This window comes from Eretmochelys imbricata, chromosome 14, assembly GCF_965152235.1.
Source record: "Eretmochelys imbricata isolate rEreImb1 chromosome 14, rEreImb1.hap1, whole genome shotgun sequence".
Classification (NCBI taxonomy): domain Eukaryota; kingdom Metazoa; phylum Chordata; order Testudines; family Cheloniidae; genus Eretmochelys; species Eretmochelys imbricata.
Window position 1 is genome coordinate 39,238,718 of NC_135585.1, and position 70,889 is coordinate 39,309,606.

The following is a 70,889-nucleotide window of genomic DNA, read 5'->3' on the forward strand; positions in this document are numbered from 1 at the left end:
CAAACTCAATGCCCCCAGCCCCGGAGCACAAGGCGGCCTGAGCACCAACTCCAGCCCCATCCCCCTCACCTCAAGTCCCAGCTGCAGGAGCAATGGTCTCAAGTTGCAGTGGGGGAGGTCTAGGTTGGATATCAGGAAACACTATTTTACTAGCTGGGTGGTAAAGCACTGGAATAGGTTACCTAGGGAGGTGGTGGAATCTCCATCCTTAGAGGTTATTAAGGCCCGGTTTGACAAAGCCCTGGCTGGGATGATTTAGTTGGTGCTGGTCCTGCTTTGAGCAGGGGGTTGGACAAGATGACCTCCTGAGGTCTCTTCCAACCCTAATATTCTATGAGTCTATGATGTACCCTAGGTGTTAAAGCTCTGAGGTTCCTTAGTATTGCAGAGCAGATGCAGAAAAGCAGGGCTACTTCCCAAGCTGAACTTTGAGGGCCATGGGATCTTGTAGGAGGGTGGAGAGCTTAGAGTAATTGGGCAGGGGGGTAAAGCTCATCAACGAGGGCAGGAAGAGGAAATAGTTTTGAGAAGTTTTCAGATGTGAAAAAAACCCAAGAGAAAGAGCGAGACTGAGGCTAAAGACAGCCAATTCTTGGAACAAGGTAGCAGTGACTGACCTGAGGTTTCTGCTTACTTAGCTTCCGTGTGAAGTTTGTTACCAGTGCTGTGAAAATTTTTTTAGTACTTCTTTTAAACAAAGTGCACCAAGAAAATGCCTGACTTTGCATGACTGACTTCTCCAAATGGTAAAATGATCCGCAAGGCTAAATATTGTGCTTCTGCTTGGCTATGGAACAGCAATTTAAAGAAATATAATATTAATAATTAATCATAATTAATCATGAATAATTGATTATGGTGAGGAGGATGCAATTGAAGCTGAGCACCAAAAATCAAGAGATACTTTGCATAATCTTGGCCATGGATACTCATGCTCAGTGATGCTGAATGCCTGTATTTTCCAGTGACTTGATTTAAACTTCTGGGTGCTCATCAGAAGTGAAATCCAAGCTGAGAGTGTCTCAAACTGGACATCAAACCTGTAGTCACCCAAAATCAGAGGTCATCCTTCAAAGGTTTTAACCTAAATAATTAAAACTTCCTGGGAAGTACGGCACATGGTGTTCTTTAAGCAGAATAGCTGGGGTTTTGTTTGTTTGTTCACAGAAGGCAGAATCTGGGTTCTCATTTACACTCCCTTGTTGTTGCCCTATGTGACGTATATATTTCATAAGAGGGCTGTTTGTTTGTTTTATTTTTTAAAATTCTCTCCATCAGGTCAAACCAAGTGAAGCAGAAGCAGAAACAGAGAGAGCAAATGTAACTTCACAGACAGAATTTATTCTGCTGGGGCTTCTGAACCAAACGGAGACACACACCTTCCTCCTTATCATGATTTTACTTGCCTTCCTTACCACCATGTCCAAAAACACACTCCTCTTGTTTCTAATCCAAGTGGACTCCTGCCTTCACATCCCCATATCCTTTTTCCTCAGCCAACTGGCCTTCATGGCTATTTGTCAAACCCTGGTCATTGTCCCCAAAATGTCAGTGGACTCTCTGACTCCAGGGAACACCATTTCACTGGCCCAACACATGTAAAGCATCAAGTTTCTAATAATCCAGGTGTCTGTAGCTTTGTGTAAAATAAATAAATTGGTAACATTGTACAATGAAACAGCCAGGCCAAAACTAAGATTTCCTTGGTTTAAGTCTGTATGAAAACTGAATTGCAGGAAAGAAATAGGATATCGGCATTTGCAAATGGGTGCCTAAGCACTGCACACAGGTTAATTAACTAACAACTTCTCTCTGTTAATTCACAAAATAAAAGGATTATTCATTGAACCAAGATGATGAGAAAGATGTTGAAAAAGGAATAGTGAAATGACAGTATCCTCTCATATATCCCTGAGCCTAGACCCTAGTCTACTATCAATCTATAACAGTGGATACTATCTATTATAAATATAGAGAACAGTCACTATAAAATCTATGTAACAATGATCCATGCAACAATGTTGGAAATCCACAACTTGTTCCCTCCCCAAACATTAAAACACGAAAGAAGGTTGGTGGGTCAATGCCACATGTAACCTTAAATAAATCACTTTTATTCTGGGTAGCTGTGACAGAATATACCTCTGTGTTCACACCCTACACACTATTGTAATAATATTGTACAAAGCATATCTTGTAAGGTATTATTTGAAAATTCATAATTTGCTGGACATTATTGTCCTAATAAAATGTGTGTAGCAGCATTGTATGTGAAGTTATAAGATTTCCCTGTATGATGTTATTGGCAAATGTTCCAAACTGAGGTTGGCAAACAGGTCTCAAAGGATGTAAGCAGTAAATGGAGTCATCAAGCAGGAAGGGAAACAAAAGAAGCTCAAACAGGTCAGAAAAAAGCAGCAAGGAACATCCTTCCCCATAGATATTCTGTCTCCTGGTATCCAGCTGGAAAAGTTTTTTTCAAGAAGGGGACTGAAACTATAAAAAGGGTGGACAAACACCCCAAAGCATCTCTCTCTTTCCCTGCTCATCACAGTCACTGCACTGAAGTGACAAAGGAAGCAGCTGTTGGACTCTGAGGGCAGGGTCCTGACCTAAACTGTTGGGACAGTAAGATTGCTGGAAGCATGTGGTTTATAAAACTTTTCTTGAATCTAATGAAGTTTATTAAGTTAGGCACTAGTTGTGTTTTTTCTTTATTTTTCTTGTAACGATTTCTGACTTTCATGCCTCATTACTTGTACTAGCTTAAAATCTCTTTGTAGTTAATAACCAAGTTTTATTGTTTTATCTTATCCAGTGCCTTCAAGTTGAAGTGGCTGGGGAACTCCATTTGGGGTAACAAGTTGTGTGTATGATTCCCTTACAGGAATAACAAACTTAACATATCTATACTGTCCAAGAGAGGGCTGGACCTACATTTCTGGGAGAAGATCCTGGACTGGGGGTATATTGGGGTCACCCTGCAACATAACCAAGGCTGCTAAGAGCCAAGGTATGGCTGGCTGACTGCAGCACACACAGATGTAGCTGGGAGTGACTGGCAAGCTGGAGCTTGTTTATGAGATGTCCAGACTGGAAGCTACTGCAGCAATGTAATGTAAAGGACACACCAGGTTAGAGGGCGGGGTGACACAGCTACTTATTAGTTTGGATTGTACCCTGGATATGTCATAGTAACATAACAGAATTACTTAAATAAGACAGCAAGGAAGATAATAGAAAAGAAATGGTAAAACGATATAGCTCTTCCATGTATTTCCTGTATATCCCAGTATGTCCATCGAGGCACCAATGCTCAGTGCAGTGGTTTTGCACTTCCAGAGCTTGTTCTTTCTCCTCCCTCTCTCACTCCATCTCCTTTTCCTCATATAGCCCACAAAGTAGGAGTCAGTTTGATGAATTCATGCCCTATGTAGTTTTCCTCTCACTGGGTTCAGGATATGTATGCTCGTATCTACTATTGTTTTACTGGTAAATTGCATAGTCAGTTGCTCAGCTGCACTTTGGTTCATTGTGAAATATGTCCAAGAGACCAAAGAACCAATGGCAGTTAAGTTCCCTCTAAGCTGCGCAGCCGTGGGGAATTCCTCTCCTCCAGCCCTGGACCCGACCCAGCCCAGCCATGAACATGCCGCTGCTGGGGGAGATGCGCCCCTTGTTGGATCATATTAAAGAAGTTCTGTATTAAAATCACAAATGAGTTTGATTCCCCATAGTTTAAATTCCAGGATATTACTAATTAAGAGGACTCTTGGTTTTTGGTCTCTTGTTTTTACTGTTTCTCTCCCTCTCTGTGTGAAACTTGCAAGCTGCTAATTGTGTTAGTACATTCTAAGACAGAGTCTGTTCTCAAAGCAATTCTTTGTAACACTACCCCTCGCACAGAGAGAGACTCAAAGTAATACTCTGTAACAACAGAAACAGCACCCAGAGAGACTCCCCGCCCTTTTGTTGTATTCATCTCGCTTTGTTAATAATTGTGATTAAAACAGAGATAGAGGATGTATGTGGATGGATGCTTGGTGTGGATAATAACTGAATGATCAGGGGGGTGCCAGCCTAAGAATCCAGTGTCCGTCGGCTGAAGAAGGTGTCAAGTGGAAATAACCAGAGGACCCCCGGAGGGCAGACTGGAATCCACCCAACAGCCTCAAGAATGGGAGAACCAAAGAACAAGATAACATCTGGCAGCACGGAGCCATCAGGAATGTGCCATCTGCTGATTGATTCAGCAAAAGCATGATGAAGCAATTCCCATAGACTGATATAGGAAGAAATTCCTATAAAAATGGACTCTAGAAAGTGAGAACTTTGGGGTCTGATTCTGCAAACCAACTTCCAGGAGCATCAGATGAGCATCTGACAAGGCCCTGCTCCCTCCTCATGTCCAGGCCGCCTGGCCAGTGGCTTGGCATGAGCAACTCTAAGACTGGTAACTGTGATAACAATCTTGCAGAACCTGTGTGTGTGTGTGTGTATGACTGAATGTGTGAATAAATATGAAATTGAATGGAATGTTATAGCTGTAACTAACTGCTTACTATGATTCTTTCTGTATTCACAATAAATGTGGTATTTTGCCTTTTCCCCTTTAATAAGATCCTGCTGTTTTTTATTTTATTGGTATAACACCCTCCCCTGGCCCCAGCGCGTCCCAAACAAGCCCAGCCCAACCCAGTCCAGCCCTTGCTGCAGTTGTGGGAGAGGCACCTCTCACACGGCCCCAACCCAGCCCCGGCACGGACCTGCCGCAGCCAGGAGACATGCACCTATCCCACGGCCCCAACGCAACCCTGGCCCAGACCTGCCATGACCATAGGCGACGCACTTCTCCCATGGCCCCAGCCCTGGAGTTGCCAGGGCAGGGAGAGGCACCCCTCCCCTCTAGACCAGGTGCTTCTTGCAGGGAGAGAGCTCTGCAGGAGTCCTCTCTCCCTGCCGTAGCCCTGTGGCAGCCTGCACCCCAAACCCCTCATCCCCAGCCCCACCCCAGAGCCCGCACCCCCAGCTGGAGCCCTTACCCCCTGCATCCCAACCTCCTGCCCCAGCCCTGAGCCCCTCATCCCTGGCCCCACCCCAGAGCCTGCAATCCCAGCCAGAGCCCTTACTGCCCCACACACACCCCAACCCTCTGCTTAGCCCTGAACCCCTTCCCACACTCCAAGCCCCACAGCCCCACCCCCACCACACATCACCTCCATATTGGTGCAAATAACAAAATTCATTCTGCACATAGGTGGGAAAAATTAGAGGGAACACTGAATGGCAGTCAGGTTTATTGCTTGTATTTAATAATAATATAAAACAGGGGAAAGTTTTAATACAATACCAGTCTATGGGAAACCATCTTATGCAGTGTTGATACACTGACCTTACAAAGAAGGTGTGCTCCCAAAATTACACCCATAAAACTATCTTTTTCTACCATCCCTGTGTACAAGTAAAAGGTACTGTGTACATAATCTGAAACTAGATTTAACCAATCATATTTCTACTTTGTTTTTCTGGTACATTGGGGAACCCCCTTTTCTTTCTTCTGAACACATGCATTCCAGGTACCAAGGGGGATGAAGGCACCTCCTAGGTTTGAACTACCGTAGAAGAATTATATGTCTTGTCCACTTCCTTTGGGACCTCCAGTACTGGCCTGTGAGAGTAACTCCCTTCCTGCCACGGTGATAAATTACTCATATGTCCTGATCCTGACAGCTTGCATAGTTACTTAAGCCAAAGCTTACTTCGGCTACTGCACTGGTCCCCAAACCTTTTACCTCCTGCCCCCTCTTATCCCTGTCTGCACCACCCACCCTCCCTCCCCCGTACCCCGGACTGGGACTGGGATCAGGGTCGCGGCTCCCGGGGGGAGAAGGCGGGGGGACACAGATGGAGTAAGGGAGCCAAGGTTGGGACCACAGCTGGGGCGGGGAGCAGCAGCCGGGGCTGGAGCCAGGGCCAGGAGTGGAGCTGGTGAGTGGCGCTTCCTCCCCAGCTCTGTGTAGCAGTAGAATTTAATGTTTGTATTTTATATAATTTAGAATGAAGGATAAAGAATAATAATGTAACATGTATTAAATGTATTGGTGTATGGTTTGATCATATCCTGCCAGCCACCCTTTTTTGAATAGCAGAAAGGAATGGCGTAATGGGCCATTGGTAGAGATACATCAGCCAGAATTTGTGTCTGGGCTGATTTCAAGACAGTGACAGACCTTTGAGAGTCACCAATTTGTTGTAGGTTTAGCATTTTAAAATAAGTAAAAGAATGCAATGATTGTTTTCTTTTGCATTGCAACTTGATGTTCCTGTTCAAAATGTTCTATATAAATTAATTTTGTTTTGCGTGTGAATGAGGAATGTGCTCCTCCCTATTGGTGATCAACCAAGCTGGCCTCTAGGTTGATCCGGACTCTGGACTGGTAACTATAACATTGACTGGCGGGACAGTGTGTGTGTGTGTGTGTGTTTGTGTGTGTGTATGGTGCGATTGAATGCATATGCTAATTGTTGTATCTTCAATAAATGCGGGTTATTGCCTTTTCCCCTGAAAAAAAGATCCCGTGTGTTTCTTATGAGCATAACATCTGTGTGGGCTGGCCCGGGCCCTGGCCATACACCCCTGCACTTTCCTCCACACCTCCCTAGGGGGGCAGGCCCCATGGTTTGGGCACCTCTGGGCTAATGGAAGGTGTTATAGCATACTTAGCATAAGTGAACAGAATTTTAGTAAATGTACGTTAGATAACGGCCATAATATGTGTGCTTAATGGTATTTGTGCTTAATGCATACTAAAGTACATATGGGGTGGATTATATATATATATGCTAGCCAGGATACATTGGTCAATAATTTGTATTACCATAGTGCCTAAGGGCCCTAGGGAAAACCAGGACCCTATTGTGCTAGGCACTGTACAAACACAGAACAAAAAGTTGGTCCCTGCCCTAAGGGATTATATCATAGATTATATCATGTCCTGTGTCACTAATGCTCATATTTTCCTTCATTTTTTAGATCATTTACTTTTCAGTGACATTTACAAAGGTCATAGTTCTTGCTGGCGCTGGAAACAAAACTACACTGATATCACTGGGGTTGTGCCTTCTTATGCCAGATTTCAGTTTAACCATAGGCGTGTATGGCTCACTTTCAGCAAACAGGTGCCAATACCTTCTGCCAAGATCTATTAACATAATCATGCCACACCTTACATCTACCTGTAGCAGCTAGCTTCTTTCCCCCTGAATGTCTTTATATAATCCCATTGATGCCTGTCGTGTTACACCCATAATATCTTCTATTACAGCATACAATATCAAACATTATTAAGGCGGCATCTCTATACAATAAATTAACTTTACTGACTTTCATTGTGGCAGCACATGTGAGTAAGTCAGATTAAAAGAGAAGAACTACTAACCACCATCTCTTAGTGTCTCTAAAGCACCTTTTGCCCTAATATCTAGGTTCTGTACATTGCCATTGGGAACAGTCCCTAAGGCAGTCAGTTTTACCCTCTCTTTCCTACAGGAGTGGGTTACACCTAGAACTGGTTTGGACAAATGAGATTTACAATATTTTTTGTAAAATGTTCTCCAAAATTGAGATTCTGGAGGTTTCTTTTTTGGTGGTGGTTGGAGGGGAGGGCAACAGGTAGAGGGAGGTCAAAGGGGGGCATGCATGAAGGAATCAACCATCTCTACAACTGGTTGGGTTTAAAAAAAAAGTTAAATATTGGTTTAAAAAGAAACAAAACATCTGCATATTTTCCCTGATTTCTTTCTGCAGTTCAAAAATTGTAATAATTAATTAATCAATCAATTAATTAATAATATATGAAAACTGGCTAACTTCAGTTGTTCCTTACCCTGTCCTTCTGGCTTTTTGCTCTCAAGGTTATTCAAGTTCATACATTCATGGAGTTTAATGCCTAAGGGGACCCACATGAGCATCTAGTCCAGTGGTTCTCAACCCGTGAGCTGCTTGTGGCCCAATCAGCACTCAGCTGCTACCCGTGTGACATCCTCAGGGCCATACAGGTCATGGATGGGGGGTATAATAGGCCAGAGGAGGCTAAGTCTCCCCTAACCCAGGCCGTGGCCCCGTCCATGCTCTGCTCTGAGTCCCCACCCTCGCTCCCCCTGTCCCCAGAAGCCGGCGGGGACTCAGCTTGGGAAGGCCAGTGGCTGGGGGTGGCTTGGGCCAGCCCAGGGGTTGGGCAGGTGCTCAGGCCATCTGGCGTCCCGGGGGTCAGGTGGGCGGTGTCCCAGGGGTCAGGTGAGGCCAGCATCCCAGGACTCAGGGCGGCCAGCAAGGCGGGGGCTGGCCAGCTGGTGGTCCAGGGCTCGAGGCGGCTCAGGTGAACAGGCCAGTGCTCAGGTTGGTTCGGCTGGGCTCCTTCAGCCAGTGGGGTGGGGTGGGGGGGGGATACGGGTCTCTGACAGGCAAAAGGGGTGGGGCAGGGGAGGGGCCTCAGGCAGGGTCAGGGTCTAGCGTCCCTGACGGGAGGAGGTTCATGTGTTGCCTATGATACAAGTAGTATATATAGTGACATAGAGATCTGCCTGTGTGGCCCATAATGGTAAACAGGTTGAGAACCACTGATCTAGTCTAACCTCCAGTATATCACAGGACACGAAGTTCCACCCAGTTACTCTTGTTGTTGAGGGGTGTGTTCATTACTTCAGAGCTAAAGTTTCCTAGAACAATTGCCATTTGTATTAAAATCCTGGTTAGGGCCTCTAGGAACTACTGGAAGACAGGTTATAACTGCTTGGGTTCCAACCTTAGTTTATAGCTTCACACAAAGTCCATTAGGAGGGGCTGTGTCACCTTGCCCTCTACCCTCTACCCTGGGTGCCTCACAATGTTTTGCTGTTGTAGCTGCCAACTTGGGGGTTAGTCTACACTGGCAACGCCACGAGGGGTGTAGCGACAAGTGGTGGGAGCACGGCTCCCAGCGCTGGTGCACTGTTTACACTGGTGCTTTACAGCGCTGAAACTTGGGGGTGTTTTTTTACACCCCTGAGCGAGACAGGTGCAGCGCTGTAAAGTGCCAGTGTAGACAAGCCCTGGGTTGCTCACAATCAGCCTGCCAGGATGCCGGTCACTCCCTGGATGTCGGTGTATAGCCACAGCCCTGGTCCAGCAACTCTGATCCCAGCAGCCTGTCCACAACACACCAGCCACACTCTTGCTTCCAGCGGCCTTTGTTACCACTTGCAGAGTGACCCCAACACACTTCCCATCCCAGATTTTCCCCAAAGAAGTGTATTCTGCACTGTCCAGCCCTCTCCTGGACAGTCAAGGTAGATTAGGTCTGTTGCCTCTCAAAGGGGATCGACATACCATTGTTTGCTACCTGAAATGGAGTTACCCAAACAATTCACAACACAGGATTAGTTTTGATTAAAGAATAAAATAAGTTTATTTAAGTACAAAGAGAGAGATGTTAAGTGAGTACAAGTTGTGACTTTTCACTCCATATTCTTTATGAAAATATACTTATGGTATGAATATGACATAACAGAGATATACTTTATGCAAGATGGCTCATGTGAGATATCATTGGAAAGGTTATGACTTACTGAATGTGATTATCAATTGGTATGCCTGTATCATTTTTGTATCTGAAGTTAGGAATATTAACTATGTATCTGTATTTCAAATGTGTTACTTTGGGTATCACTACCAACCAGCCCTTCAGGTACAACAATGAAAAAGCCAGAGGGGGCTGATGGGTCATTAGCAGAGACAATGGACTGTGAAAGAGCTTAGTCTTCCTGTAGACCCTGGAGACAGCCTACGAGCAATGGCTACCACAGCCATGTGGAGATGTGGGCCCGAGTCACCTGGTACTAGATACCCCTCTTCCTCTGACTCCCACTCCTGTGCTTGGCCCACGAGTTCACATTGCCAGAAGCAGGGAATGGGCAACAGGGGATGGATCACTCAGTGATCACCTGTTCTGTTCATTCCCTCTGGAGCACCTGACATTAGCCACTGTCGGAAGACAGGATACTGGGCTAGATGGACCGTTGGTCTGACCCAGTCTGGCCGTTCTCATGTTCTTACGTTATGGTCTTATTGCCTCTCAAGCACCTGCTATAGAGCTTTCCTGAACACAGATGATATTGACAAAGGAGGTGCTGACGTCATCATGAATAGGTCGGAATATGAACAAGAGGCTGCTAGGCAGCTCTCCAACACCACTGTCTACAAGCCATTACCCTCTGATCCCACTGAGGGTTACCAAAAGTAACTACACCATCTGCTCAAGAAACTCCCTGAAAAAGCACAGGAACAAATCCACACAGACACACCCCTAGAACCCCGACCAGAGGTCTTCTATCTGCTACCCAAGATCCATAAACCTGGAAATCCTGGGTGCCCCATCATCTCAGGCATTGGCACCCTGACAGCAGGATTGTCTGGCTATGCGGACTCTCTCCTCAGGCCCTATGCTACCAGCACTCCCAGCTATCTTTGAGACACCACTGACTTCCTAAGGAAACTACAATCCATCGGTGATCTTCCTGAAAACACCATCCTGGCCACTATGGATGTCGAAGCCCTCTACACCAGCATTCCACACAAAGATGAACTACAAACCATCAGGAACAGTAACCCTGATAATGTCACAGCAAACCTGGTGGCTGAACTTTGTGACTTTGTCCTCACCCACAATTATTTCACATTTGGGGACAATGTATACCTTCAATTCAGTGGCACTGCTATGGGTACCAGCATGGCCCCACACTATGACAACATTTTTATGGCTGACTCAGAGCAACGCTTCCTCAGCTCTCGTCCCCTAACGCCCCTACTCTACTTGCACTACATTGATGACATCTTCATCATCTGGACACATGGAAAAGAAGCCCTTGAGGAATTCCACCATGATTTCAACAATTTCCATCCCACCATCAACTTCAGCCTGAACTAGTCCACACAAGAGATCCACTTCCTGGACACTACAGTGCTAATAAGCGACGGTCACATAAACACCACCCTATACCAGAAACCTACTGACTGCTATACTTACCTACATGCCTCCAGCTTTCATCCAGACCACATCACACAATCCATTGTCTACAGCCAAGCTCTAAGATACAACCACATTTGCTCCAATCCCTCAAACAGAGACAAACACCTACAAGATCTCAATCAAGCATTCTTAAAACTACAATACCCACCTGCTGAAGTGAAGAAACAGATTGACAGAGCCAGAAGAGTACCCAGAAGTCATCTACTACAGGACAGGCCCAACAAAGAAAGTAAGAGAATGCCACTAGCTGTCACCTTCAGCCCCCAACTAAACCCTCTCCAGCCCATCATCAAAGATCTACAACCTATCCTGAAAGACGACCCATCACTCTCACAGATCTTGGGAGACAGGCCAGTCCTTGCTTACAGACAGTCCCCCACCTGAAGCAAATACTCACCAGCAACCACACACCACACAACAAAAACACTAACCCATGAACCTATCCTTGCAACAAAGCCCGTTGCCAACTGTGTCCACATATCTATTCAGGGGACACCATCATAGGGCCTAATCTCAACAGCCACACTATCAGAGGCTCGTTCACCTGCACATCTACCAATGTGATATATGCCATCATGTGCCAGCAATGCCCCTCTGCCATGTACATTGGCCAAACCGGACAGTCTCTATGCAAAAGAATACATGGACACAAATCAGACGTCAAGAATTATAACTTTCAAAAACCAGTCAGAGAACACTTCAACCTCCCTAGACACTCAGTTTCAGACCTAAAAGTTGCAATTCTTCTACAAAAAAACTTCAAAAACAGACTTCAACGAGAAACTGCAGAACTGGAATTAATTTGCAAACTGGACACCATTAAATTAGGCTTGAATAAAGACTGGGAGTGGATGAGTCATTACACAAACTAAAAACTATTTCCCCATGCTAATTTTCCCCTACTGTTACTCACACCTTCTTGTCAATTGTTTGAAATGGGCCATCCCGATTATCACTACAAAAGTTTTTTTTTCTCCTACTGATAATAGCCCATCTTAATTGATTACTCTCATTAGAGTTGGTATGGCAACCCCCATTTTTTCATGTTCTCTGTATATATATATATATATCTCTTCCTACTGTATTTTCCACTGCATGCATCTGATGAAGTGGGTTTAGCCCACGAAAGCTTATGCCCAAATAAATTTGTTAGTCTCTAAGGTGCCACAAGTACTCCTCATTGTTTTTGCTGATACAGACTAACACGGCTACTGCTCTGAAAATACTGTGTGATGCTGAGTTTGGATGAGACGGGCCCCAGTGCAGAGGGCCAATACACAGCCTAGGCAACCACTTAAGTCCCACATAAACTCTAGTTTGAGATCCTGAGTGGTGCAAAATTAACAAATTGATGTTGTTAATTGTTATTAATTAATTGTTATTAATTTGATTTGTATTTATTATTAGGTTTTAGGCCATTAAGCCCCACTGTGTGCAGATCAGTCTATACTTTCACTCTGTTTTATTGGTGCTTTGAAACAAATATTGGTAATGCATTTGCACATTGCACTGCTTTTAATATGTCTAATGAACTCATATGCTTAGGTGAGAGAAGGTGATAGAGAAAGAAGGAGACGTCTTTGCTGTTAAGGATGAAAATACCCTGTCCGGCTTCTTCCTGGCACATCTTGCTCTGAAGAAAATGGAGAAGAAATCCAGGAATGTTTACCCAGTTCTCAACAATGCAAAGGGGTGGAAAGAAAGAAAGAAAGAAAGAAAGAAAGAAAGAAAGAAAGAAAGAAAGAAAGAAAGAAAGAAAGAAATTAGGGAAAGAGAGAGAGAGAGAAAGGAAATGAATGCTGCCAGTGAATGATTAGACAAATGTAATAGAATCTTGCATTATAATTAAACAGAGTAATTTTCAGAAAGGTTATGAGCAACCATAAACCTATCATTAAAACAAAAAACCTGACCTAACCTTAAACGTAGTGGCAATTAATGAAGCTAGTTTGCATCACAACTAATATCCCTGTTAAAATACAGATTGTACAGATAGTTAGAAAGCAAGAGAGAGATTCTCTGCAAGCAGATTTCAGAGTGCAAACGGCTGTAGATTAAAATAAATAAATAAATCCCAACTGATGCAATAGTCTTCAGGGATTTCAACTCTTACAAAACAGTGATGCAAAAAGGCCACAAGATGGCACTTGAGGGTCATGAACAAGCAAGGGGAGGTTGTGTTATGAATTACTGTGAGCTGTTCCCATGCTGTGCATATGTTTTGAAATGTAAACATTTTGTACCTCTATAACTAGCCAAGTGATAAGAATACACCTAAATTCTTAGACTATAGGCCTTTACAGACAGGCCTGAATATCTATATCCTAACATACGGAAGCTCACTTCTACCCTTAAATCCCTACCAAATAAAAAAAGACATACCCCAAGACCCTACCCCAAGCAGAATTTTGACCCCCAAAAGAGAAACGTGACAAAGACTCAGTGAAACCCATCAGGGGAGTTGGCTATTGCTATTGATTTTATGGGGATGATTCTCAGATACTATGGTGATGAACAGCAGACTAAAACTGGGGAGAGAGAGAGAGAGAGAGAGAGAGAGAGAGTAGGAGTACAAGTCTTGATCCTCTTCTCTCATACTAAGAGTGGTCTGTGGAAGGGGTCTACACCCCACAGGTTTATAGATTATGTTTTCTATAGCCAGTGCTTTTTAATGATAAAGAGGAAGGTCAGACCTATTGTTTCTAAAGGTGACAAGATAAGTGGCCATTCTAAATCTTATGGGAAAGAATTTCAGTGATAGAGGTCTCCATGAGAGGGTCACACCTGCGCGCCAGCAGTTCCATTGGATCCCAGGCCATCTCTTGCTCATTCAGGCTAAATTTGTTTTGGCACCTTTGCCTATACATGCCAGAACAGATGTCCACCTCTGGATCAGTGCAGCTAATGACACCCACGTGAAGGGCAGAAGGCCAGATTTGTCAGAGCACTGGAACTTGAATCTCCTCCTGAAGTCACTATGACCTAAAGGTGCCCAGCACCTATGGAAATCAGTTCCAGAGCGTTCTGGCCAAGGAGTTTTGAAAGGAGCATCTACAGAAGATTACACTGAGGCCTGACCTACACTTAAGAGTTTTGCTGCTAAGTTATTTAGAAGTGTGGGGGGAATCACACCCTAACCAACATAACTGTGCTGGGAAATGCCCGACTGTAGACTCAGAGTGATAAAAGACAGGAGACAATATCTGTATCTATCTGTCCAATGATCATGGCTGTAGTGATTCCAGAGTTAAGAGAGATGACAAAAGTCCCAATCCAGATCAGGACTCTCTTATGCTAGGCACTTTACAAGCACAAAGAAAGAGCCAATCCATGCTCCGAACACATCACAGACTCACTCTCTGTTAACTTCCCTAGGTTTTTAGTTTAATTTCTCTAGAATCTTATTTGATATCTAGTTTTGAACAAAAAATCTATTGGCTTCATTCCTGTATTTCCCCATCCCCAAAAGACTTAATCATCCTTACTTAAGAAGGAAAATTCAGGTCATGTAGTCCCCTTCCCCAGCCCCAATCATTGAGGTTGATTTTCCTCTCACACTGACTTCTAGATGGTAAGTTCTTTGGGGGCAAGAACTGTCTATTTGTTCTGTGGGAGACAAGGCGGGGGAGGTGATATATTTTATTGGCCCAACCTCTGTAGGTGAGAAAGACATGCTTTTGCGCTTACACAATCTGAAGAAGAGCTCTGTATAAGTTCCAAAGCTCTCTCACTACAACAAGTTGGTCCAGTCAAAGATATTACTTCACCCACCTTGTCTCTAATATTCTGGGACCAACACTGCACAGCAACTCTATTTGTTCTGTGTTCACCATACCTAGCACTGGTCATGAGTTGGGCTACTAGAGCTATGATGATGACGAGTACTATTACTACTAACAATAATACTAAATGGAGAGCTAATAATTTAGCACAGTGTAAATGAGATCATAATATGGCCCAAAGGCCTTTTGTTTGTTTGTTTTACAATATGTTTCATAGCCACCTTTTCTGTTGCAACATTGTAATCTAAATATACATGTAAACAATTTTCCAGTATATCAGTGTGGCAAGATAACTTTGGCTCATCTGTTGTAACTTGATTGAGCCCATTGTATAGGTTCAAACAGCTCTTGAGATTGCATAAAATAGAAGAATGTTTTGTAGGCACTTAAAAAAGAAATGTTATTAGTTTAAGATACACAAGGAAAATTATCCCTGCAGACAGGAGGTGAGATGCATGTTCCTGCCTGGTTTTGAACCAGCAACCTTTTGCGCGTTAGGCAAAGGTGATAACCACTACACTACAGAAACCTAGCTTACACTATAGAAACCCATACACTTTGTTTTTTTATCCCTCTGTGGTCTAACGTTTGTTAATGAAATTGGTGCAGTTTACTATTTATTGGTTTCAGAGTAGCAGCCCTGTTAGTCTGTATCCGCAAAAAGAACAGGAGGACTTGTGGCACCTTAGAGACTAACCAATTTATTTGAGCATGAGCTTTCGGGAGCTACAGCTCACTTCATCCGATGCAATATTTATGTGTCTGTACTGCCCCCTTCTGGATGAAGTTGGACCTGGTATATGTGTGAAGCTTGCATCTGTAAGCATGTGAAATAGTGTGGCCCTCTCTTTTTTCGAGTTTTGATTGTATTCTTTCTCCAGGTGTAGTTTTGTGTGAGCATGATTCTGAGGGTGCGAGGCTTCAGGTGCATTTCCAGGGAGACAGATGATTCCATGTGAGATGAGGTGGTGGCACTCCGGAGATTTAGCTGCCTGCGGCACCTCTCTGGCAGCTGCTCTTTCCCTGTTCTAACCCTCTTTCTCCTGCCTGTGCATTTTATGGTGGGGGGAAGCCCCCCAATTCCAGAGTTTCTGAAACAAAAAGGAATCCACAGGTCACACCACAGGCAGCTGGCTTCTATAAGAACAGCCAGACTGGGTCAGACCAATGGTCTAGAACACATGACTTATGAGGAGAGGCTGAGGGAGCTGGGATTGTTTAGCCTGCAGAAGAGAAGAATGAGGGGGGATTTGATAGCTGCTTTTAACTCCCTGAAAGGGGGGTTCCAAAGAGGATGGCTCTAGACTGTTCTCAATGGTAGCAGATGACAGAACGAGGAGTAATGGTCTCAAGTTGCAGTGGGGGAGGTTTAGATTGGATATTAGGAAAAACTTTTTCACTAGGAGGGTGGTGAAACACTGGAATGCGTTACCTAGGGAGGTGGTAGAATCTCCTTCCTTAGAGGTTTTTAAGGTCAGGCTTGACAAAGCCCTGGCTGGGATGATTTAACTGGGAATTGGTCCTGCTTCGAGCAGGGGGTTGGACTAGATGACCTTCAGCGGTCCCTTCCAACCCTGATATTCTAGGATTCTATGATTCTGTGATTCCATCTAGCCCAGTATCCTGTCCTCTAACAGTGGCCACCACCAGGTGCTTCAGAAGGAATGAACAGAACAGACAATCATGTGGCCTCAGTCTATTTCACAATCCGCTGCTCCCCTTTCTGTCAGAACTAACTAGCGGTGGCAAAGGGCCAGCAACTGAGAGAAACAGGATCTTGCAAGGCACCAGGAAACTCAACCAGGAGAACAAACAGCTGCTTCTTTCTCGGACAGGGCTTGAAACCCCAGTCTCTTTTAGCTGTGTGTAGGCTGGGAAGATTTAGCTTTTTAAAAAACCCCAAATCAAGGCTAATGTAACTTTCACTGAACAGAAACACTGCTCCTGGGTTGCCACCATCAGCCCACTAGGTTTTTTGGTAATAGGGATTGTTGAAAGCTGAGCTGATCAGTTAGAGTATAACAAAAGAGAAAATGTTCTAAAGACCAGGATTTTTTTTTAAAAGAGGGCTCGTCCGGGATTTGAACCCGGGACCTCTCGCACCCAAAGCGAGAATCATACCCCTAGACCAACGAGCCAGCTGAACAATAAATTTCACTGGACGCTTCTTGCGTCTTTCTACTGTTGTAGTTTTCTTGATTTTAAATTGTCAGAGTGATAAGGTGGTTGAAGTAGTCTCTTTTATTGGATCAGCTTCTGTTGGTGAAGGACTTGAACAAGAGCTCGGTGGAGCTCAAGAGCTTGTCCATTCACCAACAGAAGTTGGTCCAATAAAAGGTATTATCTCACACACCTTGTCTCTCTCTTACTTGTGACTTTAGTTGCCTCTTTTCCTTGTTAAGGGTAAGAGAAAGCTCTCCTTTCTCCTGCCATTTATTTCTTTTTGCCTAATTGGCTCCATTCTACGTGGACAAGAGCTACCAGTACACTATTCTAGCCTGTCATTTTTTGAAGTCAAATGATAGTAAATTTGCTTCTTCCACAAGTCTACTAGTTACAATATTGTCTATCTATCTAATCCACTCCTCCTTCACCCCAACAAAACAAAACAAACAAAAAGAAAATTCTTTATGTGGAGTTAAATTTGAAATTGCAAGGACATCATTCTCCTTTTACTGATAGACAGACAGATAGATAGAAAAGAAACTTGCAGTATACATATATAAAAACTACAGGACCTTCACTTCTCAGGCTTCAGGGCATAAACTCCCCAGAATGTGTCACCTCCTCAATTGTCCATAGAGTTTTTCCTCTAATTTGTTTGGGGATTTAAAAGGTTGCAAACACAGAAGTCTCAGTCTTCCAGATTCCACAGAGAGAAGCCAGCAAAACGCCACGTGGACTCTCAATAATGAAGAGGTCTTCTTGTTCCCTGAGGCTGCCCCCTAGAACCGGGGGCCTAAGTCACCCTGCTGGGAACTTTCAGGGCACCTGGGACCCAATTCATACCTCAAGCAGACATTACTCAAACACTTGGCCGTTGGTGTCAACAATCAGAGGATTTCCAACAGAGCATAAAATATACTAGGATGCCTGACACTTAAAAAAACCCAAACAAACAAACAAAAAACACAACAGGTCACATTAAACCTTTAAGTCACACTGAGCTGGGTCTAGTCCAATAAAGTGAACTGTAGAAAGAATCTCTCAGCTATGGATAGCATAACATGGTAACGATCAGGGCAACTTGCCAGCAGACAGTTACTTGAGCCCATTGCTTACATCTGTGCTTATCTGTAAGCACAGGAATGGAGGGTGACATAAGACGAGGGATCTACGTAATAACAACAATAATAGAAGACGTGGAGGGGGTAGAGAAGAAAGTGTGTGTATGGGGTGGGAGTGGGGGGAGGACAGTAGATAGTGTAGGGGGCATGTGAAACGCCGAGTGTGAATGGATTGGCTGCAGATAATGATGAAAAGGAGTGGAATTTCCCCCACTTTTTCGTTTAGTTACCACTTAGCAAAATCATTCGGGTGTTAAAATAGTTTGCCATTGATATCTGAGATAGTTGCTACTGGAGGGGGGAAAGAGAGAGACCCAGGATGAGAGTGGATATCATTCAGTTCTGGAGGAAAGCCGGTAATAATAATGATAATAATAATAAATTACTATTATTTTATTTTTCTGCTCTTTCTTTCCCTCTCCTCCTCCTTCTTCTTTAAATGCAGCCAGGTAATAATTATGTCAAAAGACAGATCACTGCCCTTCTAGTTTTATAGTAAATTCCCACATCTGAAGGAATGTCACTATGGGTTAGCAAGGAAATATTTTATTACTTCAGTTTTTCTTTGTGTGCCAATTTTTGTGCCAAACTACCTTACACACGAGCAGGGCTATAGGCAGCGGGGGTTGACTTTGAATTAAGAGTAGTAAATGGCTGCTGTAATTAGAACTATACTCTTTTTTATTGTGAGATGCTTGCAGCACGCTGTCAGATTGCTTTTGGCTCTCAAATTGCAGTTTTTTCAGCGGTGCAGAGAGCACTATGCCAAGGAAAGGGGTATACCCAGGAACCCATTTTCAGCAAGGTAGCGTGGCCGAGCGGTCTAAGGCGCTGGATTAAGGCTCCAGTCTCTTCGGGGGCGTGGGTTCGAATCCCACCGCTGCCAGATTCTTTTTGTGCTTTGCCTTTCCTTCAGGATCCATTTTTTTAAATAGCTAAATGGAGACTTTCAATTTCGCGGTGCTAATTAGCAGATATGCTTTTGCACTTGCCTGATAGCCCCGTCCCAGAAAACACTGATCTTGACTGAGGAGAGGGGCAGTTTTCAGGAAGGTCCTGTTTGTAGACGGTTTTCACGGTGCTAAAAATAACCGAAGTGGAATATCCCTCTGTGCATGACAGCTGTGGATTTATTCTCCAGCCCAGAGAGCACAGCAACTATTCAGGGCATTAGCAGGGTAGCTGCATGGATCCCTGCAAAGCTGCTCTGTCTGTCACTTCTTCCTGACAAAAGGGACTTGCAAATTAGGAGAATGTAGATCTCAAACCAGCCAATGCTCCCTCCCTTTAACATGACAGGCAAAGCAATTCACTGCAAGAGAAATGTACGAGAGATGCCTGAGTTTTCCTTTTCCACCCCCAAAAATATCCAAATACAAATTGTCAGGATTTGTCCTGTATGCCATGTAGTTAGTGTGTCAGTCACAGGATATTAGAAAGAGGAGAAACAGCGGATGTGCCACAAGTGTTAAGACTTAATCTTCTCCAAAACGGGTCCTTATTTAACATACTTTGGAAGCACTACCCTGTGACACAGTGTTCACCACATCAAAATTGCGAAGTTGTTTCTGCCCGGTTTCGAACCGGGGACCTTTCGCGTGTTAGGCGAACGTGATAACCACTACACTACAGAAACCCCACTTGAAAATGTTTGCTCCCTGATTATCTAGAGATTTCTAATCCGTGGGTCCTGTGTCTTTGCTGATGTCTTCATGTAAGTGTACTGGGTTTTGTTAATCAGTGGCTTTGTGTTTGTAGATGGTTGTGACTGTTACGTTGGTCTGTATGTGTGTTCGTGTATAGTGAAACTGTGTACTCACAAATGTCCCCTAACTAACTGCTGTGATATTTGTAAATGGGTGTGAGCCCATGATTGTGTGATTTGTTTGTGAATGTGCACGTACAGACATGAAGCTTTGAGTAGGCTTAGGTATGACAATGCTTCTGTTTGTGTATGTGTGATCATTTTAAACGTGTGCATACATGTGTATGTTCATGTTCTTTATGTGCCTAGGTATGATTTTGCTTTTTGAAAAATGCCTCTGGGCTTGGTGGTTGTTTCTTAATCTCAGGTTTCAGAGTAACAGCCGTGTTAGTCTGTATTCGCAAAAAGAAAAGGAGTCCTTGTGGCACCTTAGAGACTAACCAATTTATTTGAGCATGAGCTTTCGTGAGCTACAGCTCACTTCATCAGATGCACCTATTGCTGTGTGTGTAACAGCACAACTGTGAATTTTGTTTCTCCATCCGCATGTGTGCAGATGGGAATGACTTAACTCGCCTCTCCCCCCCCCCCCCCCCCCGCTATGCTTGTCCGGATGTCTGTAACTACAGCAGAAATAATCAGTCTTGTTTCCACCCTCCCCCAAAAAACAACAATCTCCCGCAGCAAAGCACCCACTTAATTAGGCTCTGCAGGTCTCCATTCAAGCCACCCGAACTCCTCCCTCCTTCCCCTACCAAGCAGCCCGTTAAGGCACCCCTGCATCCCTTTCCCAAAAATAACCCTGCTACTGACTGTGCCCCGCTTTAACACGCCCCCCCCCATGCCGCGCTCTTTGCCAGGAGCCCTGAAAACAATTCCCACCGCCCGCGAATTCCCCTCTCACACAGCTCCCCCAGGAAACCCCAGTTGGTCCCCATCCTGGCAGCTTGCCCCCCAGCCCTCAACATCCCCCCTCAGTCCCCTGGTTCTATGCCCTGCTGTTATGCCACTTCTAGCTTTTCAACCCCTACTTTGGGGAGCTATGAGCCCCTTGGGTGACTTGCAGGGAGCCCTGCACGGCGGGGTACATGCCACCCTGGGTCACCCTATAGGGAATGTTTTATCTACAGCCTCCTGACATCGTGTCTTGATTCCTCCTCTCCCCCACCGAATCTATTGATCTCTTCGTCCCCACTTCCCCACCAGCCTGGTTCGCCCTGGTTAACTCCCGCCCCAGTCTGTTTTGTTTTTCTTCCCGCTATTCCGTTGTATAATCCCTGCGTGTGCTGCCTGGCTCAGCAAGAACTCATCAGCCCACGTGGCAAGTCCCCAAAGCCAGAGCGAAGCAACCACTGCAAAAGCACAAGGACGTCACTGCCCTGTTCCTGTGTATTTGTACAGCAGGTCATATTTTGTACTGTTCACAGGCAAACAAACTGTGCACGTTTTTTAGAGTGCCAATACACATTTTTAAAATATAAAAGAGGGCTCGTCCGGGATTTGAACCCGGGACCTCTCGCACCCAAAGCGAGAATCATACCCCTAGACCAACGAGCCATATTGGTAACAAGCACCTGAGGAAGCACTTGAGAGCTGTCTTTAGGTAACGCGGTGCATGAGCCCTTTGCTTTTTTGGAATCAGTTCCACTTTGCTTCCATTCTCTTGCCCCAGCTCACTTTCCTCTCCCTCTGCCAACGCTCCAGTGTCCAGTACTGCTCAGTGATTCAGCTTTCAACAAGAGAGGCTTGACTTTAATTCATTTTTTTCCCTTTAATCCCTTCCCCCCTCCAGTCAGTCATTCTTTCTTTCCAACAACATAAGTGAAAAAAGTATCACCCAGCTGATCTGACAGTTTCTAAATTTCTGGTAACAGCTGTAGAGAGCGGCAGATTTTTATCCTACTGATTCCCTCCCCCCACCCCATGCTTTTTGTAATGTAAACTGAGGCAGCAAGTGTTTCCAGATAAAAACCTTCTCCCAAAGAAAAAGAGACTGTCAGGTGCTAAATTTTAAAATCCATGATTGCAGGTGCTTAGATGCGCCAACATTATATATCTCCAGCCTTCCTAAGAATTTACCATTTGCAGCGTTGCCCCAAGGATATTAGAGTGACAAGGTGGGTGAGGTAACATCTCTTGTTGGACCAACTTCTGTTGGTGAAAGTGAGCTGAAGAATAGCTCGGCTTCGAAGTTTGTCTTGTCACTTCGCTTGTGTCTCAAATAATTATCTGGTGGCCCAAGACACCGGTTGACATTTGAAAAAAAGTCAAGGAATGTGACTGATCTGGAAAGCGAGATAAAAGCTTTTGTTGAAATAAGTAACATTTTTTAAAAAATGAAATGAAGGGACATGGGGTGAAAAAGGGCAGCGGTAGGCCCCAGCGAGATTTGAACTCGCGACCCCTGGTTTACAAGACCAGTGCTCTAACCCCTGAGCTATGGAGCCTGCAGCTATAAAGGCTTCTTCTGTCCTCCCCAGAATGGTGAAGATCTTTTGACCTGTGCTTTGCTCAGGGTCTGGATTAATGTTCTGACCCCAATTAAAAGTATCTTTATTCACCAGGAGTCGATGTCAATGTAAGGATTTGCATAAAAAGTCTCCTTTGGCTCGTCCTCCAAGCTCTGCAGCCCGCTTTAAGAAACAAACAGGAAAAGGGACTCGCCACATACACACCGCTGGCCAGCAGGCTCTGTGCCTGAAAAACGTGTGGTAACGCTACCACCTGCTGTACTGACTGTGTATTGCACCCTGAAGGTTGGCTAAATTAAATACAGCTTGCCAGAAGTGGAAATCAATAGTTTGCAGCGTTGTTGTGTGTTCGCTGCACTTTATTTGCATACAACAAATGCAGTAGATCACACGTCATCCCATTAGTTGCTTGGCACTTTTCTTTTTTTTCCAATGCACGAACCAAACTTTGATTCAAGAATATATTAAATGGATTAGAGGTATTAAATTGGTGATGGATGATGTCACTGTGATAGCCAGGAATAAAATCCGTGGTCCTGTTTCACACTCCCCTCTTCTAACCCATATACAATACTGCCTCCACCTAGATGTTTGCTGCATATGCATGGTTTAATCAATGGCATCCAGCATGGAATGCACTTGCATTTCTACATTGTGTAATAATGACAAGCAAAATACTTTGAGTACTGTAATATACTCTAAGATCTCTGTCTGAGTTCCACCAAATCAGAAGAACCAGAAGTTGAGTATTATTATACTGAATTTACGTTACAGTAGGTTTTAAAAAAAAAACAGGATCAGGACCCATGTGGGCTGGGTGCACTGTACCACACTGAGAGCCTTCACTTGATGCAAAGAAGAATCAAGTCCACAAAATTCATGCAGTTATTTTGTCTCACTCCCCTTTCTTGTAGACGAGCACCGTCATAGACTTCTTCCAGGAGCTGGGAGTACAGAGGAACTGTTTGCATTTGTTGAAAATGGCAGTTAGGACCAGGGAGCCGGGGTCTCATTTTTTCAGGAAGTTGTAGTGAATACCATCTTTTCCTGGGGCTGTGGTTTTGGTCTTTGTAAGTCTGGTCTCTACTTCCTGTGCTGTAAAGTCTTGTTCCAGGTCCTCTGCATAGTCAAGGTGGGGTAAAGGATGAAGGCACCCTGGTCACTGCATGTCGTTCTAAGCTACATGGTCAGACACACCCCTGAAGTAGGAAAATAGTCTCTCGGACGGGATTGCGCAGTAGGGTGAGGGCCCGTCAAGGATCTCTCTCATAGACTTAGGGCGGTTTGACTGTTAGAGCTTCTGGATCCTGGATGCTGCTGCTGGGCCGTAGTGGTGACTGATGTTCCTTCTCCTGGCTTCTCTCCTGTGGTGGTTGTTGTTGTTGTTATGTCTCCATGCCGGAGCTCTGTGAGCAGTCGGTGTGTTCTCCTGAGTTCCTTTCCTCCCAGATACAAATTTTGCAGACAGGTCTTAGTGAGTCTGTCTACAAGGAGGTCAAAGTCATTGAAGGAGGCTGTCCTTGCCAACTCCTCCATCCAAGTGGCTTGCCGAGGTGTGGCAGCCCTCACCGAAGGTTGCTGCTCCTCTGGCTGCTCAATCTCCACAAGCTCAGGCTAGAAAACTGCTGTGGGATTAGCCTGTTGCCTATTTTCCTCCCGGTTTTGAGTACTCTGCTCAGCTGGATCTTGAGGCATGATCTCCGAAACAAGGGCAGTGTCTTCCTTTGCAGTTTTTAGGGCAGCACTTGTCCTTTTAGGAAAGACAGTTTTAGGGGCAGCGGTAATGGCCCTTTTAGGGATGCGGTCTTGCTTGTGAGTTTCCAGAGCAATGCTGGTCCTTCTGTGGATGAGTTCTGTTGGGGTGGGGAGGGGGTCTTTGATGCAGTGTGAGACCTTCTGGGGGCAAGGTCCTCGTGGGTGGTGTTGGAGGCCATGCTGGTCTGCCTAGGGGTGAGGTCCCTTTGCGTGGTCCTAGCTGCGTAGATAGCTCCTCCACTATCTGGGTCTCACTGGGTAGCCTGTGTGGTGAAGCTAGCTCTTCTGATGACAGGATCCCATTAAGTTACCTGCGCGGGGGCACTGACCCTTCTGATGATGGTGTCATGATGAACATTCTGTGAGGAAGCACTAAGCTGTCTGGAGATGGAGTTGCCTCATGTAGGCTGCGAGGGAGCGCTGATCCTCCTCTTGGTGGGGACCAGCTTAGGGATTTTTAAGGCAGCACTTACTCCTTCAATGGTAGTATGCTTTTGGGTGGTCCAATGGACAGGAGTAGTCCTTCCCTCAGTAGATTGTTGGACCACCTTTTCGTGCTCTGGCTCTGGGGGAGTTGGCTGTGATGCAGTAGCCGGAGTATTTGGGCAGTCGGAAGCTGGAGTTGGAGCATGTGGTGTTTCTGCATTCAGAGCAGAGATGGGATGGTGGCAACATAGTCTGGTAGAGTTGAGATTCTTCAGGGGTGAGATGTCCCTTGCAGGAGACTTGATGCAACTTACATTTCTTCTGCGTCTCAAAAGGCAGGTCACAGAGGGCACACCGGAAGGCAATCCGCTTGCCATGGATTTTCTTGAGGTGTCTGCTGAGACTGTCAATGTACTGGAATCCTCGAACTGGATAGCAGAAGGGCCAGAGGACAATGTCCATAGGGAGGGGATATTGGAGGTAGAGGCAATCATTCTCCCTTTCTTCTTGCTCTGCTAGATGGGCTTCAGTCATATCAGTGGACTCACTAGATGGTTCTCGTTGCGCTGGGAGAGTAGTATGGAGAGGTTTGGCTGGGCAGGCATCTAGTGAGGTGTTGAGGTCCCGCTGGGTGGTTTCTGAGGAGAGGCTGGTTTCTGAGGAGAGACTGGTCCTGCCGGCTGAGGACACAGCAGGACAACAACCAGCATCAGGATCCTGGGCAGTAGAGGAGGTGGAAGAAGTTCTCCTTGTGGCATCTTTCTCCTGAAGAGCTGGGGAGACGATGTTTGTCCTGGCTGTGATGTCCAGGAAGGCCGTCCTCGAGGTGCAAGATCCCCCTACTGCAGCATTTCCACAGGTTTTCTTCAAGGAAGCAATATTCTGGAAGCACTGCGGGTGTTCTTGGTCTGTCCTGGAGCCTCCGAAGCAGCATGAAGATCTTCTTTTGAAGCAGCAGCAGAATCCATCTTCAGAATAGTAGTCTTCTTCAGGATAGCAGGTCAAGTCTTCTACAAAGTGCAGTTTCTGCCTCAGTAATTAAACTGATAAGAACAGATATAAAAAATTTATTAAAGCTAATGTTAAAATTATATAATACACAGGTTGAGATAAGTGTGTCTGTACAATATATGCAAGTGCTATTCCATAGCCCCACTGCTCTTTTCTGCTATCCCATGTCTAGCTCCAACTTGCAATCAGTCATACCGAAGATACTTCTAGTTTCTCTTCATAGCAGTCCGGTGCCTTGCCTTCGTATAGCTGCACACTCTGCATGGCTTGTCCCCATTCCCTTAGTGGACGGCCCCCTTCAGCGGGACACAGTTGAGCTGGGTCTTATTGACAAATCTCCAGCCAGCAAATTGGGTGAAGCTGCCTCGAGGGAGGAAGCAGTTACTGGCGTCCCAGTTGCATATCACCTCGAAGGCCTTGCCCTACTCTGGCTTCCATCTCAGGTTTTCCTCATATTGCCAACAGGTGGCATCCTTCAGGGTCCTCTCCAGCATGGTTTTAGCTCTCAGTCTAGAAACTTCCTTTTATAGAAAATGACACCTACCTGCCCAGAGTCACGCTATTTCTCCTGAAATAGCGTGACTCTGGGCAGGTAGCTGGGGCTTTGTCACAACACCCAGCATCCATAGGCACCAACTTTTGCTCAACCCTGCTCTGCCCCCAGCCCCGCCCCGACTCTACCCCTTCCATGAGGCCTGGCCCCTGCCCCACCCCCATTCCAACCCCTTCCCCAAAGTCCCCGCCCCAACTCCGCCCCCTCACTGCCCCTATTCTGACTCCTTCCCCAAATCCCCGCCCTGTCCCAGCCTCTTCCCTGCCTCCTCCCCTGAGTGCACCACATTCCTGCTCCTCCCCACATCTCCCGGAGCAGCCAAACAGCTCTTTGGCTGCGGCAGGGCGGGAAGTTCTGGGAGGTAGGTGGAGGAGCGGGGACACGGCGCACTCAGGGGAGGAGGCAGCTGAGGAGGAGGTGGGTGGGAGGGGAGCTTGGCTGCCGGTGGGTGCAGAGCACCCACTAATATTTCCCCGTAGTCAGTGCCTAATTTTCCAGCCACGGAGTCGGCGCCTATGCATGTATCAGCAGCCTGGTGATAAGATCACAAGCATTGGCAACCTTGGGAACTCCAACTCATTGCTTTCCACTTGAGCAGAGCTTGAATGCTCGGTGGATTCACCCTTCGCTAACAGACTTTCTGGATGTAGGTAATGAGTGAAAAATCATTGAAAACATTATCATTGCCAGTCTCTTCTCGACTGGCCTTTTGTTTTAAATGACTTTGTCCAATTCTGTCCCATGCATCTCTCTGTAGTCACAGAGCTTGTCTAAGGTTATTGGGCCTTGTTCTTATTTTGTTTTTTAGTCAAGTTCTTAATCTCTCTAGTGCAGAATGATGATGATCTTTTGACCTGTGCTTTGCTCAGATTGTAATCAATGTTCTGAACCCAATGAAACGTATCCTAATTCACCAGGAGTTGATGGAAATATACGGAGAGTGATGTTTGCACCTAAATACACATAAAAAGCATTTGTTGGATCTTCCTCCACCCTCTTCAGCCAGCTTTAAGAAAGAAAGAAGAAAAGGGACTTACACCAGCTGCAGTCGGCCCACCAGCTGGGTCTTTCCTTGAAAAAAATAAGTGGAAATGCTACAAGCTGCTGCACTGAGTGTGTTTTGCACCCTGAAGGTTGGTTAAGTTAAAAATATTTCCCCAGAAGTGGAAATTAATAATTTGTAGTGTTGTGTGTTTGCTGGACTTTATTTGCATACAACAACTACAGCAGGTCATATGTCATCGTATTAATTGCTTGGCACTTGACTTTTTTTTTTTCAAAGCACTAAGCAAACTTTTATTAAGGAATGTATTAAATGCATTAGATGCATTAATTGGTGAGAGATTATGTCATTGTGATAGCCAGGAATGGAATCCAGGATCCTGTTTCCAGGTCCCCTTTTCTAACCCATACACAATACTGCCTCTGCCTAGATGTTTGCTGCATACGCATGGTTTAATCAGTGGCATCCTTCGTGGCATGCACTCACATTTCTACATTGTGCAATGATGAGAAGAAATATACTCTGTCGGATTCATTTAGGATTTTATATCACGCTGATCTCTCAAGATAAACCTGAATAACACTTTTCTGAGAGACCAAAAATTGAAGTTAATACCATTCCCCACCTCCCTAATTTTCATTCATCTCTGCTCTTCTTGGCTCTAGCTAGCACCAGTCTGACAACCATAGAAATACTATGAAAGATAATATTCCCCTGTCTGTCATATATGGTCCCCGTTAACATAGCGTCCACATACCTCTCAGTCGTCAATGTATTTATCCTCAGAGCACCACTGCGAGTTCAGTATTATTGTCTCTTTACAGATTGGGAACAGGCACACAGAGAGATTGAGTGGTCCAAGTTCACAAGAGGAGTTTGTAGCAGAGCAGATAATGGATGCCATGTCTCTTTCATTACATGCTAGTGTTCTTATAACTTCACAATTCTCCCTTATGCTCCTAGGGGTATTTTCAACCTGTCTTGGAGCCTGAAATACTGACGAAAGTCTATTTGCATGAGACTCATTACCCAGCTTTTCAGATTCAGGTTGTTAGTCTCTATAAGGTTACAACATAACAAGGTGTTTTCCAGACAGAAGTTCCCACCACACCGAAGTTTTCTGTATAAGTACCTGAGTCTGGGAGCTTCTAATAAAAATAAATTATGAGAAATTTTCCACCCACTGAAGGAAGCCAGCACAAGACCGAAATATCACTTTCATCCCATTTAAGCCCAGTTTTAAGTGGTGTGTAATCCTTGGGCCTCGGCTTGACTTGATCATATGGAAAATACATGAGGTCAATTCTGAATAATATCAAATGAAAGCAAAATAAACGTTCATAGAGTGCCTTCAGATTTTATTTCTACTACAAGGCCTTTAGACAACCAGTGAGTTTCCAAGCCCCATCATGCAAAGAATTATTTGCCATTGACTTTCAAACAACTTGCACATCAAGAGATACAGAAGAGGTGCATGGGTCACACAAATAGGACTAGCATCTAGCCTTCAAATAAAGAGAACAATCAGAGGCTCTCACTAAGGCCTCCACTACTATAGGGTAACTGTTAAGCAGTTGCTGGACTGGTGCTGCTCCAGTGATGGAAGCTGTAGTTTGGACAATGGTCAGCTGTTTCTAGTAGCGTTAGACCCTGGCTTTTATTAGAAAAGTTGCAATAGTTTAACTATATGGATTTAAAATTGATCTTGTTAGACTGAAACAAAACCCCAATGTAGATGCATTTAAATCAGAGTAGTCCTTATTTATATTGGTTTGGCTTAAATGTGGTAATTTACAAGTCCTTAGACCTGATCATATTGCTTTTGCCGTGCTGACAATCTTTGTCTACACTGGCAGTTTTCTGAAAATCTCCCCTCATTGCACCTGCCCTCTTAAGTCCAAAGCCCACTTAAGTCAACTGGAGTCTGTTTATTGATTTTAAGGAGCTTTCGGCCCAACCTCATGGATCACAAATATGGACCAACTGCCATGTGGTCTGGACCTGTTCTGGTCAGGGCTAGATGACCTGATCATGAAAACACAAGCAACTGCCTAGGCTAGCTAGCTAACAACCTAGCTATTGCATTAATGCCATGCTCATCTTCACGGTTTGTGGCTGCTTTTTCTGTGAGGGGCACCCGGGCAAGTCTTAAGTGAATTGTTTTGCAAGTTTCAGGGACACAGTTTAATGTAGGTGATTGTGGAGCAGACGGAAAAGAGGGGGAACACTCTCTCATTAAAGGCAACATTAAAAGTAAACATGTGCTGCATGTTCTCAGCGTTGTAGAATGACACCTCTTCCCCTTCGTAATCTAGGTAAACCCGGACCTTACTGAGCCTCTCACCGATGCAAAGTGGGGTGCGTTGAGGGGAGGTGACAGCCCAGTAGCGCCCTCCGTTTTGTTGCACTGCCCAGATCCCCTCCTCGGGGGAAAACTGAGTCAGACCTTTCCTCCTCACCGACTCCCTAGCCACCCCAAAAGCCCAGCCGTCTGAGGCCCCCACTTCCACCTCCCAGTAATGCCTCCCCGACTTGAATCCTTCCAAAGCCAGCACCCGGGAGTTAGTGTCGAATCGCTTGGGGTTATCAGGCAGCTCCTGTTTTCGGCATCCCATCCTCACACTCTTGAGATCTGTGGATAAGATGAGCAGCTGGTTGGCTGTATCCGGATCCAGAGTCAGGTCCTCTGTGGATAATAATAAGAACAACAATGTAGAATTACCAGTAGAAGGAGAAACTATGCAAACCCCATGCAAATGATTAGCAATTTTATATCTGCACTAGAAGCTTGATTTCATAGGTGCTGACTCCATAGGTCTCCAGGGCTGGAGCACCCCCAGAAAAAAAACAGTGGGTGCTCTGCACCCACTATCTGCCCCATGGATCAATACCTCCCCCTCCCCGCCGGCATCTCCTGCCTGCCGGCAGCCCCTCCCGTAAGCTCCTCTCCCTCCCAGGGCCTCCCGCCTGCAATGGATCAGCTGTTCTGCAGTGTAGGAGGCGTTGGGAGAGAGGGGGAGGAGTGGGGGAGGGAAAAGGCAGGACAGGGGCGGGAAGAGTCAGGGCAGAGGCTTGGAGGAAGGGTGGAGCAGGGATGGGGCTTGGGGCGGGACAGGTGTTGAGCACACCCCGGCAACTCGGTAACTCGGCACTACACTTGATTTTATGAATGACCATTTTTCCCAATGAGGGTAGAAGGGGGAAATTTCATCATGACGGTGATGTCAGTGAAGAGCTTGTCCTTGTTCCTTCACATTCTGATACCTTCAGTTCACTGGAAATTACTTTGCTGTGGTTTGAAGGACTAGAAGAAAGCAACAAAGTGCCCCCTGTTGCATCTTACACACACCCCTGCACTGTCCTTTTGCGAGGTGCATTTTTATGAACTTTTCAATGTTATGAACACCTCAGTCCCCAATTATTTGTAAAACGAGGGTTCTGCTGTAATAAAAAGCAACTGATACCTAGGTCAAGTTTTTCAAAATTGGTGGTGCCTCCATTTTCCGGGAGGGGCCTAAGAACAAGCGAGACCTGGAGCCTCCGGTCCAAACCAGTTCCTAGTTGAGATGGTTCAGATCTGAATTCACAGCTTCCACTGGCTTCAGTTGGATTTGTGGTGGCTCAGCACTTCTAAAAATGAGGTCACTTACGTATTTAGGTGCTTGATGTGAGTCACATAAGGTGCTTGACATGCCATCTTTTAAAAACCAGAACCTCTTAAAAACTGAGTATCCTTAGAATACCTACCAGTCAGTGTTGAAAATCTTGGCCTAAACATATCTCCATACCTCAGATTGGATGCAGATGGGTCTTAAGGAAGAGGGTAGATAAAATGATGCTTTATTCACAAAGTCAGGCTTAAAACAATAAGATAGCTTAAGGGTATGTTCACAGAGCACAAAACCCGTGGATGGCCCATGCCAGCTGACTTGGCCTTGTAGGGCTCAGGCTGTTTCATTGTTAAGTAGATTTCTGGCCTTGAGCTGGAGCCCAACTTCTGGAATCCTCCAACTTCACAGGGTCTTAGACTCCTGGCTCTAGCCCAAGCACAGATGTCTACACAGTAATGAAACAGCCCCACAGCCCAACCACCGGAGTCATCTGGCACGGGCCACCCATGAGTGTCTGGCTGCTGTGCAGACACACCCTAAGTCACCTCAAATTGTGACTATAGGCAGCAAAGTTGCAAGGTGAAAATGGCATGTTCTCAAGCAATACAGCTGCCTCCCATGAACTGTCAAGTCGTGTTAACATAAGAACATCCATACTGAGTCAGACCAAAGGTCCATCTAGCCCAGTATCCTGTCTTCTGACAGTGGCCAATGCCAGGTTCTCCAGAGGGAATGAACAGAAGAAGGTAATCATCTAGTGATCCATTCCCCTGTCGCCCATTCCCAGCTTCTGGCAAACAGAATCTGGGGTTTTAGAAGGATCAGGGATTTGGGTTCCAAGGTTTAAATTCCCTTACACTTCACTGAAAATCCCAGCTTTTCAGTACCACAAAAAAGGGCCTGAAATTTCCCAATGAACTTAAATAGGCTCCATCTTTGTCCTCATGGATGAAACCTTGGCCCCATTGAAGTGAGTTACAAACCTGCCATTGGCTTCAATAGGGAGGCCGGATTTTGCCCAACAGTTGTATGCCCATTGGCCCAGCCAATGCGGCTTCTGTTTTGTCTCACCGAAACGGTTTAAAATTTAAGAGTGTTCAGCTCTCACTTCCCAGATCCGGCCGCTCCCATTGGGTTCAGCTGGATTTGTGGCTGCTCAGCACTTCTGAAAACAAGGCCGTTAGAGATCTAGCTGCCCAATTATGAATTGAGGAGCCCGACTTTAGGCACCCAGGCTTGAAAACCTCAGCCTAGGCCCTCTGGGGCTTTGCTCAGGCCCTCAGCTGGGCTTGCAAAAGGCCAAGGCTTTGTGGCATCACCACAGAGATGGGTGTGAAAGCTGGTGACGTGGCAGCCATGAAAGTGATGTGGACTAGAACAGAGTGAGGGTGAAAGGCCTGTTTGTTAACAGAGAGCATCCGCATTAGGCAGAGGCGGTAGCCCCAAAATATCTGAGCCATGAAATCACCTGGATTCATTTAAAGGGCAATACTGATTTTATGCACTTTTAAAAAATGTTTGCAGTCTTGATTCTGCCCCTCCTATTGTCACTGGATGAAATTCACACCTTTGCAGAGATCACTACAAGGCCTAGGGATAATTTATCTCAAGCTTAGGCCTCCAAAATAGGCCTTGAGTAGGACTAAGGTCATGGGTGGGCCATATGCTGTTATTTACTCCTTCTCGTAACACAAGAACTAGGCATCACCAAATGAAATTAATAGGCAACAAGTTTAAAACAAACAAAAGGAAGTATTTTGTCACACAACCCACAGTCAACCTGTGGAACTCCTTGCCAGAGGATGTTGTGAAGGCCAAGACTATAACAGGGTTCAAAAAAGAACTAGGTAAGTTCATGGAGGATTGGTCCACCAATGGCTATTAGCCAGGATGGGTAGGGATGGTATCCTTAGTTGCTGTTTGCCAGAAGCTGGGAATGGGCCACAGAGGATGGATCACTTGATGATTATCCATTCTTTTCATTCTCCGAAGCACCTGGCATTGGCCACTGTTGGAAGACAGGATACTGGACAAGACGGACCTTTGGTCTGACCCAGTATGGCCATTCTTATGTTCTCTGTATCTGGGTGGATTTCACCCCTTGCAAGTTTGTCAACCCCAAATGTTCAAAAATCACAAGTCTGACCCCCCCCCCCCCCACAGAAATCTTGAGATTTGTTTAAACAATGATAAAAGTAGGGTTATTTGTTGGCTGGTTTCTGAGCCTTTGGGATGCCCTTGGGTCACATTTTTCCAATTTTTCCACAGCCAACAGAGCTGGGAACGTATTCTTTTAAAACAAAAATGAAAGCTGAGATTCTCTCGAATCACATGATTCCTGGTACTGGGGCTTTAAATAAAACATCAGCTATCATGAGACATGTAATAAGATTGTGAGAGCTGATAACATTGCCGTGAATTATAACTTAGGGTCTGATCTAAAGCCTGTTGAAAAGAAAATTGGACAACAATTTGCTTTGGATCAGTCCCTTCTTCACAGTGTGCTCTCTTGATTTCTCATGAAGCAAAGGCCCACTGTGGTCTTGTTTACACTTAAAAGGGGTTGCTATCAGTAAGGTATAGTAGCACAGCTAATCAAAGTGGAGATGCAGCTGAGTTCTTTTGCTGGTGTAGCTTAAACCAGTTCCCTGAACGGAATAAGCTGTAAAAGCAAGGTATTTTTGCTGCTATAATTGCATCTGCACAAGGGCTCTTACCAGCACAGCTACAGTAGAACCTCAGAGTTACGCACCCCTCAGGAATGGAGGTTGTTCATAACTCTGAAAGATCCGTAACTGTAAACCAACAAAAAGAAAAGGAGGACTTGTGGCACCTTAGAGACTAACCAATTTATTTGAGCATAAGTTTTCGTGAGCTACAGCTCACTTCATCGGATGCATTCAGTGGAAAACACAGTGGGGAGATTTATATACATAGAGAACATGAAACAATGGGTGTTACCATACACACTGTAAGGAGAGTGATCACTTAAGGTGAGCTATTACCAATCATTATAATCAAGGTGGGCCATTTCCAGCAGTTGACAAGAACGTCTAAGGAACAGTGGGGGTTGGGGGGAAGAATAAATATGGGGAAATATTTGCTCCAGGTTGGGGGGCTGTCTGTAAGCAAGGACTGGCCTGTCTCCCAAGATCTGTGAGAGTGGTGGGTCGTCCTTCAGGATAGGCTGTAGATCCTTGATGATGCGTTGGAGAGGTTTTAGTTGGGGGCTGAAGGTGATGGCTAGTGACAGCCCCTCAACCAGAAGCAAATACTCACCAGCAACCACACACCACACAACAGAACCACTAACCCAGGAACCTATCCTTGCAACAAAGCCCGTTGCCAACTGTGTCCACATATCTATTCAGGGGACACCATCCTTGTGCCTAATCACATCAGCCACACTATCAGAGGCTTGTCCACCTGCACTTCTACCAATGTGATATATGCCATCATGTGCCAGCAATGCTCCTCTGCCATGTACATTGATCAAACTGGACAGTCTCTACATAAAAGAATAAATGGACACAAATCAGACATCAAGAATTATAACCTTCAAAAACCAGTCGGAGTACACTTCAATCTCTTTGGTCACTCGATTACAGACCTAAAAGTTGCAATTCTTCAACAAAAAAACTTCAAAAACAGACTCAAACGAGAGACTGCTGAATTGGAATTAATTTGCAAACTGGATACAATTAACTTAGGCTTGAATAGAGACTGGGAGTGGATGGGTCATTACACAAAGTAAAACTATTTCCCCATGTTTATTCCCCTCTGCCCACTGTTCCTCAGACGTTCTTGTCAACTGCTGGAAATACAGCATACAGACTAACACGGCTGCTACTCTGAAACCTGTAAACCAACAGTTCTCAAACTGTGGGTTGGGACCCCAAAGTGGGTTGCGACCCTGTTTTAATGGGGTTGCCAAGGCTGTCGTTAGACTTGCTGGTGCCTGGGGCCCAAGCCAAAGCCCAAGCCCCACCACCTGGGGCCCAAGCTTCAGCCCTCGATGGCAGGGCTTAGGTTACAGGCCTTCTGCCTGGGACTGAAGCCCTTGAGCTTTGGCTTTGCTACCCCCTGACCCAGCCCCTGCCTAGGTCTCAGGGTTCGGTCCATGCTCCTGGGGCTGTGTAGTGATTTTTGTTGTCAGAAGGGGGTCGCGGTGCAATGAAGTTTGAGGACCCCTGCTCTAAACAAAACATTATGGTTCTTTCAAAAGCTTATAACTGAACACTGACTTAATACAGATGTGAAGCTTTACTATGCAGAAGAAAAATGCAGCTTTCCTTTTTTCAAACTTTTTTAGTAGATTATGTTTAACACAGGACTGTCCTGTATTTGCTTTTCTTTCTTTTTCTTCTTCTTTTTTTGGTCTCTGCTGCTGCCTGATGACGTACTTCCAGTTCCAAATGAGGTGTGTAGTTGACTGGTCAGTTCGTAACTCTGGTGTTCGTAATTCTGAGGTTCTACTGGATATCCATTAGAGGTATGATTTTTTTCACATTTCTGACATAGCTATGCCAGTCAAACTTTCTAGACCAGACCTCAGAGTAAGTTTGGCAAAATTGGGACCTTAATTTGTTGTTTGAAATGCCTGAGGAACCAAGCCAGAGGGAATTGGATGACACCAGAGTAAGTTAAAATCTCTGTGCTTTCCATTGCAAGCTGCAGGCTGGTGTGTGTAACAGGCAGAAAGGACCCAGCTTGACTTGCAGAGCCTCAGTGAGAAAATCCATCTTTTGACTCTTGAACTGAGGGCTTGTCTACATTTGAAATGCTACAGCTGCAGATGGGCCACTGTAGAGCTTCAGTGTAGGCACCGCCTATGCTAAGGAGATGAGTTCCCGTCAGCATAGGTAATCCACCTTCCCAAGAGGCAGCTAGGTCAACAAAGAATTCTTCTGTTGACCTAGCGCAGTCTACCTGGAGACTTAGGTTGGCTTAACTTTGTCGCTATGGGGTGTGGATTTTTTACGCTCCTGAGCGACACAGCTGGGTCAACTTCACTTTTTAGTGTAGACCAACCCTAAGCCAACTGCATCTGGAAATCATTGAGAAAGAAGAAAATTAAAATTGTCATTTTTCTTTCATCAAAACCTGTAGGTGCCGACTCCGTGAGTACTCCAGGGGCAGGGAAAAATAGTGCGTTCACCACCCACCAGTCACCCGCCAGTCAGCTGTTTGGTGAGCCCTGGTGATCAGCTGTTCAGCTGTGGGCAAGAGGCACTGGGGAGAGGGAGCGGAGTGCGGGAGGGAAGAGACAGAGCAAGGGTGGGGTCTTGGGAGAAGGGGCGGAGTGGGGGTGGGGCCTCGGGGCAGAGCGGGATTGGAGCACCCACCTGAAAAGAAGAAAGTTGGTGCCTGTGCCAAAACCCTTTGCAAATTACAACCAAAATGTAAAGTCTATGTTCCTTTTACCTTTTTCACCTTTTCCCAGTTCATCCTGCAGAGTCTCTGAAAGAAGAAGAAAGTCAGTTACTGCCGATGCTGATATACCAGTGAGGATCAGTAAGGAAACTTTATTCAGAAGAATACTGCCACTTCAACAGGACTGCTCCTGTGGGTAAATTCCCAGTAACATGACTAAGGGCTGGACAAACTTAACTTCAAGTAACATCACTAAGGGCAGGTCGACACTTACAACGCTGCATCTTGCTTCAGCATAGCTACATCTCTCAGGGGTGTGGAAGTTCCACAGAGACATAGCTATATTGACCTAACCCTCAGTGTAGACAGTGTTAGGGCAGGTCTACACTTCAAACACTGCAACTACCGCTGCTGTACTGATGCAGCTGCACCACTGTGCTACTTAAGTGAAGACGCTCCTATGCCGATGGGAGAGAGCTCTCCCATCAACGTAGTTAATCCACCTCCCTGAGAGGCGGTAGCTAGGTCAGTGGGAGAAGCTGTCCCATCAACATAGCGCTGTGTATGTGGGGGGTTAGATCAGCATAACAAAGTTGCTTAGGGGTGGGAGGAATTCAGCATAGCCAACACGGGTGGAGCGTGACTCCTACGTTTGAAGAGTCTGGGCATGAGTGAGCCCGGACCGTGGCTCCGCCCACCTCCGCTCAGCCTCCTCCCCCCGAGGTCCCTCCTGCGCTCCACCCCCACTCCGCCCCAGGCCCCGATCCCGCTCAGCCCCTTCTCTCAAAGCCCTCCTCGTCCCCTGCTAGCACCTCTCCGCCCCCTCCCCCGAGACACCCCCGCCCCCCCTCCCGCCCACCACTCATGCCTCTCCACCCCTAGGGCCCTCTCACCTGCCGCTCGATCCTTTCTGCCCTCCTCCTTCCCACAAAAGCCACCAGGGGGTCATGGGGCCAAACCCCCATCATTTTTTCCTGCCCTAAGCGAGCAACAGAGTGGGAGAAGGTGGGGAGAAGTGAGAAGTGGGTAGAGGGAGGCCTCAGGGGAAGAGGTGCGGGGGGGGCAGAACCTTGGGGAAAGAGGCAGAGTGGGGGTGGGGAGGAGCCAGGGACCCATCCCCCACTTCTATGGAGTTTCACTTCCGGCGCTCCAAATGCGGCGACTGGCTGGCGTGGCTCCAGAGGGGTGATCTGCAACACACCCGCGGCAGTTCCACCCTGCATGGCTGGCCATTTTTTGGGAGGCTTAGCCTCCCCTGGCCTCTTATACATGCCGCCCAGAATGGCCAATCCCTCGCGCTCAAAAGTCATGAGTCACCGCCCCCCAAAAGTCATGAGATTGGCTTAAAATATTAATACTTTTCTTCTTATTTTTCTGCGCTGTCTGGTTTCTGAGACGTTAAGCTACACTCTCGGGCCATGTTCTCAAGTTTTTCTGTGCAACCACATGGCCTAGAAACTTCCTTTTTAAAAATATGACAGCGGAGATCCTCGTGAAGTAGCTTGATTCTGGGAAGGTGGGGCTTTGAGCACAATGCGCAGTGTCAGCAGACTGGTGATAAAAATGGCAAGCGTTGGCAACCTTGGGAACTCCACCTCGTTGCTTTTCACTTGAGGAGAGCCTGAATACCCAGCGAATTCACCCTTAGCTAACAGACTGTTTTTGAATGTCAATAATGAGTGAAAAATCATTGTAAACATTATCATTGCCAGTCACTTCTTGACTGGCCTTAATGTTTAATGGCTCTCTCAAATTCTGTCCCATGGGTCTGTCTGCAGTCACAGAGCTCTGCAGAGCTTGTCTAATGTGATTGGGCCTTGTTCTTATTTTTGGATCTTAGTCAAGCAAATTGTCCACTGAAGTCAGTAGGTGAAAATCCCCCTTCTGCAGAGGTCTAGGCAACACTTAAAACCTCAAAACCGGGCTCCCATGGCAAAGGCTCTCTGTTCAGGAGTGATTTCATCTCATGGGATTTTCATCTAAGAAAGGCCCTGTTGTTTTTAGTTTCACTCATTTCTCATGCTTTTGAAATCTCTTAGCACCATCTACTGGCTCTTCTTAGTTGGTGCAATGATCTGTTAACAAAGGCTAAACAAGACATGCACAAAGAATCATTATCTTTTCCCTTGGGCACTGAACATATCAGGGACCTCTTTAGCACTAAAATCCATAGAAAACATTACTGAAGGCCAAGTATATTTTAAACTAGAGGTTTTGCTTCCACTCACCTTTGAATTTCTTTAACACTGCCTTGAGGACAACAGTCTTGAGAGAGAAATTGCTGACAGAGCTTTTCATATCAGAAGAGACAGGAACCGGCTTCTGAAACTTCAGACCCTTGCTTCTGAAGAAAAAATGGAAATTGTTCTATGTTATGATGATGAGCTATAGAGCTGCTCCAATGCTCACAAATATTCACCAAAGTATCCAATTTGTTTTGTGTTAGCGCTTGAGAGTGAAATTCACATACACACACACACACACCCGTACCCCCCAGGCAGAAGGGCCAGCACAAATTTTCAGCCCACTTATGTCTTCCACCACAAAACTGGGCTAGTCAGACTGAAGTGGTGTTGGTTAATAGTATTTCTTCAGCTATAGTGCTAGCTGAATATGTTCACTGAAAAAAAATGACAATATTCTGCAAATAATGAATTTAATGTATAGTTTTCAGAGTAACAGCCGTGTTAGTCTGTATTCGCAAAAAGAAAAGGAGTACTTGTGGCACCTTAGAGACTAACCAATTTATTTGAGCATGAGCTTTCGTGAGCTACAGCTCACTTCATCGGATGCATACCGTGGAAACTGCAGCAGACTTTATATATACACAGAGAATATGAAACAATACCTCCTCCCACCCCACTGTCCTGCTGGTAATAGCTTATCTAAAGTGATCATCAGGTTAGGCCATTTCCAGCACAAATGCAGGTTTTCTCACCCTCCACCCCCCCACACAAATTCACTCTCCTGCTGGTGATAGCCCATCCAAAGTGACAACTCTTTACACAATGTGCATGATAATCAAGTTGGGCCATTTCCTGCACAAATCCAGGTTCTCTCACTCCCTCACCCCCCTCCAAAAACCCACCCCCATACACACACAAACTCACTCTCCTGCTGGTAATAGCTCATCCAAACTGACCACTCTCCAAGTTTAAATTAAACTTACCAGCAGGAGAGTGAGTTTGTGTGTGTATGGGGGTGGGTTTTTGGAGGGGGGTGAGGGAGTGAGAGAACCTAGATTTGTGCAGGAAATGGCCCAACTTGATTATCATGCACATTGTGTAAAGAGTTGTCACTTTGGATGGGCTATCACCAGCAGGAGAGTGAATTTGTGTCGGGGGGGTGGAGGGTGAGAAAACCTGGATTTGTGCTGGAAATGGCCTAACCTGATGATCACTTTAGATAAGCTATTACCAGCAGGACAGTGGGGTGGGAGGAGGTATTGTTTCATATTCTCTGTGTATATATAAAGTCTGCTGCAGTTTCCACGGTATGCATCCGATGAAGTGAGCTGTAGCTCACGAAAGCTCATGCTCAAATAAATTTGTTAGTCTCTAAGGTGCCACAAGTACTCCTTTTCTTAATGTATAGTATTCGTCAAGATCTATTTATCCCCACACACTCTATCTATCTCACTTATTTCTCAGGGGAGCATGTGTAGTAAACCATGGATTTAGCACACCTGTCCTCACATCCTCTCTGCTGCTTGGATGTGATCCATTGATGTCAATGGAAAGAATCCAATTAACTTAACTGGGCATTGAATCAGTGCCCTACCCTATCCTCATCCCATCAGCTCGTCACGGACAGATCCCCACCACCCAGGGGGCCAGGAGAAGCATGTACAATGCTGCAGAGATAGGTGACTCCCCGCTCTTCCAGGTGGATGTGAGGATATGCCTGCGGGGAGAAGACACTCAAGCCCTTTCTGTTAATATTGTGGTTTGTTTTTAATTATTTATCACCACAACTGGAGGACTCAGCCCAGAGCTAAAGGACCAAACTGCCCAAGGAGACCAACCCTTCTTCTCACCCTTTGAGTGGGACCTTCTTGGGCACTGTATAAAACAGATTGAAACAGGAGAGGGAGATTTCCCCATGCCAGCCAAAGAGGAGGGGAGTGGACTGCTGACCCAAGCCAGAGAGCAGGGGAGCTGTCCCCTACTTTTAATTATACCTAGCTCTTCTCATCAGCAGACTTCAAAGGAGGTCGGTATCATGATCCCCATTCACAGAGCGGGAAACTGAGGCTCAAATAAGGGAAGTGACTTGCCTATCATCCCCCCTGCAGTCACTGGCACAGCCAGGAATAGAACCCACATCTTCTGAAGCCCACAGTTGCCAACTTTCACATGGTAAATAAGCACCCCAACTTTCACAATACGCCAAAAATCAAGCTAATCCCATTTAAAAACAAGGCCAAAACAAGCCAATCCCTAAGAACCCCAACACCCTATGTGACTATATCCTCTGACATGCAGTCTGGGACTGTGGTGGGCCCGCTGTGCACCTCTGACTCTCCCCCACCTTGCCTCTGCTTGCCCCTTGCCCCTGCTTGCCCCCCTTGCCCCTGTTTGCTGGGAGCCAATAAAAAGAAAGAAGCAACAAGCTACAACAAGCTACAAGCCAAAAACTAGCCAACAAGCAACTCACAAGCCAATTAAGCCAAAAACAAGCCCAATTTCTGGCATGTTTGCTGAAGCCCCATCTAATGCTCAGATCACTAGGCCAAACTGCCTCCTATAAACAACAAGCAAGACAACAGGCAAGACACGCAACTCCTTTGAGCTCGAATCAGCTGGCATGGGGCAGCCGTAGATTTTTCTTTGCCATGTGGATGTACCCTAAGAGACTTGTCTGATATCTCCCAAGAAGTGTCTGATAGAGCAAGGACTTAACCCCAGAATTTCAAAGTCCTCCACTAGTGTCCTGGCCATTGTGCCATACTTCAGGGCAGGGTTATTTTACCTTGGTGGGGAAGGCCGTCACTGACTCTGAGGGCCTGTTCATAGAACTATGCAACACTGGAGTCCCACATCAAGGTCTTGAGAGAAAGGCCATTGAAGTCACTGTAAAGATGCCCAACGACCTCAAAGGGCCTTGGATCAGACTATAAGTGGGGCTTAAGTGGTGGTGCGCCATGCCATGTCTGAGCCACTGTGCCAAGCTGAATTTCATCCTAAGGGTTTAAATCAGTGGTCCTCAAACTTTTCAAGGCTGGGAGCAGGGCCACAGCTTCCAGCGGAGTGGGGGATGTGAACAGGGGTGAGGGGGCAGAGGCTGGGGCCACAACTGGGGGCAGGTCTGGGGCTGGGAATGGCTGGGGGCAGGGCTGGGGTTGGGAATGGGGCTTTAGCAGAGCTGGGGGTGGAGCGGGATTGGGTGGTGCTCCCTCCCCGTTGCTGCCGCCGAAACGTTCCTCCACGCCCCACAGGTTGGGAATCACTGCCATAAATGGTGCTCGGGGGATACGTAAAGAGTGAGTTGCATGTTACACAGATAAATAAAAGAAGGACTCCAGTCCCTACAGCTTTCAATCTGGTACTTGACTGAGCTCCCTGGTAGGAAAAGGAAATCTGAGAGTTTCTGAGCATTTCTAAATTTCCACAGAAGAAGCTAGAAGGAGCCCAGGGTATGCGTGGAGCAGCTGGTGCTCTTTCTGTCCCAGCGTGCCCAAGTGTCCCTGATTATCTCTGAAGGGCTAATACTGACCGTTTAGCAGCACTCGTGAGACAAGCATGAGGGAGGGTAAAAACGTGGCTCCGTACCTGTTCAAGATGCTCGTCACATCCTAGAAGGGGGGAAAGAAAGAGATACTCCCTTGCATTCATGTCACTCACTGGACAGGGTGTGTTCTTCATGCCCACCCGCTCTGTGGCCTACCCACCAAATACAAGTCTATGAGCACTGCTACGTATGAGTCCTTATCCTTGACTTCAAACTCGTGCTTTTAGCTTTGAAAGACCATGGTTCAATCTCCGTCAGGGCCCAAATCAAGTCCCTACATTCTGGCGCTGACTTTCTTTTTGCTGGTGGGTGCTCCACCCTTGCTCTGCCCCGAGTCTCCACTCTTGCTCGGCCTCTTCCCCCAAAGCCACACCCCCACTCCGTCTCTTCCACCCCCCACTCTTTCCCCTCCCCCAAGGCTGCCCTCACCCGCCTGCCCGCCACTCGCTCTTCTCTGCCCCCTCCCCTGAGTGCCTCCCACCTGCTCCTCTTCACCCCCTCCCCTGACACTCCCTCCCCCACCAGCTCGCCACTCGCTCCTCCCCACCCCTCGCCCAAGTGCCTGCACTGTTCTTCGCTCCTTTCTGCCCCCTCCTCCCTTAAGGGTGAGTGAGGAGGAGAGGGGCCTTCAGGGGAAGAGATGCAGCACAGGCAGGGCCACCTGAGAAGAGGCCGAGCGCTGGTGGGGCCATGGTCCATGGGTTCTGAGCACCCCCTATTTTTTCCCCATGGGTTGTTGAGCCCCGGAGCACCCTCGGAGCCAGTGCCTATGCCTACACTGACATTGCCCACGTTGATAATTCCAGATAAGACAGCCCCCTCGTTCCTTACATTTTACAAGAGCTGGGGGCCAGATACCCATCCTGTGCGTATATCAGCACAGGTGACTTCAATGGATCTGTGTTTATTTTCAACCAGCTGAGGATTTGGCCCCATGGATGAAATGGACCCTTGTGCAGAGAGCCCAACACAAGATACCACTGCTTCAGTGGAGGGTTGTGGTTTGGGCAAAATGTCATTGAGGAGCTAGGGAGAGAATGTCAGATACCTGCAGAAAACACTTAAGCTTGTTTATTGCAGCCCCCACCTACAACATAGGGATATGCAAGTTTGCCCAGGAATTAGAACTATATGGGCTGGTTACTGGGTGAGGGTGTGTGGGTGAATCACACCGGAACAGGCTGGAAGAGATGTACAAATACACCCTGGACAATCACGATGTGGTACTTGCTAGAAGAGGCTTGGAGATATGAGTAAAGATACGGTCTTCTATTGTTTGGATCCTCCTGTGTTCAGGACTTGTAAATGAACTAGATTGCATGAAAGGTCTCTGACTCCACCCCCAATTTCTCCTCCCAGCTGGAACGACCCACAAAGCCACAAATGTTTTAGCTAGCTGCTTGGGCTAAAAGAAATAACATGGAGCGGTGGGGATGAATTCCCCCATGGTGCACTCTCTTTTGTGTACCAATCCTAATAGCTTTGAATGCAGCCATCATTCAGAAGTAGAGCTGGTTGGACATTTTTCAAATCAAAATTCCCATCCACGCCCCACACCCGGCCATTCATTTTTATTTATGTATGTATTTTCTGGGGGGAAATGGCCACCATTATTCAAGTGTCTTATTTTTGTGATGCTGATGGGTAAAGGCCTTCTCCTTCCATGTCCAAGAGCTCATGGCCCCAGCCTTACCTTGAGCAACTCAAGCACTGGCTGTTGGATTTTCTCTTTCAAGTCTGTTATCAGTTGGTTGAGGAGTGAAATCTCTTTAGAGAGCTCGGTGAGGTTCTCATTCTGCTTCTTGGCGATTCCCTTCTCCATCTTCTCCAGCTGGCCCAGAAGGAGATGCTCCTGGTCATGCAGAAACTGGCGCAGACCCTCGAATTCAGAGATGAGCATCTGCCGCTCCAACTCTATAGTTTTCTTCAACAAAAATAAATGATCAGGTAGAGAGCAGGTCAGTAAACTCATTTGATGGATTGTACATCGCTGAATGCAATGGCAGCATGAGGTAGTGAATAGAGCTAGCCAGAATTTTTTGCTGAAACAGGTTTCCACTGATGAATACCAATTCAACCAAAACCCCCAAATTTCCGTAGATTCCGGTGCCAGAAGGGACTGCTGAGATAATCTAATGTGACCTCCTGAATAACACAGGATTTAGAACTCACCCCCCAAAAAGAGTTCCTTTTGAAGAAGAGCATATCTTAAATAAATAAGCTAGCCCTCCCACTTTTTACCTGCCTTAAGGGCAAGCGATGGGGGGAGGGGGCAGAGAGGAGCAAGCAGGGGGTGGGATTTCAAGAGGATGAGGTGGCACAAGGGCGGGGACTTGGGTGGAAGAGATGTCACAGGGCAGGGCCTCAGGGAGAAGAGGCGGTGTGGGGGTGGGGCCTCTGGGGGGAGAGGCGGCACAGAGGCAGGGCCTGGGGAAGAGGCAGAGTGAGGGGCAGGGCTATGGTTCAGGTGCCGGTGGCCTCCCCCCACCCACACTTCTAGGAAGCTTCCAGCGCTCCTGACCCTAAACCCGTTAAAGTCAATGGGAGTCTTTCCCTGCACTTCAGTGGGCTTTGGCTCAGGCTCTGTTCGCCATCTGTAAAATGGGGGTAGTAGACCAGCCCTGCCTCACAGGAGTGCTGTGAGGATGAAAACATTAAAGACTGTGAGGTGCTTAGATATTATGGTAATGGTGGGCTGATAAGAACCTTAGATTGCCAATTAACTTGTGAAGAAAATGGGTGAATTTCCACCTTATGCCCTCTCTGAACTATAAGCAAATTCACACAACCAGTTAGTTACACTCTCATTTAACCCAGTTCCAACCAACTAACTACATATTGACTATATCATTTATATATTGAGGGTGCATTTCAAGGCCCAAAGAGCTTACAAACTAAGCCATGGTCTCCACTACAGCGTTAGGTCACTGCAAGGTAGCTTACGTCGACCCAGCTCTGTCAGTGTCTACACTAAAATTTCGCTTCCGCCGACTTAACTCACCCATTACACCGACTTAATAACTCCTCCTCCACAAGAGGCATCGAGTCAATGTGGATGAAGTTAGGTTAACGCAGTGTCAGTGTAGACACTACGTTGCTTACATCAACTGTTACTGGCCTTCAGAAGCCGCTCCACAGTGACAGTACAATCAGTGTAAGCACTCCCGGTGAGGACGTGCACCACCGACACAAGGAGCAGAGTGTAAATACACCCAAGTGATGTAATTACTGCAGCGATTGTACGCTCACATAAGTTCGGACGACTTCATTTTGTAGTGTAGACGTGCCCTAAGAGGCAAAATGGAAGAGGCGGATCGATGAGACCATCAAGTGGGGAGGGAGCAACAGGGTGACAAATGTGGTAGTGATCGCAGCAAGGGTGTGCCTTTCCATACGCGTCCTAGAAGAGGGGAGTTTTGAGAAGGGATGTGTGGTGATGGCTTTACAGATGTTGGTGGGGCCTGTGGAGACAGTGCAAAGACTAGGGCCTGTGGCCACAGGTGCCACCTTCCTCCTATCCTTGGGGTTGCTGAATCCCCGCTCAGCCCCAGGCCCTGCCCACACTATACCCCTTCCCCAAACCCTACCCCAACCCTGCCTCTTCCTCCCCAGTTCCACCCCCTCCCCCGAGCGGGCCCCATCCCCACTCCTCCCCCTGGAGCACCCGTGGAGTCGGTGCCTATGCCTGTGGCTGCTGGTTGTGTGCACATGGTGGTTTAATCACCACACCACTGGGATTGAAATGCATTTGTGCACACACAGCCATCACACGGCATGGCTGTGCTTGTATTGGTGTAGTCTGGACAAAATATATGTGACTCAGCAGGGGATAAAGTGCTTAGATGCTAGCACGGTATGGAACAATGCGCTCTGGGATATCCAGTCACACAGAAAGCCAGGAAAAAGACCAGGCAAACTGGTTAGACAAGTGAGGTTAGGTGTCCCCGGCCACAGGGCACAAAAATGATTGCTGGGACAGTTATCTAACCATCCGCCAGCCTGGCCTTTGGCTAGGGGTGAAATGTCATCAGAATTATTAACCAGTGTTGCCAGCTCTCATGATTCTATCATGACTCTCACCGTTTTTAGTGTGCAATACTCTCCCTTTTACCTGAATGGCCTGGGGGGACACCAAAAACTTTCAGACAACTTGGAAGTGCTATTTTTGAGCTGCGTTCTAGCGTAAACTGGTAGGCAGTCATGGCCCAGGTTCAGCTGGGAATAACTTTACCTGACTGGCTGCTGTCATTCCCATTCCAGGCTATCAACCAATGAATGGCAGAATTCTGCCTTTCAGCCTCTCCCCTGCCAGCCCTGTGGCTGTCCCAGATTACTTCTAGTCTGCACGCTAACGCTAATGTCTACACTTAAGTCACTACAGTACTGTTTGACTGGCAGGGAGAAAGTACTCCTGGGGCAGGGACTTTTTATTGTGTGTTAGTACAGTGCCTAGCACAATGAGGTCTTGGTCCATGACCGGGGCTCCGAGGAACTGTAATAATAATAATAATCAAAAATTAATAATAGCAAGATAATAAACAGAAGGGGGAAGGGGAACAAACTTTAGCTTTGAAGGAATTACATGAAATGAGCACTAGATAGCAGCACTAGATAGCAGCAGAGGATAGGGAATGAAATGTATTGCTCTAATGCAATGTATGGTCAAAAACTTCCCCTGGGTTCTTTCTCTCCTTTCTCCTCGATTTGGGTTGCATGAATTTCCTGAGTTAAATCTGGATTTCCCCCCCCCCTTGTTTATTTTCTCTAAATCAAGCATTTATGTTCCGCTCCCTTGTGACATCCTCCGTTCCCCCTCAGTCTTGAATTATGCAGGCTGATATGATACTAAGCACGGGAAACTGTGTAAATCTGTGTAGAAGTTTGCATGGTACTCGAGGTCTCTGAGGATGATTAGGATATATGAGGCTCAGTGGGGCATGACCAGTGACAGAGGAATGGGAACATGGGGCTTGATCCAGCCCTGTGGCAATTTGCATAGCTCACATCCAAGTTACGCAGTTTCAACGCTCTGTATTTGCTCAGCACCAGAGGAGCGTCTCAAGTTATAAACAGCTCCCCTTTCCTTCTACTGAGACAACAGCTGGTGATCCAGCGGGAGGTCAGAGCCAGCAGTCAATAAATGTTGACTTAAATAGCATTTTGCACTGCTTGCTATGTAGTTGTGTTGCACTTTGACTAGACAAGAGCTACCTTACTTTTGCACTGGAAAATCTCTCTGTTGTTGCTGCTGACCTAATTCTCAAATGTGATCGATGATTTTGTGGGGTTTCCATTTTTAAGGGCCCAGTTTGAGGCACCACAAAATGTCCAGGATTTCAGAAAGTGCTAAGCTCACATCCCCTGAAAACTAAGCCCCTTTAACTCACACTAGAAATGAGGGGCACATTTTTGACTGGCTAATTAACCTTCGGAACAACTCCCACAGGCATGTGGTCAGTGCTTAATTTTGTAATGAAAGAGGTGCCAGGGCTCAAGCCATTTTCTTACATTCATAACTGATGCAGCAAGCCCAGAAGTGCTGGGGTTATGAACTGCCAAGGCTAGAAGTGCCGGGGCTCAGCACGGGCACAAATTAAGCACCAGAGGTGGTGGATTCTCCATCCCTGAAGTCTTTAAATAAAGGTTTGATGTCTTTCTAAAAGCCATGCTTTGGCTCGAACTGGGAAGATGGACTTGTTGCATAAATTACTGGGTGGGGGGTCTCTGGGTCTGTTATGCAGAAGCTCAGACTGGCCTCTAAAATCTAGGGCTCCATGACTCTGAGGTGTCTTAAATAGGGCAAGGGCACCAAAAAAGTGTGTGGTGGGGAGCATCAAAAATCACAAGCCCTTTATCAGATTTTAGGACAGTTTTAGTATTTCTACGACACCTATCTCCATAATAACCCAATGGGAATCAGGAGCTGCAGAAGCACCCTGTAGGTGGGGGGCCTACAGATGCCTGAATCATGGCCCCACCCCCGCCGCACGCCACCCTCTGAGGCTCCACCCCTGCACTGCCCCTTCTCCCTGAGCCCCCTCCTTCATGCCGCCAATTCTCCCAAGGCCCAGCCCTTACACTGCCCCTTCCCCCAAGATCCTGCCCCCTGCTCGCTCCTCTCTGCCCCCTCCCGCCGTCGCTCACCCTTACAGCCGGTAAAAAGTGTGGGGCCATGGCCGCCTGGTCCCACCTGTTCTGGCACCCCTGATGGGAATGTAGTGTTACACACTAAGAAGAATCAAGTTTACCACCGTGCAGACATAAATGTCAATGAGAGTTAGGCTCCTAACTCATTTATATCTTAAAAAGAAAAGGAGTACTTGTGGCACCTTAGAGACTAACAAATTTATTTGAGCATGAGCTTTCATGAGCTACAGCTCACTTCACCGATGAAGTGAGCTGTAGTTCACGAAAGCTTATGCTCAAATAAATTTGTTAGTCTCTAAGGTGCCACAAGTACTCCTTTTCTTTTTGCGAATACAGACTAACACGGCTGCTACTCTGAAACCTGTCATTTATATCTTGTTATTAATAGCAGGCACCCACCAGTAGCTCTTGGCTTTTCTTATCATCCTTTGATTTAAATTCCAGCAATTCTTGTCTCTCTTTTTTCAGGAAATCCAACCGGCTCTGAATTTGTTCCTAGGAACAACAGGAAACATTATATTTGATTATTATTATTTGTTTTTGTTGGGGTCTTATTTGTGTTGGTGTATTTTGTTCTCAGTGCACAGAGACAACACAAGAGAAAAAACTCAGCGTTACTCACACAAACACATTCATGCAAATGAAACGATCATGTTCTCACACAAAAAGAGGCAGACCTATGCATACATACAAACAGACAGACAGACAGACATACACAGAGAAGGAACAAAGTCATTTTTGTGCATGCACACACACACAAAGAGGCAAACACACAAACACAGAGAAGAAACTCATACGCACATACGCACTAATACATTCTCACACACACAGTATTGCTGCATTTATCAGCTGTAAATTCCATTTTAATTATCACCATTGAAGACATAAACAGAAAACTTAGCCCCGTCTCAGAAGAATCAGTGTCTGCAAAAGACCTTATTCATCCTTGGGAATTCTCCCTTGCCAAAAATAGATTGGGAGACTCTCTCTCATTTAACCCTTCGTTTTCTAACAAGGCAACTGAGTAAGTACAGTAAGTGTTTGCAGCATCAGGCTCCTTCAATCACATGGCTTAAATTCAATATAATTAAGGGAGACTAACTGGAGACAGCATTCTCCAACTTTCCCATAGTATGCACCACATCTTGACAGAGAGATTGTCTTCTAGACTTATGATCCTGCATCCCCCCTCCCCATCTGCATCAGATAACATCAGGGTAGCGGCCACAGCAACTGCTTATACAGAAAGGTAATATTAGGAAAGTATTTTGTGTATTTTTAAGATGTCTTTTAGTGCAGCTGGAGAAAATGGAGAGACCAGTAGTTTATGATTTGCCAGCTCCTCAAAGAAGAGTGCTCTGTGGAAAACCTCTGAACTAGGTGATTGCTGTGTACTTTTGTGGTGTAGACCAGTGACTCTCAACCTTCCAGACCACTGTACCCCTTTCAGGAGGCTGATTTGTCTTGCACAGCTCCTAAGTTTCACCTCACTTAAAAATGACTTGCTTACAAAATCAGACCTAAAATACAGAAGTGTCACGACCTCACTATTACTGAACAATTGCTGACTTTCTCATTTTTATCATATAATTATAAAATGAATCAACTGGAATATAAATATTTTACTGACATTTCAGTGTACAGTATATACAGCAGTATAAACAGGTCATTGTCTGTAGGAAATTTTAGTTTGCACTGACTTTGCTAGTGCTTTTTATGTAGCCTGTTGTAAAACTAGGCAAATAGCTAGATGTGTTGATGTACCCCTGGAAGACCTCTGCGTACCCCCAGGGGTTTGTATACTCCTGGTTGAGAACCACTGGTGTAGCTAGATAGATGCAGTGGGGGATGTAGATGATAGAGGGGGAGAGGGAGACTTGCTAAATACAAATATAGATAGACATACAGATCTGATGACAGACAGACAGACAGACAGACAGTACCTTGTACTCCTGGGCAGCCTCCTCTACGGGCACCACAGTGTGAGGCCGGTGCTCCCGGGATCTGTCACACACCACGCAGATCGACCTCTGATCATCCCTGCAGAAGAGTTTGAACGCTTCCCTGTGTTTCTCACAGAGTCCCTCCTCCAGAGCCCCTTTCGCCCCAGGTACTGCAAACTGGCTGATGATCTCGCACATGTTGGCTAGCTGCCTGTTGGGCCTGAAGTTCTTCTGCTGGAAGATCTCCCGGCACTGAGGGCAGGGGAAATCCATCTCCAGGCCTCTCCAGCTCTTGGTGATGCAGGTTCGGCAGAAGTTGTGGCCGCACTCTATGGACACGGGGTCTTTGAAGAACTCCAGGCAGACTGAACAAGTTGCCTCGTCTTGCAGGTTCCCGGGGAGGAAGACAGCAGCCATGGCTCTTTTCCCTGAGAGCAGGAACTGATTTCACTTTAATGAATACTTGGCATGGAATGGGATGTGGGTGTTCCCATTCTGAGACAGCTGCTGTCACAGGGTCATATCTGCAGTGTCAAATTTCTTAAACTGGTAATGAGTCACTCATCAGGGCTGCAGCCAGTGGAGGAGACTCTGATGGAAAACATAGGCAGAGAGATGCCCAACCCCTCCAAACTCCAGATCCGTGTTCTGGATCTGGGTTTGATCATTCTTAGCAATAGGAGGTTGGAAGAGGATGGGATGCCACTCCAGATCTGAATTCCAGAGCCAGATCTAGACCTGAATGTCATCGCTCCCTAGCGGGCCCAGCTCACAACTCTGGAGCTGAATTCTGGATCTGTGCTTCATAGCTCTTACAGGCCTCCATTCAGGATATCATTTGAGTGCCTGCTTAAGACCCATTGACTTCAGTGCTTATGTGCTTTGCTGGTTAAGGATGCTTTCTTGAACTGCAGCTATGACAAATGTAAGCAGGATCTGAATGAGCTCTCCCCTGTCATCTAGTAATGAGCTGCGGAGGAGGACTTCAGGAGCTGCTCTCCTTTGCATTGGCACACCCACCCTGCCTCAGTGCTCAGCAGACGGGATTGCTTTGCCCAAGCAGAGTGCCCCAGGGGTTGGTCCTAGGGCCAATTTTGTTCAACATCTTTATTAATGATTTGGATGATGGGATGGATTGCACCCTCAGCAAGTTCGCAGATGACACTAAGGTGGGTGGGGAGGTAGATATAGTGGAGGGTAGGGATAGGGTCCAGAGTGACCTAGACAAATTGGAGGATCGGGCCAAAAGAAATCTGATGAGGTTCAACAAGGACAAGTGCAGAGTCCTGTACTTAGGACGGAAGAATCCCATGCACCACTACAGGCTGGGGAGCGACTGGCTAAGCAGCAGTTCTGCAGAAAAGGACCTGGGGATTACAGTGGATGAGAAGCTGGATATGAGTCAGCAGTGTGCCCTTGTTGCCAAGAAGGCTAATGGCATATTGAGCGGCATTCGTAGGAGCATTGCCAGCAGATTGAGGGAAGTGATTATTCCCCTCCATTTGGCACTGGTGAGGCCACATCTGCAATATTGCATCCAGTTTTGGGGCCACCCCACTACAGAAAGGATGTGGACAAATTGGAGAAAGTCCAGTGGAGGGCAATGAAAATGATCAGGGGGTTGGGGCACATGATTTACGAGGAGAGGCTGAGGGGACTGTGGTTATTTAGTCTGCAGAAGAGAAGAGTGAGGGGGGATTTGATAGCAGCCTTCAACTATCTGAAGAGGGGTTCCAGTGGGGATGGAGCTAGGCTGTTCTCAGTGGTGGCAGATGACAGAAGAAGGAGCAATGGTCTCAAGTTGCAGTGGGGGAGGTCTAGGTTGGATATCAGGAAATACTATTTCACTAGGAGGGTGGTTAAGCACTGGAATGGGTTACCTAGGGAGGTGGTGGAATCTCCATCCTTAGAGGTTTTTAAGGCCCGGCTTGACAAAGCCGTGGCTGGGATGTTTAGTTGAGGATTGGTCCTGCTTTGAGCAGGGGGTTGGACTAGATGACCTCCTGAGGTCTCTTCCAACCCTAATCTTCTATGATTCTATGATTCTATTAAATGATCACTTCTGGCTGGGGTTGGATAACAAGTCATTTCGTTATTGGGGGAAGGGGCACTAAAGGGTGGTTATCGTTGTTGTGTGAATCAAGGGCAGTAGAACTGTGCTTGGTATACCCTGACTGAGGGACTCAACCTCAACTAAACTGAACACACTAGGCAGGGGACATAGGTGCTGAAGCCCAGTGCAATTGCAAGAGGGTGGGCATAGGTACTTGTACTGGGTGGTACTGGTGCTGACCAAGGATCTTAGGCATCATTTGATCTTTCCTCTTTCCGCTGTGTAGTAACAGAGCTGCTTAAGGCTCAACGGAAAGTCCTATAACACACCAACAGAGCTAAAATCACTGCTGTGGGACAGTGTGCATTACCATAATGGCTTCCCCCACTAACAGCTGAAGTCACTAAGAGCTCTATTAAGTGGTGGGATCACTGAAAGGGGGTCATGGCCCTCCCACTTTTTGCCATGGGCCTGCCTCCCCCTAAGTCCCCCACAGCCAGGCTGACAGCTGGAGCCTGGTTGGGCAGCATGGGGTACCATGCTGTGGACCGTCCACCTGCCTGGGGTGGAGGTGCCAAGAGCATCCCCTGGCCCATATACTTGCCCCCCATGCAGGGCAGGTGGAGGGTCCACCGTGGCTCCCCACAGCTACCTGGTCACATGGCTCTTAGCCTGGCCAGGCTGCAGCTCTGAGGCCCCATCCCCAATGGGGTCCCACAGGCTGGGGACATGGACCAGGGGCTGCTCTCAGCCCCCTCCACCTCAGGCAGGTGGAGGGTCTGCGGCTCCCAGCCTGCTCCAGCTTCTAGCTTGTCTGGGGGCAGGGGAAGGGCGGGGCCATGGTGGGAGCGGGGCCCCTGCTCCCTCCCCACTTTTGAGAAGGTTCCGCCACCAGTGGATTACAAGGCATCCCAGAGTGCTGAGCAGCTGGTGGAGCACGCAAGGTGCATTCTTTTCCCTTCCCCCCCAGCCGGGGTTGGGGGTGAGCTCTGCATATGCACCTCTGAATTCTGGGTCTGCACTGACCAAGGACAGCAACTGTGAGTAAGGTGCGGTGAAGGGAGGGGCACATTAAAGGAACTTTTAGTTGCTGGACTTAAGAACCTGAGGCAAAAGGACCCTGCCCAATATACTCTGGGGTGGGTGTCTTGTTCATGGATTTATGTTTATGAATCCTTCTTGTGGCCCTCCTTTTTATTAATAGTTCCTTTTCTACACTAGGACTGTGTGCTTGCGAGAGGGGAAGTATTGCCTCTCAGAGGCGCTCAGGGGTGGTGTGTAATTGTCCCAGATTACTGGGTGTGGGCTCAAGCCAGTTTTGTGTCGTATTGTTGACAAGGAACCCTAGATATTGAACCCAGCCCTTGTTGCTGCTGACTTCAACTGGCAGAAGGGTCACACAAGCAGTACAGAAATAAAAAACCCAGATCTGAATTCCATACTCAGATCAAGGCTTTTATTGTACCTTAGTGGATACAACCCAAAACTTCGGAGCCAAATTCTGCATCCAGAGTTGGGTGTGAACTCCATAAGTGGTAAATAATTCTGGCTCTGAGTTATGGAACAAAGATTTGATCTGAACTTCACAGCAGAAACAAATCTCTGGTTATGAATTCAGAAAGCTTAGATCTGCTGTGGATAGAAACAAAACATCAGATCAGGACACACCTGTACAGTGGGATATGAAATCCAGATCTGATTCCAAACTTTTTAAAAGTTTGAAGACAAATGGGAGAGAGATTCAGACTGGAGGTTGGACACAAAGCCAGATCCAAACCCAAGGTTCTTATCTGATATTTAGGTTGTACGTGCTGTCCAGACTTTTGTATAATTTTGGTCATAACAGCACCAGCATGGACTCAGGGCTAAATTCTCCTCTTGGATCCTCAGAGAGGATGAGGATATGTCTGTGCTGATGAGTCTATGGGTTATAGCTGGCTATTTTCAGTGTGTCCACAAGGTGCCAATCTTTCCTTAGTTTTGCAAGAACTGCTTGGCATGAATAATGATTTAAAAGGGTATCTGGCAAAAAAAAAAAAAAAAAAAAAATGACAGTATCTGGTGGCAAAAGAACAACAACCAAAAACCCACAAATAATATTATTTCCACTGAGCAACTTCTAAAGAGCTTCCAGAATGTGTTTTATTTTGGCACAGATGCCATGAGGCTTGAATAAACATTGTTTTTCATGAAAAAATCAAAATGTTGGTTGTTTATATTTCATAGTGTTCAAAAATGGATGTCATGTTTTTGAACATTTTTGTAACACTTTTATTTATCAAATACATTTTTGAAAAAAATTCATTCACTGAAAAGCATTTTAGAGGGGAGGGGAAAGGCCAGTTTTCCTGGGGAGGAAAAAAATTTGCTTGCAAAAATTGCAATGGGTTTTAGGCTGGAATGATCCAATTAATGTCAGTGATTTACTTCCCATGGGGTCCTGATAAACATCTTTCCTCTTGGTCTGTGAGAAAATCCATGTACCAGTATCTGCAGAGGTCTTGAATGTGTGTGTGAAGGACTGGGGAACGGAGTTAAAATAGTTTGTCTTTAACATGCTCTCCAAGAACGAAGGCAAGAAACTTCACCCTGCTAGTTGCTTTTACTCTGTATTCCTTGATGGATGGATGGATAATCGTCTCATCCCATATGTGCCATGCAAAGACAGATAGAAAAACAGACAGACTGACAGATAATTCATCTGTCCAGATGCATCATAGAGAGGAGGAGACATTATGGCATCTTCAAAAGTCTCAGGACACCTGTCTGGCATCAGAGCACCCCTCAGTGACACTGAGACTGTTTCCTCACACAGTGCCCTCTCCTCTGTTTCCCTTCCCATCTCTTCACAATCTCTCCCCCATCCCAGCCCCCCACTCCTTTGCTTGTTCTCCCCCATCCCCCACTCCTGCCCATCACCCATGCTGTCTTCCTCTTCCCCCAGCATTTTTCTCTCCACTCCCGCCCCTTTCTCCACTTCCCTCCTTCCCCCTTGTCTGGTCTGTCCCTTGGCAGAGATTCTCAGCTGGAAGGACAGAAAGGGATCCTCTGGGGCAGAGAGATCAAACACCCAGAACCCGCCTCCCTTTCCCTACCTGTCTCCCAGCTCCATCCCCATCCAGAGGGGGGTGCTGATGAGTTTAACCCTTCCCTTGTTGCTCATTCCAGAAGGGCCAACTCTAACATATATAAGAACATCCACACTGGCTCAGACCAAAGGTCCATCTAGCCCAGTATCCTGTCTTCCGACAGTGGCCGATGCCAGGTGCCCCAGAGGGAATGAACAGAACAGGTGATCATCAAGTGATCCAACCCCTGTCACCCATTCCCAGCTTCTGGCAAACAGAGGCTAGAGACATAGGCGCCAACTGTGTGGGTGCGCTGGGGCTGGAGCACCCACAGGGAAAAATTGGTGGGTGCTCTGCATCCACCGGCAGCTCCCCACCCCACCCCCCCACCCCAGCTCACCTCTGCCTCCACTCCGCCTCGTCCCCTGAGCGCGCTGCTGGGTCCTGCTTCTCCCCCTTCCTCCCAGCGCTTGCTCTGCGAAACAGCTGTTTCGCACGGCAAGCCTGGGAGGGAGGGGAGAGGAGGCAGGGCCGAGGTGGGAATCTGGGGAGGGATCTAATAGGGACAGGGAGGGGCGGGGTTGGGGTGGCGCAGGGGCGGTGCCGGGGGGGGGAGAGGGGCGCGAGCACTCACCAGCGCTGACAAAAGTTGGTGCCTGTGACTCGGGACATCATCTCTGCCCATCCTGACTAATAGCCATTGATTGGACCGATCCTCCAGGAACTTATCTAGATATTTTTTAGACCCTGTTATAGTCTTGGCCTTCACAACATCCTCTGGCAAGGAGTTCCACAGGTTGACTGGGCTTTGTGTGAAGAAATACTTCCTTTTGTTTGTTTTAAATCTGCTGCCTATTCATTTCATTGGGTGACCCCTAGTTCTTGTGTTACAAGCAGTAAATAACACTTCCTTATTTACTTTCTTCTCACCTGTCATGATTTTACAGAACTCTATCATATCCACCCTTAGTCGTCTCTTTTCCAAGCTGAAAAGTCCCAGTCTGATTAAAGATTTCTCTTTCTAAAATGAGGTGCCCTTGTCAATCACCTGGTACAGGGTAGAACACCCCTTTCTGAGCAGCCTGTTGTGAAAGGCCCCCCCCCCCAGGGAATCAGTCCTCCCTTAGGGGATGTTTCACTTATGTGGGAACCAGGGCTTAAATTCTTATAGAGTATTTCCCAGAGCCACTTATGCCACCCCCAACATGCTATAGAAATTCGAGGGGATTGAAAATATTTACCAGAGCTCTGCTCCAGACAGCTCCATCTGAATTTAAGGCCTGGTGGGAGCTGAAAATGCTATAATGGCATGAATGCAAAGCAGGGAAGCCCAGACATTGTCCCACTGAGGGAGTACATTGCACCTTCCCTAGTGCCCAAGACCTCAAATGATATCACCTTTCATAGGAGCGCAGGAATTGACAGACCAGGTTAGACCCATGATCCATCTCGTCAGTTATTCTCCTGCTTCTGACAATGACCAGTTGCTTTAGGACTGCCCAGTAGATGGAACAAACAAATCTTTATTAAGTAAGCAGTGATCAGTTACTTACAAGTGGGAAGCAGATTGGGAAATGGGATGGTACCACCACAGTCACCTCCAGGATGAGTCAATTCATGGCTTCCTTGATCCTTTGTAATGCCAACTATATATAACTTTTTCTACTCTCTCTCCTTATACATATGGATTAGCCTCCGAGTTTTCCATTAGCTCTCTTCCCCCATTTGTTTTGTGCTAGTTCAAACTGCTCTCTTCCGCCTTTGTGCCTCTTTCACTTTCATTTGCTCACAGACATGCTTACTTGCATTTTCTTGCACGTACACAATTTTACTTGTGCTAGGATGTCAGACTGTTAGACCACGGCAGTTAAGCCTGAACATGTCTTCGCTTCCACCCAGAACAAGGTGGAAGTAATGCCCTAAAGGGCAACTATGCCCACAGAAGTTTCTCCCTGAGGTCTCCCAGTTGTATGGCTTATACCCCAAAGAATCAGAATTTATATCCCATCAATTTTTTCTTGTCTGATGTAATTGTGGATGGTCTCATTTCCTATATAAATGTCTAATCCTTTTTATAAGCTTTTGACCTCAGTGACACTGTGGCACTGAGTTCCACAGGCGAGCTATAGATTATGTTTAAAATATTTTCTTATTGACTTTCCATTTTTAAACTGTTTTGCCTTCCAGTTTCATACAATACCACCTGTCATGTTTGGCACTTCTCCAATGGGGAATCCTGACGTGGTCTACAAACATTAATGGATTTAGCCTCCAGGTATGTTATCCCTGTTTTACAGAGGGTGAAAATGAATTACAGAACACTGAAGTGATTTCACATTTGAAGGATTTATTTAGCAGTTTAAATACACATGGCTGGCTTCCTTGAAAGATGATCATTATTATTATTATTATGTATATTGCAGTAGCACCTGAGATCCAGACCCTATTTTGCAGCACACTACACAGAAGCAAAGCAACAGATAGTCCTAAATCATGAGCACACAATCTAAATAGACAGTAAATTAAGCGGAATATTCTTGTTGATTTAAGCTCTCCAGCTCCAAAAATCTGTTTGCCTCCTGTCATAATACAGAGATCATGTTGTTATTATTGTTTATTTTTACTGTACTAGTGCCCAGAGGCCCCAGTCAGGGGCCCAGGTCCCATTGTGCTAGACGCTGTACACGCACATAACAGGCCCTGCCCTGAAGCACTTACCATCTAAGTTTAGGAAGGAGACACCACAAGTGGATACAACCAATAGATGGGGGGGAGTACAAGGCAACAGCGAGATGACTCTGATCAGTGTACTAAGCAGCCATTACAGCATCAGACCCGCCAAGTTTAGACCTCGATAAATAAGACCAGCTGGAGAAGAAATATAGACACATGGCCAGGTTCTACTGTCAGTTACATGAGTTCAGTCCCATTGACTTCAGTGGATCATGGATTCCTAAAGGCCCTATGACTTTGGAACTAAGAAAAATGATTATGAGTAAAATGGAAAGTTAGTGGGACTTAGGTGTTATATTCATGGCATACACACGGAGAAGAAGGATCAGAACATAAATACTCTTGCTGGAAGGTTGCAACGTAACACAAATTGATTTCTTAGAATTCTGAATGATAAGGCACAAAAGAACTCTGAAACAGAGAGAGACAGAGCAGGCTACAACCAAAGAGGCGCATCTCACCACACCCAGATCACATGTTTCCCTCAGAGCCCCCTAGCCTGGCTGCAGGGCCAGGCAACCCCCTCACACAAAGTGACAGCGTGTCATTTTGAACACGGTTTCCAATACTCCACATTAGGCATCTGACAGTGACACTTTGGAGCATTTTACCCCAAGCTTCATCACTCTGAGACATGATCCCTGCTTTAAAGACGACAGGAAAGCAGGTATTTTCCAGGAAGAATGGAAATATCTCTGAATCTTAAAAAAATTATAATCTGGATTTAAAAGAAACAGAAAAAAAGGCTCATGATCTGTTCCCCTTCCCTGCACTGCAGAAGAAGAGAGACAGCAAATGTAAGAGCTGAACTGATTCAGTGACACTGACCCCCACCCCTCTCAACCTTCCTCCCCTCCAGCTCAATTGCAGAAATCAGTGTTGCAGCAGGTGTAGTCATAAGTAAGGTGAGATTCGTCGGGTGCCCTCACCTTGCCGCAATTTTGCACCGAGGTGCAGTTCAGCTGGTAGTAGAGAGGTAATTTCCCTGAGGAGAGAGACAGAAAAGGGGCATGGTTAGAAAAACATACATCCACTCAGGCACAGCTTGCTATGATCAGCTGGGAGACATTATTATATACCCGTGGTGCAGGCTATGTGCTGCACTCATTACCCCATATCACTGAGGATACTGCAGAACAGGGAGTTCAGAGGAAGGCGGATTAGATTACAGTCTATAAGTACCTACACGGGGAACAAATATTTGATAATGGGCTCTTCCATCTAGCAGAGAAAAGTCTAACACAGCGGCTCTCAACATTTCCAGACTACTGTACCCCTTTCAGGAGGCTGATTTGTCTTGCCTACCCCCAAGTTTCACCTCACCTGAAAACAACTCGCTTACAAAATCAGACATAAAAATACAAAAGTGTCACAGCACATTATTACTGGAAAATTGCTGACTTTCTCATTTTTACCATATGATTATAAAATAAAGTAGTTGGGATGTAAATATTGTACTTACATTTTAGTGTATAGTACGTAGAGCTGTATAAACAAGTCATGGTCTGTATGAAATTTTAGATTGTCCTGACTTCGCTAGGCTTTTTATGTAGCTTGTTGTAAAACTAGGCAAATATCTAGATGAGCTGATGTACCCCCTGGAAAACCTCTGCATAGCCCCAGGAGGTACACATACCCCTGGTTGAGAACCACTGGTCTAACACCATCCAATGGCTGGAAATTGAAGCTAGATAAATTCAGTCTGGAAATAAGGCAAAAAATGTTAATAGTGAGAGTAATTACCCATTGGAACAACAAGGGTCATGGTGAATTCTCCATCTCTGGCAATTTTTAAATCAAGTTTGGAGGATTTTCTAAAAGATCTGCTCTAGGAATTGTTTGGGGACAGGTCAGGCTAGATGATCACAACGATCCCTCCTGGCCTTGGAGTCTATGTTAGTGACATTGATGAGTGCAGGCAAAGCTACCTCACTGCATGACTCCATGCATCATCTTTTTCTGATGATGCATGGAGTCATGCAGTGAGGTACCAACTCATGGTACCATATGGTACCAGCAGGCAAACAGTGCCTGGTGGTACCATATGGTACCAGCAGGCAAACAGTGCCTGGTGGTACCATATGCCAAAGAAGATGTTGGTGGGACTCTTATACTTAATGGAGTGGCAACAGGGTGGGGCCCGGGAATTTAAATGTGAATACTTTTGGAGGGGCGCATTAAACACACACACAAATGAAAGGTTTGCATGACCCTCTCCCCCTTTTCTCCCCCCCACCTCTGGAGGGGACGCCCAGCAGCCAGGAGGCAACGGGTCCCTCTGGCAGTGGCACTTCCTGCAGCCCAGGGAGGGAGGAAGCAGCAGGGCGGCTGGCTGCCAGCTGAGCTCCACCTCCCCCTACAGCTGCTGCTTCTCCTTCCCTGCTGCTGGGCTCCCATCACTGCTTTCCAGATCCCCGCTGAGGTGAGTCCGGAGCTGGCTGGAGGCAGCGGCAGCATGTAGGACTCCAAGAGCAGGGAAGGAGAAGCAGCAGCTATAGGAGGAGGAGGATCTTAGCTGGCAGCCAGCCGCCCTGCTGCTTCCTCCCTCCATGAGCTGCAGGAACACATGGAGATTTGGGGGGGTGCACCCCTTTGCCCCCCCTTGTGCACACCCCTCACTGGCAAATGCCACTGGGTGCTTCTGTAGCATCTCCTATTCGAGAAGGGAGCAAAATGTTGTTCTCACTTTACGCCACACAGCAGAGCTGAGCCTCAATTCTCCAAGAGAACAAAATGTCATTGAAATGTTAGATCCATTTAAACAAAATGAATTTTTTCATGGACATGTTTATTTACCTTTCTCACTTTCTGAAGATTTCTGATAGAGCTAAAGAGAAGAAAAGAAATGGGTGTTTGTGGGGGGGGAAGCCTGTTGGTTGTTCAGTAATTTTTCCACATTTTGGTTGTTGTTTTCATCGTACGTATTTCTGTATTGTCAATTTTATTCACCGGATGAGATACCTATATATATGGTATGAGTAGTTCCATTTTGCTGTGAGTAGTTTTACCGACTGGGATTGTGAATATATATGATCTCTGAATCCTTAAAAAACAAAACAGAACAACTGTGGATTTAGAGAGAGAAAAAGAGAAAAGGAAACTAATCTTTTAAAAAAATAAATAGCATTTGAAAATTCTTCAGTGAAAAGTGACAGATTAAAAATTGTTATTTGCGATGTTGTTACACCTGTGTTGGTCCCAGGATATTAAAGCAAGAAGGTGGATGAGGTAATATCTTTTATTGGACCAACTTCTGTTGGTGAAAGACACAAGCCAGGGCCATCCTTACCCATACGCAAAGTACGCAGCTGCATTGGGCACCAGGAAATTTGGGGCACCAAATTTCCTGGTGCCCTATGCAGCTGCGTGCTGCTCCAGCCCCTGCTCCACCCCTTCCCCAAAACCCCCGCCCCTGCTCTGCCCCCACCCCGCCTCTTCCCGCCCCTGCTCCACCCCAACATGGCCCCCCCCGACTCCACCCCTTCCCATGAGGACTGCAGTAGGGGTCGGGCCTGCACTCACCTGGCAGCGATACGTGGAGCAACCCAGCCCCAGCCCGCTCTGTGCCACCGGCTCCCAGCCTTCTCGCCGGTAAATGCTGGGGGCCAATTCCCCCTGCCCCCCAAGTCCCAAAGCTGGGACCCAGGGGAGCAGAGCAGAGTGAGCTGGGGCTGGGTCACTCCACTTCCCACCGCCCCGTGAGTTTGGGGTCGGGCCTGCTCTGCACTCACTGGGCAGCAGGAAGTGGAACGACCCAGCCTCAACCTGCTCTGCTCTGCCGGCTCTTGCTGGGGGGCGGTTTCCCCCCTGCCCCCAAGCCTGCTCCTGCTCCCCTGCGGAGGCCTGGGGCCACACACACACCCCTGCAGCGGGGGGTGCTTAGGGCACCAAAATGGCTAGGGACGGCCCTGACACAAGCTTTCAAGCTTCCACAACTTCGACAACCACCATCTGTCCATCAAACTCTCTCTCGAATAGTGGATCTCAATGAGGGATACGCATACCCCTGGGGGTAAACAGAGGTCTCCCAGAGGGTACATCAACTCATCTAGATATTTGCCTAGTTTTACAACAGGCTACATAAAAAGCACTAGTGAAGTTAGTACAGACTAAAATTTCATACAGACAATGACTTATTTATATTACTGTATATATTATACACTGAAATGTAAGTATAATATTTATATTCCAATTCATTTATTTAATAATTATATGGTAAAAATGAGAAAGTCAGCAATTGTTCAGTAATAGTGGCTGTGACACGTTTGTATTTTTATGTCTGATTTTGCAAGCAAGTAGTTTTTAAGTGAAGTGAAACTTGGGGGTATGCAAGACAAATCAACCTCCTGAAAGGGGGACAGTACTCTGGAAAGGTTCAGAGCCACTGGTCTAGAATACTCCCGCACCAGCAACACCTTCTGCAATTAAAAATAAATATTTTGACCAGCTCTGCGACACACAGTCCCAGACAACTGTGTGTAGCAGAAAGCACAGAAAGACAAGTGACTTCTAAGTGACACAGCAAGACCCCAGGCCTGCAAAAAATACACCAATGGGCTCTACTTCATGCACAATTGATGTTGTTGTTATTATCACACCTAGAAGGCCGAGTCATGAACCATGACATCAGTGTGCCATGAGTATTTCCGTTGAGTCTGAGATTGTGGATTGAATTTGGAGTTGTGGGCAATGCTTGCGAAGAAAGCAATTACTGCTTTCTTTCAACTTTCCCCCTCCCCATATCCCAGTCTGACTGTTGCTGCCCTGTCCATCAAGTCTGTGGCTGCACAACTTTTGCTACTGGGATAACCCCACTATAAGTACACAGTTCGATGTCAGTGGTCCTTGAAATCCATACATACCAAGAGAAGCTTTAATGTTCACACATCTCTCCCTCCATCCACACGTCGTTTCACCTGATCCCTGAACGCATCCAAAGAGTAGAAACTTGCGTTTGCAGACATTGCAGCGCAGAGCCTCCGCTATGTCAGATAAACAGAAGAAACAACTCAGGGCTACAACTCAGGGCTTCATCTGACAGTGAGTGGGGTGGCATAATGGAGCATTGGCTATTGAAGTCGGTGGGTGTAGGAGCAGACCCACAGCACAAGCCCTAGTACTGCTCCAAAGAAAAACAATAGTTGGCGTGGGTGCAGACAGCATTTCACACTTCGTCCACTAGGGGGACCCATTAAGGGTGTCATCAGTTTGTTGGTCCCGGTCATCTATCTTACAGCTCTCTCTCTAGATATCTTAGGAATTTATACGGGCCCTGTTACCATACTGTCTTAGTACCTCAAGTCTTTAATTCATTTATCCTCACAACACCCATACAAGGCAGGGAAGTGCTGTATTACCAATGGGAAATAAGGCTAGAGAGACAAGAGCCTGGTCTACACTAACTAGGGATGCCAGTTTTGGTTGGATGTATTCCTGGAGGTTTCATCCCAGGACATAATCTTTATTGAAAGATTAATCTTTAGGTGTTTTATTCCAATTGTTTTCAATTGGTTTCTTTGAGTGATTCCAATATCTTTGAACAGGGGTGTGAGATATCCACACTTCAGAGGAGCGTTGTTAAGACAATGTAGACAGCGCTGGGTCAACAGAAGAATTCTCAGGGCGACCTAGCTACCGCCTCTCAGGGAGGTGGATTACCTTTGGGAGAACCCCTCTCGTTGGCGTAGGTAGTGTCTGCACTGAAGCACTACAGTGGCACAGCTGCCGTGGCACCAGTGTAGCATTTTAAGTGTAGACAAGCTCTATAGCTGTGTCTTCCACCGTCTAAACCAGGGGTTCAGTTGGCTTAACTACATCTCTCAGGGCTGTGGACTGTCCAGTGTAGACCAGCCCTACGACCCGGAGCCTCCAAGGCAGGGATTAGATTCTGCCAGAGCTCTCCGGAGTAGAGCTTTGGTAAATATTTTCAAGGCCTGAGCCCTGGCGCTTCCTGTGGAGCTGAAGCCCTGAGCCCTGGCATGCCCCCAGGGACTAAAGCCCCGAGTCCTGGAGCGCCACAGAAGCCCCAAACCTTGGCACACTCACGAGGCTAAAGCCCCAAGATACCTGCTCAGGGGTGCCAGAATGGGGTGGGCCAAGGGGCCATGGCTTGTCCACTTTTCGCCTTGGCCCCCTGCCCCTCCTCTTCTCCCTGAAGCCCAGCCCCTAGGCCAGGCCAGAAGCCAAAGCTGGGTTGGGATAAGAGCCATGTGAGCAGCTGCAGACTCTCCATCTGCCCTGGGCAGGGAGTCCGGGGGGTGGAGACATTGGCCGGGAGTTGAATAAGAATAATAATAATAGAAAAGGGAATAGAGGGGTGGGTGATAGAAAGAGACAGTCTAACTCTACTCGAAGATATGCCACTAAGAAGGCAGGTGGAGGGGCCTGGGCTCCCCGGCAGGGCTCAGGGGTAAGGGTGGGGGGCCCTGGAGTGGGCAAGGCATTGTGGACCCCAATCACACACACTTTTAGGAAGAATCTGTCACCCCTGACCCTGCTCCACGACTGAAACCCGGAGCCCCAAATCTGTGGGGGGGGGGGAGGCAGAATGGGGGCTCTGGGAAATACTGTATGAGAATTTACGCCCTGCTCAAAAGGTATTGGAATCAATCAATCAAAGAAAGAAAATGAAAACAATGGGAATAAGACACCTAAATACTGTTGAAGAACTGGGGCTAAGGCATGGAGAGAACATGGAATTGAACCCAAGCCAATGGACTAGCCTTTCTTTATAAGCTAAACAAACCCTTGTACTGCAGTGTCTAATAACCAACCCATTGGAAATTCATATCTGAATTCTGTTCTAGCATCTGGATGTTGTTCTTTTAAAAATTCAATTTAATTCAACTTTTGTCCTGGACTTACCTCCTGCAAAACACAAGAGAGTGGCAAGTCCCACGAAAAAAACCTTCATGTCAGCAGAGAAAGAGGCAAGATGAACCAGACAGCCTGAGTGTGTTACAGCAGAACACCACCAGGGATATCTCCAGAACTGGCTGTGTTGGAGCAGAGTTTCAGTCTTGCTTTCTCTGATCCTGTCGGCTTATGCGGTGCCTGCCCTATTGTAGGGTGGGAAAAGTGAGTTTTAAAATTGCTTTACAGTAAAGAGTACAAATTGCCTGTTCCAGGGACCTTCTGACTTCCCCCAAGAAAAAACTCAGTGGTCATCACATTTCCAAAAAAGGTTGTGAAGGAAGCCTCCAAGGAACACACACAATAGCCGGACCTGTCTGCCTTTATATTTTCTTTCATTAACCATCTTTTTGAATAGGCTTGAAACTGAGGCTGTGACCACATGAATGTAATTAACAATCCCTGGACAATTTTTGCAACAACGGCTATTTTTCTTTTGGAGCTCTATCCCAATCGCAAATCAGCCAACAAACCATAATAAAATGCTGCTGACAAATATAATCTGGGCCCACATGTCTCATTCTGATCAGCTCCCTTTAAGAAAGATGTAGCTGAGATTCAGATTTTAAGGTGAGAAGGGATGATTGTGATCATTCTAGTCTGACCTTCAGCATAGCACAAGATATAGAGTTTCACCTACAGATTCCTTCACTGGAGGGATTTATTCTTGGCTTGGAAAAGGTCCAGAGTAGGTCAGCAAAACTGGTCAGAGTAATACGATGAGATATTTCAGGGACTAGAATTTTTTTAGCCTGATAGAGAGAAGATCTAGAGTTAGATTGGGAGTAAATCTGTTTTTCATATTTTCCTTTTAAACTAATACTGGGAAGTTTGCTGGTATGTTTCATTTGAGAGAAAGAAAGAAAGAAATTAATATAGTCATGAGCACATAGGGCAGAAAATACACAGATGGGTGCGCTCTTCTGGCTCAGGTCCTCAGTGCTGTAAATCAGCATAGCTCCTTTGAAGTCAATGATCCTAAATTTGTTTAGGTCAACTAAGGATCTGGCCCTCCCTGTTTTGTAATCCATCTTCCCAGGGCCCATAAGTGCCCTGGCTTGAATCATCTTTACTTTTCTATTCAGTCATCTCTTATGATAAACACCCCGTTCCCTTTGGCTGAGCTCCAAGCCCTGAAGCAAACACAAAAGCCACCTTCATTGCCAATAATGTAGCTGCTGAACTCCATGCTACAAGTAGAAAACAATGTTCTCTTATGAGTTACTGGACTTCATGCAAGACAAAGGACTTGCTAGAACCACAGGTTTCCTCTTTCTCTGGATCTACTACCAAAGAAGGGATTTTGACTACCCTAGAAATTACTAGTCTAAGCTTCTACTATTGGAGGGGACGACAGGACCTGCCAGCAAATGACCTGTCACCAGGACACATTTATAAGACCAAAGACAGGCAAGTGCATGAATGTGCAAAATGTTGGGGGTGCAGCCCATTTGAAAATTTGTATTGAGCTGGAAATGATTAAATACCTTCCACCCAACACAGGGCTAAGTGCTACAAACTTTATATTAGAAGTCCTATGCTTTACCAACTGAGCTAAGCAGGCTCATGTAGAACACCCTAGCTGATCCTGTACTTAAGTAGCTGCCTATGAAACATCACCTTCTGTAATAAAGGTGTGTCTTGACCTTTGGTATAAAAGCAACTCAGAACAGTCGGACCCGTGTTCTGCTTTCACTGATTTTAGAGGGTGAATCTTGTGCAGTTAATATTCTTTAAACAGGCCTAATGAAAGCTACAGGTGTTAGCTGGAGCCCAGCATAGGAAGAAGAAGAAAGATGATGAACACTTTATGTAGAAAAGTCAAATGCAATTCAAATCTTATTGGGGGAATCTCTTACCATGCGATATCCAGCCAAGCAGCCTGCTGGCAAACTTAAGTCCGAGCGTCTGCCGTCTCAAGGTCTCCGCCTGCCTTCTCACAAGATCCACCACAGCTCTACATACAAAATAATTCTGTTTGAACCAATGGTCACAGGTTGTTCAGTCCCTGGGGTGGGGGTGGGGATATTGTTTCCCTGGAACAATGCTTTCCCCCACACACCTTGCACCTGAGTAATCATGAGCCTCACCCTCCTTTCCAGCACTGTGCTTCCCAAACACAGATAAGTTAACTCTATGTATGTCTACACTGCCGTGTAAGGCCAGGGTTAGTAGAACTCCAGTTCATAGGCGCTGACTCCGTGGGTGCTCCAGGGCTTGAGCACCCACAGAAAAAAAATGAGTGGGTGCTTAGCACCCACCGGCAGCCAAGCCCCCCCCCCCGCCCCCCCAGCACCTCCTGCATACCATGGAACAGTTATTCAGTGGTGTGCAGGAGGCGCTGGGTGGGAGGGGGAGGACTGGGGATGAAGACCAGGGATGGGGCTGGCATTAGGGGGTAGCAAGCAGGGCAATTGCCCAGGGCCCCATGCCACAGGGGTCCCCATAAAGCTAAGTTGCTCAGGCTTTGGCTTTAGCCCCAGGTGGCAGGGCTGGAAGCCCTGGGCTTCAGCCCCACACTGCGAGGCTTCAGCTTTCTGCCCTGGGCCCCAGCAAGTCTAACACTGGCCCTGCTTTGCGGTCCCCCTGAAACCTGCTCACGGCCCCCTGGTTGAAAACTGCTGGGCTAAACCACTTGAGTGGTCATAGTCCTATAACTCCTTCTCACATTCCCGCTCCCCACATGTTCCCAAAAGGACCCGCACAATTCAATCCTGCCCACTGGGAATTCATGGGGAAAGAATCACTGAGTGACTCAGCTTACTACAGCCAAAGAACCATGGGCCATTCTCCCAGACACACAGTTGAGTGTGGACACAGTCATTTGGGTACAGATTTGCCATGTGACTAGGCTAAAACCCAAGCACCAACCACCTGGACTAACTCTGCAGTGAAGACATACCGTATGTGAGTTGATTCCTAGATCGCCCGGAAAGAACTAACCATTTGAATGGTCCTCTCTCTGCAGATCCCAGCCTTCCTGCATGCCAGGGAGTCAGTCCCCACCCTGGAGCTGGGAATACACACCTGAGGAGAAGTGGGGTAGGGATACAATGGAGACCAGGAGGATAGGCATTGTCCACCTTGAAGTTCTGTTGGGGGGAAAAAATGGAGAGTTAACTTCCACTGAGCACTGTGTGCCAGGGAACTCATCCTTGAAACAATCCATTCATGGAGACAGAGGGATGGATCAGAATCAGGATGCAGGTACTGTCCTCTCTGCAGAAGACCCTGTCTTCTTTCAGATCCCCTATGGTCTTTGGGATCTGAGAGTACAGAGCCAAAGGCCATCTGGGGCTGGGGAATCCAACCTCATCCCCTGACAGAATCATCCTAGAGAACTCAACACATGGATCCTCCATGAATGTTCTGTTCTGAGCCCATCAGTCCAACTCCACCCACTTGTTGGGGAGTCACAGAGACAGAATGGGAGAAGGACTAAAGACCACCAGTATCTGCACTTACAGTAACTTGTTATTGGTGTAGGACATGTCTTCTGCCCTTGACCCAGTTCTGCAGAGGAAGCCAAAATAATTCAAAGGTTCCTTTTTCTCTATGGTATGTTCTGACACCAAACACAGAGATCAGTTCAATCCTGTCTTCCAAAAAAAGGATCGCCAGCCATGCAGTGTTCTGTCCTTTTGAAAACCAGGGATACAATATATATATTTTAAAAAAACCCCTCCTAATAATGTGGGTTATACCAGACCTTTTGTGAGCAGAGAATCTCTACTGTCCATTATCCTTCTAGGTCAGTACATATGGATATTTAATCTTTGTTTTGTATCTCCAAGGTTGTTCTGTTCTAGATCTAGGCACCAACTCTCTATGTGTTTTCCTTCAAGATACAAGACCCTAAAGGCGGAGATTTGCCTGCACTTTGTGGGAAAAAGTAGACCATCATTTGGGAGCTTAGAAGAATCCTAGTGTCAGGATGGCCGAGTAGTCTAAGGCGCCAGACTCAAGGCTCTATCTTTCCCTCTCCTGGGTATTCTGGCCTCTGTACAGACGCGTGGGTTCAAATCCCACTTCTGACACATCTTTTTGGGGGGAAGGATAGCTCAGTGGTTTGAGCATTGGCCTGCTAAACCCAGAGTTGTGAGCTCAATCCTTGAGGGAACCATTTAGGGATCTGGGGCAAAAATTGGGGCTTAGTCCTGCTTTGAGCAGGGGGTTGGACTAGATGACCTGCTGAGGTCCCTTCCAACCCTGATATTCTATGATTAATCCCAACCCTTGGTCCTGCATATTTAGCTCCCAGCCAGCAGTTTCTCCCTCTTTCGTTTCTTTTGAGCTAACTACAATTAGCGTCATGTCTCCTTTTCATGTCAGAAACATCTATTGACTGATGATCACATTTCCCCTGCTTGGAACTTTCCTGGCTTCTGCACTACCCCGGTGAAGTGGGCTAACGAAAGGATCTGAGTCCTCGCTCCCACTTCCTCTATCCAGAGGCCTCCCTGTCCTTGAGGGCTCCCCTTCCACTCTCCTGTCTGGCAGAGTCCTCATAACCCCAACAAGGCTGGGCCCAGGATTCCTGGGGGGCTTGACACCCAACCCTGCTGTGGTCACCTAGTACAGGGGCTAGGGTGTCCCCACTCTGGAGTACTCTCTCTGCACTGGGCACTTCCCTGACCCACTGATCATTACATACAATTTAAAGCAAATACAAGTCATTTAAATCAACAACTAATTTTAAAAAGAATAAGGAAAAATGGGAAAGGTTAAAGGAAACACATCAACCCGCTCTGTGGCAGGGAACATCACAAACAGTGTCTCTGGAACTTCAAGGCAGTTCACAGTCTGTTCCTTGTAAGTTCCAGGCCTCCTTCTCAGGCTCTGGCTGTGCTGCAGGGATGCTGTGGGTTGGACACTTGCTCTGGTGGTGGCCACACACTCTCAGGCTCTAGGTGGCAGGGCCCTTCTTCCCAGCGTTGCCCCCGCCCTGTCAGGGTTACCAACTCCTCTCTGAGTCTGGTCTGCAGAGCCTCCTGGCTCAGATATCAATCAAACTGTGCTGGACCTGCTGCCCAGGTTCCCCCCTCACTCTCCCCAGCTGCTCACCACACCCGGCTCCGGACTGCTCCAGCCCCAGCCCCAGCTCCACTCTGTCTCAGCTTCAGCCCCACTCTGCCTCAGCACGGCTGTGCTCTGCATTCAGCTCACTGGGCTGCTTCTCTGGCCTCTCTGGCTCTGGTTACTACAGCTCTCCTCCCAGGACAGGTCTGCTCTGCAGGCTGCTTCTGTGACTCTGCTCCCAGCATTGACCTGCTTCCTGGGCTGCTTTTCTGCCCCCCTCTGGCTCTGGTTGCTGCAGCTCTGCTCCCAGGGCAAGTCTGCTCTGCCTGGGCTGTGCCTCTGGCTTTGGGGCTGCAGCTCTGCTCCCAGGACAGGGTCTGCTCTCTCTGGGATTCTTTTCTGGTCTCTCTGGATCTAGCACAGCTCTGCTCCCCAGCTCAGCTTGGGCCACTGCTTTCTCCTTAGCTCAGCCCCACTCTGTCTGACCCATGCAATTCCAGCTCACCCAGAGGAGGACGGGACTTCCCTGGCCTCCTGATTAGCCTGCCCGCCCTGTTATTCAGGTTGACCTGAAGCATTGGTCTCTCCCCATTGTTCCTGGGGACTGTCAGTCTCAGGGTCCTGATTTCCCATCGACCCTTCCCCCTTTAGTACTGGGAGCTAGCAAGTAAAACACCCCCACTGAATGTTAGTAAGGGGGCTACAGTCCCCTTACAGGTTTTTTTGAGCTATCTACAAATAGCCACATGTCCCGTTTTCATGTCAGAAACATCTATTGACTGATGATCACATTTCCCTTGCTTTCCTGTCTAGGCAGAGTCAGGGTGTTAGGAATCAGAAAATAATCACTGGAAATTTCTAAGCCAGCCTTTTAACATACAACATCACTTTCCCCTGTTAAAATAACTCTTATTTTTTTCTATAACACTCTTTCAAATGATGTTAACACAAGCTCTGAGCTACTAATTTCCTTACTGTTCCCTTCATATTTTTAGCAGAATACATTGACATAAAAGAGAAACAGAAAACAAATTAAAACAATTTTCATTATTAATTGAGGGCATGTCTTCTTTTATATAAAAAAAGTCGGTTTATTACCATCTTGTTTTACTCTCAAGCCTGTTTTTATAAATCATCACTGATGAAGTAACAAGGAGTTACAGAAATGTACAAGGAATTAATACAATGTGGTTGAAATCTTCAGCTTGAAAAAATCTCTATGAAAATAAAGAGGGGCTGCG

The 70,889-nt window shown here is 46.6% G+C and overlaps 1 protein-coding gene, 1 long non-coding RNA gene and 7 other non-coding genes across 11 annotated transcripts; 3 read left to right on the forward strand and 6 right to left on the reverse strand.

Moving 5' to 3' along the window:
• Positions 1-15,304: 15,304 nt before the first annotated feature.
• On the reverse strand, positions 15,305-15,377 carry TRNAV-AAC (transfer RNA valine (anticodon AAC)). Its single transcript has one exon. It is a non-coding gene; the product is annotated as a tRNA-Val (tRNA).
• A 1,537-nt stretch (positions 15,378-16,914) lies between these two features.
• On the reverse strand, positions 16,915-16,986 carry TRNAP-UGG (transfer RNA proline (anticodon UGG)). The gene has a single exon. It is a non-coding gene; the product is annotated as a tRNA-Pro (tRNA).
• Positions 16,987-18,409: 1,423 nt separating this feature from the next.
• On the forward strand, positions 18,410-36,199 carry LOC144275114 (uncharacterized). The gene is made up of 4 exons (XR_013347986.1): positions 18,410-18,491; positions 35,080-35,162; positions 35,780-35,860; positions 36,114-36,199. It is a non-coding gene; the product is annotated as an uncharacterized LOC144275114 (long non-coding RNA).
• TRNAL-AAG (transfer RNA leucine (anticodon AAG)) lies at positions 18,940-19,021 on the forward strand. Its single transcript has one exon. It is a non-coding gene; the product is annotated as a tRNA-Leu (tRNA).
• TRNAV-AAC (transfer RNA valine (anticodon AAC)) lies at positions 19,699-19,771 on the reverse strand. The gene has a single exon. It is a non-coding gene; the product is annotated as a tRNA-Val (tRNA).
• Positions 21,326-21,397, reverse strand: TRNAP-UGG (transfer RNA proline (anticodon UGG)). The gene has a single exon. It is a non-coding gene; the product is annotated as a tRNA-Pro (tRNA).
• TRNAT-UGU (transfer RNA threonine (anticodon UGU)) lies at positions 22,215-22,287 on the reverse strand. The gene has a single exon. It is a non-coding gene; the product is annotated as a tRNA-Thr (tRNA).
• TRIM7 (tripartite motif containing 7) lies at positions 28,411-56,732 on the reverse strand. Of its 3 annotated transcripts, none has more exons than XM_077834234.1 (8): positions 56,538-56,732; positions 49,864-50,291; positions 48,320-48,415; positions 43,467-43,697; positions 41,815-41,837; positions 38,272-38,387; positions 36,095-36,130; positions 28,411-29,745 (listed from the first exon to the last, which is right to left on the reverse strand). In XM_077834234.1, the coding sequence occupies exons 2-8, from the start codon at positions 50,278-50,280 to the stop codon at positions 29,231-29,233; spliced, it is 1,434 nt and encodes a 477-aa protein (XP_077690360.1). In that variant the 5' UTR covers positions 50,281-50,291; positions 56,538-56,732; the 3' UTR covers positions 28,411-29,230. The 3 variants fall into 3 exon arrangements, with proteins under 3 accessions (XP_077690360.1, XP_077690362.1, XP_077690361.1); XM_077834236.1 differs by having other exon boundaries at positions 29,680-30,363; XM_077834235.1 differs by lacking the exon at positions 28,411-29,745 and adding an exon at positions 32,778-35,717.
• An 11,825-nt stretch (positions 56,733-68,557) lies between these two features.
• On the forward strand, positions 68,558-68,666 carry TRNAL-CAA (transfer RNA leucine (anticodon CAA)). The gene is made up of 2 exons: positions 68,558-68,595; positions 68,621-68,666. It is a non-coding gene; the product is annotated as a tRNA-Leu (tRNA).
• Positions 68,667-70,889: the final 2,223 nt, after the last annotated feature.

What these genes read in the sequence shown, in the direction of transcription:
- TRIM7 (XM_077834234.1), bottom strand. Translation starts at nt 50,280, where the DNA reads ATGGCTGCTGTCTTCCTCCCCGGGAACCTGCAAGACGAGGCAACTTGT. An exon ending in CAGTGCTTGAGTTGCTCAAG is followed by an intron (nt 41,838 to 43,466) that starts GTAAGGCTGGGG and finishes CCCCCCTTCTAG; the next exon opens with GATGTGACGAGCATCTTGAA. An exon ending in AGTGTTAAAGAAATTCAAAG is followed by an intron (nt 36,131 to 38,271) that starts GTGAGTGGAAGC and finishes TTCTTCTTTCAG; the next exon opens with AGACTCTGCAGGATGAACTG.